Below are 72,089 nucleotides of genomic sequence, written 5' to 3'. Positions count from 1 at the left end.
TGCGTCGCTATGAGATACCATGGGTTCTATGACAACTCCTTCTAAGTCGAGTAACGTTTCTATGGAAACGACAGGATTTTCTTTGGGATACGAGTATCTAGTTTCCCTATGCACTATTCCCTCTTTACTGCATCCCTGTCTCCCTCACATTGACGAATTAACACAGAAATTGCGTCGCTATGGAATACTAACGGTCTATGACTTCTCCTTCTAAATCGAGTAACGTTTCTATGGAAACGATAGGATTTTCTTTTGGGATACGAGTATCTACTTTACGATGCACTATTCCTTCTTTACTGCATCCCTCGCTCCCTCACATTGACGAATTAAGACAGATTATGGGTCGCTATGAAATTCTATGGGTTCTATGACTTCTCCTTCTAAATCGAGTAACGTTTCTATGGAAACGTCAGGATTTCCTTTTTGGATACGAGGATCCCCTTTCCGATGCACTATTCCTTCTTTACTGCATACCTGGCTCCATCACATTGACGAATTAACACAGAAATTGGGTCGCTATGGAATACTACGGGTTCAATGGCTTCACTTTTTAATCGAGTAACGTTTCTATGGAAACGACAGGATTCTATTTTGGGATACGAGTATCTCCTTTCCGATGCACTATTCTTTCTTTACTGCATTCCTCGCTCCCTCACATTGACGTATGAAGACAGATTTTTCGTTGCTATGAAATTCTATGGGTTCAATGACTATTCCTTCTAAAGCGAGTAACGTTTCTATGAAAACGACAGAATTTTCTTTTTGGATACGAGTATCTCCTTTCCGATGCACTATTCCTTCTTTACTGCATCCCTCGCACCCTCACATTGACGAATTAAGACAGATTTTGCGTCGCTATGAAATTCTATGGGTTCTATGACTTCTCCTTCTAAATCGAGTAATGTTTCAATTGAAACGACAGGATTTTCTTTTGGATACGACTATCTCCTTTCCGATGCGCTATTCCTCCTTTACTGCTTCTCTGGCTCCCTCACATTGCCTAATTAACACATATATTGCGTCGCTATGGAATACTATTTGTCCTATGACTTCTCCTTCTAAATCGGGTAACGTTTCTATGGAAACGACAGGATTTTCCTTTTGGTTACGAGTATCTCCTTTTCGATGCACTATTCCTTCTTTACTGCATCCCTCGCTCCCTCACATTGACGAATTACCACAGAATTAGTGTCGCCATGAAATACTATGTGTTCTATGACATCTCCTTCTAAATCGAGTAATGTTTCAATTGAAACGACAGGATTTTCTTTTGGATACGACTATCTCCTTTCCGATGCGCTATTCCTCCTTTACTGCGTATCTGGCTCCCTCACATTGCCAAATTAACACATATATTGCGTCGCTATGGAATACTATTTGTCCTATGACTTCTCCTAAATCGAGTTACGTTACTATGGAAACGACAGGACTCTCTTTTGGGATACGAGTATCAACTTTCCGATGCACTATTCCTTCTTTACTGCATCCCTCGCTCCCTCACATTGACGAATTAAGACAGATTTTGCGTCGCTATGAAATACTATGTGTTCTATGACATCTCCTTCCAACTCGAGTAAAGTTTCTATGGGGACGACAGAATTTTCTTTTGGGATCCGACTATCCCCTTTCCGATGCACTATTCCTTCTTTACTGCATATCTGGCTCCCTCACATTGAGGAATTAACACAGAAATTGCGTCGCTATGGAATACTACGGGTTCTATGGTTTCAACTTCTAAATCCTGTAACGTTTCTATGGAAACGACATAATTCTCTTTTAAGATACGAGTATGTCCTTTCCGATGCACTATTCCTTCTTTACTGCATCCCTCGCATCCTCACATTGACGAATTAACACAGAAATGGCGTCGCTATGATATACTATGTGTTCTATGACTTCTCCTTCTAAATCGAGTAACGTTTCTATGGAAGCGACAGGATTTTCTTTTATGATACATCTCCTTCCGATGCACTATTCCTTGTTTGTTCAAACCTCGCCCCCTCACATTGACGAATTAACACAGAAGTGGCGTCGCTATGAATTACTATGGGTTCTATGACTTCTCCTTCTCAATCGAGTAACGTTTCTATGGTAGCGACAGGATTTTCTTTTGGGATACGAACATCTCCATTAAGATGCCCTCTACCTTCTTTACTGCATCCCTCGCTCACTCACATTGACGAATTAACACAGCAATTGCGTCGCTATGAAATGCTATGGGTTCTATGTCTTGACCTTCTAAATCGAGTAACGTTTCTATAGATACGACAGGATTTTCTTTTGGGATACGAGTATCTCATTTCCGATGCACTACACCTTCTTTACTGCCTCCCTTGCTCCCTCACATTGACGAATTAACACAGAAATTACGTCGCTATGAATTACTATGTGTATTATGACCGGTCCTTCTAAATCGATTAACGTTTCTATGGAAACGACAGGATTTTATTTTGGGACATAAGTATCTCCTTTCCAATGCACTATTCCTTCTTTACTGCACCCCTCGCTCCCTCACATTGACGAATTAACACAGAAGTTGCGTCGCTATGAAATACTATGGGTTCTATGACTTCTCCTTCTCAATCGAGTTACGTTTCTATGGTAACGTCAAGATTTTCTTTTGGGATACGACCATCTCCATTCCGATGCACTTTTCCTTCTTTACTGCATCCCTCGCTCCCTCACATTAACGATTGAACACAGAAATTGCGTCGCTATGAAATACTATGGGTTCTATGACAACTCCTAAATCGAGTAACGTTTCTATGGAAACGACAGAATTTTCTTTGGGATACGAGTATCTAGTTTCCCTATGCACTATTCCCTCTTTACTGCATCCCTGGCTCCCTCACATTGACGAATTAACACAGAAATTGCGTCGCTATGGAATACTATGGGTCTATGACTTCTCCTTCTAAATCGAGTAACGTTTCTATGGAAACGATAGGATTTTCTTTTGGGATACGAGTATCTACTTTCCGATGCACTACTCCTTCTTTACTGCATCCCTCGCTCCCTCACATTGACGAATTAAGACAGATTTTGCGTCGCTATGAAATTCTATCGGTTCTATGACTTCTCCTTCTAAATCGAGTAATGTTTCAATTGAAACGACAGGATTATCTTTTGGATACGAGGATCCCCTTTCCGATGCACTATTCCTTCTTTACTGCATCTCTGGCTCCCTCACATTGCCAAATTAACACATATATTGCGTCGCTATGGAATACTATTTGTCCTATGACTTCTCCTTCTAAATCGAGTAACGTTTCTATGGAAACGACAGGATTTTCCTTTTGGTTACGAGTTTCTCCTTTTCGATGCACTATTCCTTCTTTACTGCATCCCTCGCTCCCTCACATTGACGAATTAAGTCAGATTTACCGTCGCTATAAAATACTATGGGTTCTATGACTTCTCCTTCTAAATCGAGAAACGTTTCTATGGAAACGACTGGATTTTCTTTTGGGATACGAGTATCTCCTTTCCGAAGCACTATTCCTACTTTACTGCATCCCTCGCTCCTTCACATTGACGAATTAAGACAGATTTTGCGTCGCTATGAAATACTATGTGTTCTATGACATTTCCTTCCAACTCGAGTAACGTTTCTATGGAGACGACAGAATTTTCTTTTGGGATACGAGTATCTCCTTTCCCATGCACTATACCTTCTTTACTGCATCACTCGCTTCCTCACAGTGACGAATTAACACAGAAAGTACGTCGCTATGAAGTAATATGTGTTTTATGACCTATCCTCCTAAATCGAGTAACGTTTCTATGGAAACATCAGGATTTTCTTTTGGGATATGAGTATCTCCTTTCCAATGCACTATTCCTTCTTTACTGCACCCCTCGCTCCCTCACATTGACGAATTAACACAGAAGTTGCGTCGCTATGAAATACTATGGGTTCTATGACTTCTCCTTCTCAATCGAGTTACGTTTCTATGGTAACGTCAAGATTTTCTTTTGGGATACGACCATCTCCATTCCGATGCACTATTCCTTCTTTACTGCATCCCTCGCTCCCTCACATTAACGATTGAACACAGAAATTGCGTCGCTATGAAATACTATGGGTTCTATGACAACTCCTTCTAAATCGGGTAACGTTTCTATGGAAACGACAGAATTTTCTTTGGGATACGAGTATCTAGTTTCCCTATGCACTATTCCCTCTTTACTGCATCCCTGGCTCCCTCACATTGACGAATTAACACAGAAATTGCGTCGCTATGGAATACTATGGGTCTATGACTTCTCCTTCTAAATCGAGAAACGTTTCTATGGAAACGACAAGATTTTCTTTTGGGATATGAGTATCTCCTTTCCAATGCACTATTCCTTCTTTGCTGCACCCCTCGCTCCCTCACATTGACGAATTAACACAGAAGTTGCGCGCCATGAAATACTATGTGTTCTATGACTTCTCCTTCTCAATCGAGATACGTTTCTATGGTAACGACAAGAATTTCTTTTGGGATACAACCATTTCCATTCAATGCACTATTCCTTCTGTACTGCATCCCTCGCTCCCCCACATTGACGAAGTAACTCACAAATTGCTTCGCTATGAGATACTATGGGTTCTATGACTTCTCCTTCTAAATCGAGTAACGTTTCTATGGAAACGACAGAATTTTCTTTTGGGATACGAGTATCTCCTTTCCCATGCACTATACCTTCTTTACTGCATGCCTCGCTTCCTCACAGTGACGAATTAACACAGAAATTGCGTCGCTATGAAAAACTATGGGTTGTATGTCTTCTCATTCTAAATCGAGTAACGTTTCTATGGAAACGACAGGATTTTATTTTGGGATACGAGTATCTCCTTTCCGATGCATTATTCCTTCTTTACTGCATCCCTCGCTCCCTCACATAGACGAATGAACACAGAAATTGCGTCGCTGTAAAATACCTTGGGTTCTATGACAACTCTTTCTAAATCGAGTAACGTTTCTATTGAAACGACGGGATTTTCTTTGGGATACGAGTATCTACTTTCCCTATGCACTATTCCCTCTTTACTGCATCCCTGGCTCCCTCACATTGACGAATTAACACAGTAATTGTGTCGCTATGGAATACTATGGGTCGATGACTTCTCCTTCTATATCGAGTAACGTTTCTATGGAAACGATAGGATTTTCTTTTGGGATACGAGTATCTACTTTACGATGCACTATTCCTTCTTTACTGCATCCCTCGCTCCCTCACATTGACGAATTAGCACAGAAATTGCGTCGCTATGAAATTCTATGTGTTCTATGGCTTCTCCTTCTAAATCGAGTAATGTTTCTATGGAAACGACAGGATTTTCTTTTTATATACGAGTATCCCCTTTCCGATGAACTATTCCTTCTTTACTGCATACCTGGCTCCATCACATTGACGAATTAACACAGAAAGTGCGTCGCTATGGAATACTATGGGTTCAATGGCTTCACCTTCTAAATCGTGTAACGTTTCTATGGAAACGACAGGATTCTCTTTTGGGATACGAGTATCTCCGTTCCGATGCACTATTCCATCTTTACTGCATCCCTCGCTCCCTCACATTGACGAATTGACACCGAAATTGCGTCGCTATGATATTCTATATGTTCTATGACTTCTCCTTCTAAATCGAGTAACGTTTCTTTGGAAATGACAGGATTTTCTTTTGGGATACGAGTATCTTCTTTCCCATGCACTATACCTTCTTTACTGCATCCCTCGCTTCCTCACAGTGACGAATTACCACAGAAATTGCGTCGCTATGAAATACTATGGGTTCTATGACTTCTCCTTCTAAATCGAGTAACGTTTCTATGGAAACGACAGGATTCTCTTTTGGGATACGAGTATCTACTTTCCGATGCACTATTCCTTCTCTACTGCATCCCTCGCTCCCTCACATTAACGAATGAAGACAGATTTTGCGTCGCTATGAAATTCTATGGGTTCTTTGACTTCTCCTTCTAAATCGAATAACGTTTCTAAGGAAAAGACAGGATTTTCTTTTTGGATACGAGTATGTCCTTCCCGATGCACTATTCCTTCTTTACTGCATCCCTCGCTCCCTGACATTGACGAATTAACACAGAAATTACGTCGCAATGAATTATCATGTGTTTTATGACCGGTCCTTCTAAATCGAGTTACGTTTCTTTGGAAACGACAGAATTTTCTTTTGGGATATAAGTATCTCCTTTCCAATGCACTATTCCTTCTTTACTGCACCCCTCGCTCCCTCACATTGACGAATTAACACAGACGTTGGGTCGCTATGAAATACTATGGTTTCTATGACTTCTCCTTATCAATCGAGTTACGTTTCTATGGTAACGTCAAGATTTTCTTTTGGGATACGACCATCTCCATTGCGATGCACTATTTCTTCTGTACTGCATCCCTCGCTCCCTCACATTGACGAAATAACTCACAAATTGCTTCGCTATGAGATACTATGGGTTCTATGACTTCTCCTTCTAAATCGCGTAACGTTTCTATGGAAACGACAGAATTTTCTTTTGGGATACGAGTATCTCCTTTCCCATGCACTATACCTTCTTTACTGCATGCCTCGCTTCCTCACAGTGACGAATTAACACAGAAGTTGCGTCGCTATGAAATACTATGGGTTCTATGTCTTCTCATTGTAAATCGAGTAACGTTTCTATGGAAACGACAGGATTTTATTTTTGGATACGAGTATTTCCTTTCCGATGCATTATTCTTTCTCTACTGCATCCCTCGCTCCCTCACATTAACTATTGCACACAGAAATTGCGTTGCTATGAACTACTATGGGTTCTATGACAACTCCTTTTAAATCGAGTAACGTTTCTAAGGAAACGACAGGATTTTCTTTGGGATACGAGTATCTACTTCCCCTATGCACTATTCCCTCTTTACTGCATCCCTGGCTGCCTCACATTGACGAATTAACACAGAAATTGCGTCGCTATGGAATACTATGTGTCTATGACTTCTCCTTCTAATTCGAGTAACGTTTCTATGGAACGATGGGATTTTATTTGGGATACGAGTATCTACTTTCCGATGCACTATTCCTTCTTTACAGCATCCCTCGCTCCCTCACATTGACGAATTAACACCGAAATTGCGTCGCTATGATATACTGTATGTTCTATGACTACTCCTTCTAAATCGAGTAACGTTTCTATGGATATGACAGGATTTTCTTTTGGGATACAAGTATCTCCTTTCCCATGCACTATACCTTCTTTACTGCATCCCTCGCTTCCTCACAGTGACGAATTAACACATAAATTGCGTCGCTATGAAATACGATGCGTTCTATGTCTTCTCATTCTAAATCGAGTAACGTTACTATGGAAACGACAGGATTTTATTTTGGGATGCGAGTATCTCCTTTCCGATGCATTATTCCTTCTTTACTGCATCCCTCGCTCCCTCACATTGACGAATGAACACAGAAATTGCGTCGCTATGAAATACTATTTGTTCTCTGACTTTCCCTTCTAAATCGAGTAACGTTTCTATGGAAATGACAGAATTTTCTTCTGGGATACGAGTATCTACTTTCCGATGCAATATTCCTTCTTAACTGCATCCCTCGCTCCCTCACATTGACGAATTACCACAGAAATTGCGTCGCCATGGAATACTATGGGTTCAATGACTTCTCCTAAATCGAGTTACGTTACTATGGAAACGACAGGATTTTCTTTTTGGATACGAGTATCTCCTTTCCGATGCACTATTCCTTCGTTACTGCATCCCTCGCCCCCTCACATTGACGAATTAAGACTGATTCTCCGTCGCTATAAAGTACTATGGGTTCTATGACTTCTCCTTCTAAATCGTGTAACGTTTCTATGGAAACGACAGGATTTTCTTTTGGGATACGAGTATCTCCTTTCCGAAGCACTATTCCTTCTTTACTGCATCCCTCGCTCCTTCACATTGACGAATTAAGACTGATTTTGCGTCGCCAGAAATACTATGTGTTCTATGACATTTCCTTACAACTCGAGTAACGTTTCTGTGGAGACGAAAGAATTTTCTTTTGGGATCCGACTATCCCCTTTCCGATGCACTATTCCTTCTTTACTGCATACCTGGTTCCCTCACAATGAGGAATTAACACAGAAATTGCGTCGCTACGGAATACTACGGGATCTATGGCTTCACCTTCTAAATCGTGTAACGTTTCTATGGAAACGACAGGATTCTCTTTTAAGATACGAGTATGTCCTCTCCGATGCACTATTCCTTCTTTACTGCATCCCTCGCTTCCTCACATTGACGAATTAACACAGAAATTGCGTCGCTATGATATACTATGGGTTCTATGACTTCTCCTTCTAAATCGAGTAACGTTTCTATGGAAACGACAGGATTTTCTTTTGGGATACGAGTATCTCCTCTCCCATGCACTATACCTTCTTTACTGCATCCCTCGCTTCCTCACAGTGACGAATTAACACAGAAAGTACGTCGCTATGAAGTGATATGTGTTTTATGACCTATCCTTCTAAATCGAGTAGCGTTTCTATGGAAACGTCAGGATTTTCTTTTGGGATATGAGTATCTCCTTTGCAATGCGCTATTCCTTCTTTACTGCACCCCTTGCTCCCTCACATTGACGAATTAACACAGAAATTGCGTCGCTATGAAATACAATTTGTTCTCTGACTTCCCCTTCTAAATCGAGTAACGTTTCTATAGAAACGACACAATTTTCTTCTGGGATACGAGTATCTACTTTCCGATGCACTATTCCTTCTTAACTGCATCCCTCGTTCCCTCACATTGACGAATTAACACAGAAATTGCGTCGCTATGGAATACTACGGGTTCTATGACTTCTCCTTCTCAATCGAGTAACGTTTCTATGGTAACGACAGGATTTTCTTTTGGGATACGAGTATCTCCTTTCCGATGCACTACACCTTCTTTTCTGCCTCCCTTGCTCCCTCACATTGACGAATTAACACAGAAATTACGTCGCAATGAATAACTATGTGTTTTATGACTTCTCCTTCTAAATCGAGTAACGTTTGTATGGAAACGACAGGATTTTCTTTGGGATACGAGTATCTACTTTCGCTATGCACTATTCCCTCTTTACTGCATCCCTGGCTCCCTCACATCGACGTATTAATACAGAAATTGTGTCGCTATGGAATACTATGGGTCTATGACTTCTCCTTCTAAATCTAGTAACGTTTCTATGGAAACGATAGGATTTTCTTTTGGGATACGAGTATCTACTTTCCGATGCACTATTCCTTCTTTACTGCATCCCTCGCTCCCTCACATTGACGAATTAAAACAGATTTTGCGTCGCTATGAAATTCTATGAGTTCTATGACTTCTCCTTCCAAATCGAGTAACGTTTCTATGGAAACGACAGGATTTTATTTTGGATACGAGTATCCCCTTTCCGATGCGCTATTCATTCTTTACTGCATACCTGGCTCCATCACATTGACGAATTAACACAGAAATTGCGTGGCTATGGAATACTACGGGTTCAATGGCTTCACCTTCTAAATCGTGTAACGTTTCTATGGAAACGACAGGATACTCTTTTAGGATACGAGTATCTACTTTCCGATACACTATTCCATCTTAACTGCATCCCTCGCTCCCTCACATTGACGAATTATCACAGTAATTGCGTCGCTATGGAATACTATGGGTTCAATGACTTCTCCTAAAACGAGTTACGTTACTATGGAAACGACAGGATTTTCTTTTGGGATACGAGTATCTACTTTCCGATGCATTATTCCATCTTTACTGCATCCCTCGCTCCCTCACATTAACGAATTAAGACAGATTTTGCGTCGCTATGAAATACAATGTTTCTATGACATCTCCTTCCAACTCGTGTAACTTTTCTATGGAGACGACAGAATTTTCTTTTGGGATCCGACTATCCCCTTTCCGATGCACTATTCCTTCTTTACTGCATACCTGGCTCCCGCACTTTGACGAATTAACACAGAAATTGCGTCGCTTTGGAATACTACGGGTTCTATGGCTTCACCATCTAAATCGTGTAACGTTTCTATGGAAACGTCTGGATTCTCTTTTAAGATACGAGTATCTCCTTTCCTATGCACTATTCCTTCTTTACTGCATCCCTCGCTACCTCCCATTGACGAATTAACACAGAAATTGCGTCGCTATGATATACTATGAGTTGTATGACTTCTCCTTCTAAATCGAGTAACGTTTCTATGGAAACAACAGGATTTTATTTTGGATACGAGTATCCCCTTTCCGATGCACTATTCATTCTTTACTGCATACCTGGCTCCATCACACTGACGAATTAACACAGAAATTGCGTCGCAATGGAATACTACGGGTTCAATGGCTTCACCTTCTAAATCGTGTAACGTTTCTATGGAAACGACAGGATACTCTTTTAGGATACGAGTATCTACTTTCCGATACACTTATCCTTCTTAACTGCATCCCTCGCTCCCTCACATTGACGAATTAATACAGTAATTGCGTCGCTATGGAATACTATGGGTTCAATGACTTCTCCTAAATCGAGTTACGTTACTATGGAAACGACAGGATTTCCATTTGGGATACGAGTATCTACTTTCCGATGCATTATTCCATCTTTACTGCATCCCTCGCTCCCTCACATTAACGAATTAAGACAGATTTTGCGTCGCTATGAAATTCTATGGGTTCTATGACTTTTCCTTCTAAATCGAGTAACGTTTCTATGGAAACGACAGGACTTTCTTTTTGGATACGAGTATCTCCTTTCCGATGCACTATTCCTACTTTACTGCATCCCTCGCTCCCTCACATTGACGAATTACCACAGAGATTGCGTCGCTATGAAATACTCTGTGTTCTATGACAATTCCCTCTAAATCGAGTAAGTTTCAATTGAAACGACAGGACTTTCTTTTGGATACGAGTATCTCCTTTCCGAGGCGCTATTCCTCCTTTACTGCATCTCTGGCTCCCTCACATTGCCAAATTAACACAGATAATGCTTCGCTATGGAATACTATTTGTTCTCTGACTTCTCCTTCTAAATCGTGTAACGTTTCTATGGAAGCGACAGGATTTTCTTTTGGGATACATCTCCTTCCGATGCACTATTCCTTGTTTATTGCAAACCTCGCCCCCTCACATTGACGAATTAACACAGAAGTTGCGTCGCTCTGAAATTCTGTGGGTTCTATGACTTGTCCTTCTCAATCGAGTAACGTTTCTATGGTAACGACAGGGTTTTCTTTTGGGATACGAACATATCCATTCCCATGCACTATTCCCTCTGTACTGCATTCCTCGCTCCCTCACATTGACGAAGTAAATCACAATTTGCGTCGTATGAAATACTATTGGTTCTATGACTTCTCATTCTTAATCGAGTAACGTTTCTATGGAAACGACAGGATTTTCTTTTTGGATACGAGTATCTCCTTTCCGATGGACTATTCCTTCTTTACTGCATCCCTCGCTCCCTCGCATTGACGAATTAAGACAGATTTTGCGTCGCTATGAAATTCTATGGGTTCTATGACTTCTCCTTCTAAATCGAGTAACGTTTCTATGGAAACGAAAGGATTTTCTTTTGAGGTACGAGTATCTCCAGTACTACGCACTATTCCTTCCTTACTGCATCCCTCGCTCCCTCACTTTGAGGAATTACCACTGACATTGCGTCGCTATGAAATACTATGTGTTCTATGACATCTCCTTCTAAATCGAGTAACGCTTAAATTAAAACGACAGGATTTTCTTTTGGATACGAGTATCTCCTTTCCGATGCCCTATTCCTTCTTTACTGCATCTCTGGCTCCCTCACATTGCCAAATTAACACAGATAATGCTTCGCTATGGAATACTATTTGTTCTCTGACTTCTCCTTCTAAATCGATTAACGTTTCTATGGAAACGACAGGATTTTCTTTTGGGATACGAGTATCTCCTTTCCGATGCACTATTCCTTCTTTACTGCATCCCTCGCTCCCTCACATCGACGAATTAACACAGATATTGCGTCGCTATGATATACTATGGGTTCTATGACTTCTCCTTCAAAATCGAGTAACGTGTCTATGGAAACGACAGGATTTTCTTTTGGCATACGAGTATCTCCTTTCCCATGCACTATACCTTCTTTACTGCATCCCTCGCGTCCTCACAGTGACGAATTAACACAGAAATTGCGTCGCTATGAAAAACTATGAGTCCTATGACTTATGCATCTTAATCGAGTAAAGTTTCAATGGAAACGTAAGGATTTTCTTTTGGACACGAGTATCTCCTTTCCGATGCGCTATTCGTTCTTTACCGCATCTCTGGCTCCCTCACATTGCAAAATTAACACATATATTCCGTCGCTATGGAATACTATTTGTTCTATGACTTCTCCTTCAAAATCGAGTAACGTTTCTATGGAAACGGCAGGATTATCTTTTTGGATACGATTACCTCTTTTCCGATGCACTATTCCTTCTTTACTGCATCCCTCGCTTCCCTCACATTGACGAATTAAGACAGATTTTCCGTCGCTATGAAATACTATGGATTCTATATCATCTCCTTCCAACTCGAGTAACGATTCTATGGAGACGACAGAATTTTCTTTTGGGAACTGACTAAACCCCTTTCCGATGCACTATTCCTTCTTTACTGCATACCTGCCTCCCTGACTTTGACGAATTAACACAGAAATTGCGTCGCTATGGAATACTACGGGTTCTATGGCTTCACCTTCTAAATCGTGTTACGTTTCTATGGAAACGACAGGATTCTCTTTTAAGATACGAGTATCTCCTTTCCGATGCACTATTCCTCCTTTACTGCATCCCTCGCTTCCTCACATTGACGAATTAACACAGAAATTGCGTCGCTATGATATACTATGTGTTCTATGACTTCTCCTTCTAAATCGAGTAACGTTTCTATGGAAACGACAGGATTTTCTTTTGGGATACGAGTATCTCGTTTCCCATGCACTATACCTTCTTTACTGCATCCCTCGCCTCCTCACAGTGACGAATTAACACAGAAAGTACGTCGCTATGAAGTACTATGTGTTTTATGACCTATCCTTCTAAATCGAGTAACGTTTCTATGGAAACGACAGGATTTTCGTTTGGGATATGAGTGTCTCCTTTCCAATGCACTATTCCTTCTTTACTGCACCCCTCGCTCCCTCACATTGACGAATTAACACAGAAATTGCGTCGCTATGAAATACTATGGGTTCTATCACTTCTCCTTCTAAATCGAGTGACGTTTCTATGGAAACGAAAGGATTTTCTTTTGGGATACGGCTATCTCCTTTCCGATGCACTATTCCTCCTTTACTGCATCCCTTGCTCAATTACATTTACGAATTAACGCAGAAATTGCGTCGCTATGAAATACTATTGGTTCTATGTCTTCTCATTCTAAATCGAGTAACGTTTCAATAGAAACGACAGGATTTTCTTCTGAGATTCGAGTATCTCCTTTCCGACGCTCTTTTTCTCCTTTACTGCTACCCCGGCTCCCCCACATTGACGAATCAGCACAGAAATTGCGTCGCTATGATATTCTATGTGTTCTATGACTTCTCCTTCTAAATCGAGTAACGTTTCTATAGAAACGACAGGTTTTCCTTTTGGGATACGAGAATCTCCTTTCCGATGCACTATTCCTTCTTTACTGCTTCCGTCGCCCCCTCACATTGACGAATTAGCACAGAAATTGTGTCGCTATGAAATACTACGTGTTCTATGACATCTCCTTCTAAATCGAGTAGCGTTTCTATGGAAACAACAATATTTTCTTTTGGGATACGAGTATCTCCTCTCCGATGCACTATTCCTTCTTTACTGCATCCCTCGCTCCCTCACATAGACGAATTAACACAGAAATTGCGTCGCTATAAAATACTATGTGTTCTTTAACTTCTCCTTCTAAATCGAGTAACGTTTCAATTAGAAACGGCAGGATTTTGTTTTGGATACGAGTATCTCCTTTCAGATGCACTATACCTTCTTTACTACATACCCCGATCCCTCACATTGACGACTTAACACAGATAATGCGCCTGCTATGAAATACTATGGGTTCTATGACTTCTCCTTCTAAACCTAGTAATGCTTCTATGGAAACGACTTCATTTTCTTTTGGGATGCGACTATCTCCTTTCCGATGCACTATTCCTACTCTACTGCTTCCCTAGCTCCCTCACATTGACGAATTAACACAGAAATTGCGTCGCTATGGAATTCTACCGGTTGTATGGCTTCACCTTCTAAATCGTGTAACGTTTCTATGGAAACGACAGGATTCTCTATTAAGATACGAGTATCTCCTTTCCGATGCACTATTCCTTCTTTACTGCATCCCTCGCATCCTCACATTGACGAATTAACACAGAAATTGCGTCGCTATGATATACTATGGGTTCTATGACTTCTCCTTCTAAATCGAGTAACGTTTCTATGGAGAAGACAGGATTTTCTTTTGGGATACGAGTATCTCCTATCTCATGCACTATACCATCTATACTGCATCCCACGCTTCCTCACAGTGACGAATTAACACAGAAAGTACGTCGCTATGAAGTACTATGTGTTTTATGACCTATCCTTCTAAATCGAGTAACGTTTCTATGGAAACGACAGGATATTCTTTTGGGATATGAGTGTCTCCTTTCCAATGCACTATTCCTTCTTTACTGCACCCCTCGCTCCGTCACATTGACGAATTAACACAGAAATTGCGTCGCTATGAAATACTATGGGTTCTATCACTTTTCCTTCTAAATCGAGTAACTTTTCTATGGAAACGAAAGGATTTTCTTTTGCGATACGGCTACCTCCTTTCCGATGCACTATTCCTCCTTTACTGCATCCCTTGCTCCATCATATTGACGAATTAACGCAGAAATTGCGTCGCTATGAAATACTATGGGTTCTATGTCTTCTCATTCTAAATCGAGTAACGTTTCAATAGAAACGACAGGATTTTCTTTTGGGATACGAGTATCTCCTTTCCGACGCACTTTTCCTTCTTTACTGCTTCCCTGGCTCCCCCACATTGACGAATCAGCACAGAAATTGCGTCGCAATGAAATACTATGGGTTCTATGACTTCTCCTTCTAAATCGAGTAACGTTTCTATAGAAACGACAGGTTTTCCTTTTGGGATCCGAGAATCTCCTTTCCGATGCACTATTCCTTCTTTACTGCTACCCTCGCTCCCTCACATTGACGAATTAGCACAGAAATTGCGTCGCTATGAAATACTACGTGTTCTATGACATCTCCTTCTAAATCGAGTAGCGTTTCTATGGAAGCAACAGGATTTTCTTTTGGGATACGAGTATCTCCTTTTCACTGCACTATTCCTTCTTTACTGCACACCTCGCTTCTTCACATTAACGAATTAAGATAGATTTCACGTCGGTATGAAATTCTATGGGTTCTATGGCTTCTCCTTCTTAATCGAGTAACGTTTCTATGGAAACGAGAGGACTATCTTTTGGGATACGAGTATCTTCTCTCCGATGCACTATTCCTTCCTTACTGCATCCCTCGCTCCCACACATAGACGAATTAACACAGAAATTGCGTCGCTATGAAATACTATGTGTTCTTTGACTTCTCCTTCTAAATCGAGAAACGTTTCAATTGAAACGACAGGATTTTGTTTTGGATACGAGTATCTCCTTTCAGATGCACTATACCTTCTTTACTACATCCCCCGATCCCTCACATTGACGAATTAACACAGAAAATGCGTCTGATATGAAATACTATGGGTTCTATGACTTCTCCTTCTAAACCAAGTAATGCTTCTATGGAAACGACTTGATTTTCTTTTGGGATGCGACTATCTCCTTTCCGATGCACTGTTCCTTCCCTACTGCTTCCCTAGCTCCCTCACATTGAGGAAGTAACTCACAAATTGCGTCGCTATGAAATACTACTGGTTCTATGACTTCTTCTTCTAAATCGAGTAACGTTTCTATGGTTCCGACTGGATTTTCTTTTGGGCTACGAGTATCTCCTTTCCGATGCACTATTCCTTCTTTACTACATCCCTCGCTCCCTCACATTGACGAATGAACACAGAAATTGCGTCGCTATCTAATACTATGGGTTCTATGACTTCTGCTTCTAAATCGAGTAACGTTTCTATGGAAACGACAGGATTTTTTTTTGGGATATCAGTATCTCTTTGCCGATGCACTATTCCTTCTTTACTGCATCTCTTGCTCCCTCACATTGACGAATTAAGACAGATTTTACGTCGGTATGAAATATTATGTGTTCTATGGCTGCTCCTTCTGAATCGAGTAACGTTTCTATGGAAACGACGGGATTTTCTTTTGGGATACGAGTATCTCCTTACCGAAGCACTATTCCTTCTTTACTGCACCCCTCGCTCCCTCACATTGACAAATTAACACAGAAATTGCGTCGCTATGACCTACCATGGTTTCTGTGACTTCTCCTTCTAAATCGAGTAACGTTGCTATGGAAGCGACGGGATTTTATTTTGGGATACATCTCCTTCCGATGCACTATTCCTTGTTTATTGCAAACCTCGCCCCCTCACATTGACGAATTAAGACAGAAGTTGCGTCCTCTGAAATACTATGGGTTCTATGACTTCTTCTTCTCAAGCGAGTAACGTTTCTATGGTAACGACAGGATTTTCTTTTGGGATACGAACATCTCCATTCCGATGCACTATTCCTTCTTTATTGCATCCTTTGCTCCCTCACATTGACGAATTAACAGAGACATTGCGTCGCTATGAGATAATATGGGTTCTAGGACTTCTCCTCCTAAATCGAGTAACGTTTCTATAGAAACGACAGGTTTTCCTTTTGTGATACGAGTATCTCCTTTCCGATGCACTATTCCTTCTTTACTGCTTCCCTCGCCCCCTCACATTGACGAATAAGCACAGAAATTGCGTCGCTATGAAATACTACGTGTTCTAAGACATCTCATTCTAAATCGAGTAACGTTTCTATGGAAACAACAGGATTTTCTTTTGGGAAACGAGTATCTCCTTTCCACTGGACTATTCCTTCTTTACTGCACACCTCGCTCCTTCACATTGACGAATTAAGACAGATATCGCGTCGGTATGAAATTCTATGGGTTCTATAGCTTCTCCTTCTTAATTGAGTAACGTTTCTATGGAAACGACAGGATTTTGTTTTGGGATACGAGTATCTCGTCTCCGATGCACTATTCCTTCCTTACTGCATCCCTCGCACTCTCACATAGACGAATTAACACAGAAATTGCGTCGCTATGAAATACTATGTGTTCTTTCACTTCTCCTTCTAAATCGAGTAACGTCTCAAGTGAAACGACAGGATTTTGTTTTGGATACGAGTATCTCCATTCCGATGCACTATACGTGTTTTACTACATCCCCCGATCCCTCACATTGACGAATTAACACAGAAAATGCGTCGCTATGAAATACTATGGGTTCTATGACTTATCCTTCTTAATCGAGTAACGTTTCTATGGAAACGACAGGATTTTTTTATGGGATACGACTATCTCCTTTCCGATGCACTATTACTTCTCTACTGCATCAATCGCTCCTTCACATTGACGAATGAACACAGAAATTGCGTCGCTATGGAATACTATGGGTTCTATGACTTCTGCTTCTAAATCGAGTAACGTTTCTATGGAAACGACAGGATTTTTTTTTTGGGATACGAGTATCTCTTTTCCGATGCACTATTCCTTCTTTACTGCATCCCTCGCTCCCTTACATTGACGAATTAAGACAGATTTTACGTCGGTATGAAATACTATGGGTTCTATGGCTTCTCCTTCTTATTCGAGTAACGTCTCTATGGAAACGACAGAATTTTCTTTTGGGATACGAGTATCTCATTTCCGATGCACTATTCCTTCCTTACTGCTCACCTCGCTCCCTCACATTGACGAATTAACACAGAGAATGCGTCGCTATGAAATACTATGGGTTCTATGACTTCTCCTTCTAAATCGAGTAACGTTTCTAAGGAATCGACGGGATTTTCTTCTGGGATGCGACTATCTCCTTTCCGATGCACTATTCCTTCTCTACTGCATCCCTCGCTCCCTCACATTGACGAATTAACACAGAAATTGCGTCGCTATGGAATGCCATGTGTTCTATGACTTCTCCTACTAAATCACGTAACGTATCTATGGAAATGATAGGATTTTCTTTTGGGATACGAGTATCTCCTTTCCGATGCACTATTCCTTCTTTGCTGCATCCCTCGCTACCTCACACTGACGAATTAACACAGAGATTTCGTCGCTATGAAATGCTATGGGTTCTATGACTTCTCCTTCTAAATCGAGTAACGTGTCTATGGAGACGACAGGATTTTCTTTTGGGATACGAGTATCTCCTTTCCAATGCACTATTCCTTCTTTACTGCACCCCTCGCCCCCTCACATTGACGAATTAAGACAGAAATTTGCGTCGCTATGAAATACTATGGTTTCTGTGACTTCTCCTTCTAAATCGAGTGACGTTTCTATGGAAACGACAGGATTTTCTTTTGGAATACATCTTCTTCCGATGCACTATTCCTTGTTTACTGCATCCCTCGCCCACTCACATTGACGAATTAACACAGAAATTGCGTCGCTATAAAATACTATGGGTTCTATGACTTCTCGTTCTCAATCGATTAACGTTTCTATGGTATCGACAGGATTTTCTTTTGGGATACGACCATCTAATTTCCGATGCACTATTCCTTCTGTACTGCATCCCTCGCTCCCTCACATTCAGGAAGTAACTTACAAATTGCGTCGCTATGAAATACTTCGGGTTCTATGACTTCTTCTTCTAAATCGAGTAACGTTTCTATGGTTCCGACAGGATTTTCTTTTGGGATACGAGTATCTCCTTTCCGATGGACTATTCCTTCTTTACTACATCCCTCTCTCCCTCACATTGACGAATAAGCACAGAAATTGCGTCGCTATGTAATACTATGGGTTCTATGACTTCTCCTTCTAAACTGAGTAACGTTTCTATGGAAACAACAGTATTTTCTTTTTGGATACGAGTATCTCCTTTCCGATGCACTATTCCTTCTTTGTTGCATCCCTTGCTCCCTCACATTGACGAATTAACACAGACATTGCGTCGCTATGAGATAATATGGGTTCTAGGACTTCTCCTTCTAAATCGAGTAAAGTATCTATGGAAACGACAGGATTTTCTCTGGGCATACGTGTATCTCCTTTCTGATGCACTATTCCTTGTTTACTGCACCCCTCGCTCCCTCACATAGTCAAATTAACACAGAAATTGCGTCGCTACGAAATACTATGGTTTCTGTGACTTCTCTTTCTAAATCGAGTAACGTTTCTAAGGAAACGACAGTATTTTCTTTAGGGATACATCTCCTTTCCGATGCACTATTCCTTGTTTACTGCATCCCTCGCCCCCTCACTTTGACGAATTAACACAGAAATTGCGTCGCTATGAGATGCTATGGGTTCTCTGAATTCTCCTTCTGATTCGAGTAACGGTTCTATGGTAACGACAGGATTTTCCATTGGAATACGACCATCTCCTTTCCGATGCACTATTCCTTCTGTACTGCATCCTTCGCTCCCTCACATTGACGAAGTAACTCACAAATTGCGTCGCTATGATATACTATGGGTTCAATGACTTCTCCTTCTAAATCGAGTAATGTTTCTATGGAAACGACGGGATTTTCTTTTGCAATGCGACTATCTCCTCTCCGATGCACTATCCCTTCTCTACTGCATACCTCCCTCCCTCACATTGTCAAATTAACACAGAAATTGCGTCGCTATGGAATGCTATGGGTTCTATGACTTTATAACACACCTCGTCTGCTAACTACTGTACCATAACCTCAATGCCAGAAGCAGGTTGTAACATAAAACAATTTTCTAAAAGTAACTATGGCACAAAGCAACAGAGCAGTGTTACCCTCTGAGAGGAATTTTGTTAAGTTGACCGTATTGTTCCTAATGGAGGTGGCTTATCGGAAATGAAAGTCTGAATTACGTTAATATTGGAATAGTGACAAACAAAATTTTGCCTAGCTATACTGTTTATAGAATAAGGGAAACGGTCGCCAGCCTAATTAGGCAAGAGAAAGATTAACATTCTCGTTTATGAAAGTAGGTATAAGTAACTATAATGGACAACACAACAGACACAACCTAGACTTAGCAACACGCGAGTGCAATGAACTCTAACACACATATGTTTTAAGATTGAAGCTAACAGTTAGAGCAGCAGGAACTATTTTCAAAATTATAACAGGTACAGAAAAACACTATCACTTTCAGGGTTTACACAAACTGAGTGGTCTTTATACTGTTAATATGCACACAAGAGAGACAAACACTTGGCATACATGAGAATGTAACATTTCACAACTGCAATTTCCTCACTTTTACTACAACGAAACACAATGTTGACATAATTGCAAGGAACTGACTCTCCTTTTTAGAATTTACTACAGACAACAACGTGATCATTTACTTTATAAGACTCAGCCTAAAGTTTGAAGTTGGTAACAGCACTTTAAATAACAGTTTCAATAGGAAAATTATTATTGGACAAATAACATTTGCTTTAACTCACTCTGTTACCACATTAGCTTTAACTATCTTTCTAATAAGTTCAAGAGGCAGTATTTAACAAAGCTCTAGGCTTCAACGTACTTTCAGTAAGGACACTCGGTAATCACTTTACTTCAAACGGAGAGGACCCTGAGAGGTGTTATGATGAGTAAAATCAAGGTAGGTAAATAAATTCCGATATGAATTACCTTATATTTCAGCACACTAACACATCCATTAGGCTGATCCTTCACTGTACATCAATATAGTATTACGTTACAGTGATTGCGCAATGTGGTGGCAACTGCCTGTTGGTAGGTGGAATTACAGGTAGAATTGCCGGACTTTATCGTATCTTCATGGCGATGATTCATACAAATTCCAGAATAGATCCAGCTATTTATCCACCCATCCGAGGCATTGGAAAGAAGCAGGAAAAGCCTCTCTCTGAATCAGCACGATATGCACCTTTACAATGACAGTGCACAGACTCATAGCTCCTTTCCGACTGGTGGCTCGTCTCCGACTGACTATCAGTTCCACCTTTTCCACCTATGCCAACCACAATTTGTGCGTGCTACGCATTTCCGTTCCAGAGGGGAACCACTACACCATTTACATACAAACTAACTAAGAACCCTAAGTGAGGATCAGCAATTTACATAACAGCAAACAAATACATTAAATAAAACAGAACATTTTCACATATTGACACTTCTACAAAAAATTATTCACACAAAATTACAATTACATACAATAACTTCTGTTCCCTCCAAATGGGACAAAGAATACAAATTGCAGATACACTACTTTGCATAGAATCAAATCACGACATCAAAGGTTTGACAAAGAAAAGAATACACAATTTTATGCTATCGATTTGAACACATTCACAGGCGATCAACAATGTAACATTAAATAAAGCAAAATGAATACTTACAGCATAAGAGCTGTGGTGTTACACATGCCCCATGTTTCGTTGAAGTTTCCCATCAGGGATACTTCAAGGAAACATCCATAACACCTAAGTGGTGCTGGCTGCAAAAAATAATTTATTGCATCCAACTTCAGTTGGGAGAAAAAAAAACACACACACACATTACAAATATACAGTATATACACTAAGAAATTGCATGTATTTCTTCCAAAATATTTTCAAAGTAAAATATCTAAAGCAATTTTCTATTTCACACTGGTTTAAGGAAACTAATTTTGCTCCATTACACAAGATATCTTTAAGCATGTTCTTTTCATACACACACAGTTCAATTAATAGGCAATCAGTACACAAACTCATCTACATATAAGCAGAATAGGAAAAGCCTTTAAATAATATGAAGAAAAATTTAAACACATATACAATAACACAGGACATTCTAAGTTGGCAAAACAGAATTTTGTCTCTCAATAATTATAGAGGAATGTAAAATTTCACAGACACACAAGCATATTAATGATCACAGTATATTTTACAAGGTTCAGCAATTAATGAAATATTGAAAATTTCAGTTTGCATCCGGATATGCACAATTATTTATACAAACAACTATGAGAAACCTTTTCCAACTGACTCCTTAAATACCAAAGTAACTTTGCAAGGTTGTTTCAAAATAATTAACTTTAAAGCTGCTCTTCATTAATAGCAGTCCAAAATATTTGTTACACATAAACACACTAACATATTCAGAGCCTATCTTTAATCATCACTGCTGTGTTTCAAAACAAGGCAGTCCAAAACTTTACGTTATTTCAAAAAACCTAGTATCAAAAACATCTACATGCATTTAAATAAGATTCCTTATACATTTTATAATAACTTTTCACTGACTTCAATAAGAATAGTCAGTTTATAACATATTGCTCAATAAAACCTAACTTAATTCACTGCTTGCCTCAGCACTAGCAGTCCATGTTACACATTCTACCCATTATTGGTTTAGCAGTCTTTTTACATACACATTTAGACACAAAAACACAATTTAGATTAAGAATACACAAAAAACACATTTTTAAATTGACACACTGCCCCATCCTCTAGGTTTGGCAGTTCATGACCACTTATCAGCTCCTTGCCCCACAATGGCAAGTCCTTTGGTTACTGCTCACATCGTATATTTTGTAGTCCTTAGCATCAGGACCACAGCATTTTTATTATTTTGTCTTGTTTTACTGCCCATCAACATATTTTTGAGCAGTTTATTGTCATCATTTCCAGGTTTTTTATCATTCTGACACACTTTTGGTAAAATTTGCATTAGTGGTATAAAACATGAAACCTGTAACTTTGAAACAGCAATTAGACACTGGTAACAAAACCATTTCTTTTCAAATGACACAATCAGGTAACATATACATTAATCGAGAAAGAATTAAATGTCATATTCAGGATCAAGTTAGGATAAAGTATTTCTTACTACTCCTTTATCATTGCTTTTCCACACACAGTTAGGTCATTACATACATCAAGATCAGGACAATAATTTCATATCCTATTGCAAGTGATTTCTGCCAACTCTTTTGCTGGCACTAGACACATACCTCACATCTACTTTACACATACCTTAGCCAGGTTCATCTCCTCAGTTTTAAACACATATACAGTTTTTCAACACCATATTTGCCCCTTTCTTTTTCAAAAACATTTACATTTAATTATATTATGGCATTCATTTACCTTTTCTTTTCAATATTCTTACCTTTTCTCATCCATTATTCTCCTTCCAATTACTTTTTAATTTCATTTTTCCTTTACAGTACCCACTATATTTTCATTATTCTTTGCCATTTTCTAGTGTACCCATATTATTTTTCCATTTACTTGTCCACAAACAATACTCAATATCTTACATCATTGCCACACTATTCAATACACTCTGATAGAGAAGAAAGAAAGAAGATAGGAAAAGTTCTGAATGATGAAGAGGAAGGTTGGCAGCACGAAAAGAAATGGAAGTAGTGCTAGCAACGACTCGGGTCCCTGGTGCTCGTCAGGCACCTGACAATGCAAAGAGTGCATTGCCCCCTGAGGGTTAATAACCCTCTTCTGAGGACATGTATCTTTAAGTAAACCACATACTGCAGACATAAGCCCTTTCTGATCTTTAAGTATATTAGGAATAAATTATTATCTTATGGAGTTCCTTGCACTCTCATTAAGTTACCATAAGCATATTTATTCATAAAGTTTTCATGTTTCTCACACTACATGACCCTCTCATCATAATTAGACTGGCAACAGTAAGTGTTCAATTGAAAATAAACATTTCCTAAGCAAAGTTAAACAGTACACTATAATAAATAAGCAACAACCTCCAACAGGCCTCAAGATCAACAAAACAACAATCCACTTTCAGGTAACACTCAGATATAATAATAATAATAATAAAGTCATGCATTATATTAACAACATATATACAAATACAGCACCCTGCCTCCAGTCTCTTTATTAACAAGGCAGTCTTTTATGGTTCATAAAACAGTTACTAAGTCTGGTGGCTTTTTAGGCCTCCTACTTTCTACATCTTTCACTAACCTATTCAGATCTTGCCAACGTTTTGTTTCATCAGGTGGCTTTTTAGGTTTTGGAATTTCAAAGTCTTTAGCAAGGTACAACATCTCCTGCTCTGCTATTATTTTATCAGGTGGTTCTTTTTGTTCCTGTGCCTCACACTTACTCAAAACATTAGTTAAAGCTTGCCCCAACGTAGTGTTATCATGAGGTTCTTTCAAATTATGCCCCTGTGTTACATTACTAAATAATTCATTCGGTTTTGGCCCAGTTCTACTTCCTGTATCTTGCTTTGGAAAAATGTCACTAATTTTCTCATACCCTCTTTCAGTAAAAGTATATTCACTTTCATTTACACCTGAGAATTCATCTTCACTGGAGTCATCACTACTCTTTTCCTCACCATCAGAATTACTTAAGTACTCGACTTTTGAACAATAGGGAAAGTTGGTATATTCATTCTTATCTGTATTCATATACCCTTCATTATCTGAACTATCACTGATTTCATTTTCGTCATCAGATTCCAGGAGGAAAGCAACTTTTAGACAGTGAGGCAGATTATCACTAGATGTTTCAGTCACTTCGTTTTCCGGCTCATTTTCTACACAATGCACATCGGTTGGACAGTCAGGCACTTCTGTTATATCACTTTGAACGATTTCAGCCTGAACTACATACTTAGTATAATCGTCACATACTTCGATAACTTTCATTTCATTTTCCCCTTTGTTGTCATTCTCAGGTAATCGTGCGAAATTCCTACTAGACTCTTCTGCATTATAATCACAGAACACCTTTCCATTAACAACAATTTCGTCTGCACTGCTTATAATGTCATGATTACTAACGTCCTCCTCTACCTCTTTTTTACCTATTATTAATTGTGCACGCGTCTTTTGCGTGGCATATTCTACCTCCCTTTCCTCTTTATTCATCACAATCTCCCCCACATTTACGTCTTTTACTTCATACACATCATTAACAGTACAGATGTTCTCCTTTCCACTCGCCTTTTCTGGCTCCCTTTCATTCTTTAAAAAAGTCTTTTCACACGATTCCGATACCGAGTTATCATTATCATATGACATATTAACTTTATTTTCATCTCTACATTCATCTACTACTGAAACCGGCCATCGGAAGTGTCCGATCCCGCCTCTTCTGTCTCTCTCTACGGCAGCCATCTTGTTCCGACGTCTGCCATTTGTGTCTGCTGCCAAGTGCAATGTACGCTGCTTCGGCAACGGCTGGCCCGAGCACGAACGGTCACGTGACTTCGCACTGGGAACGCCACTATGTATCATTCCGCGCCCGTCTGCTATAGGCGCGCCCTTAACCTTCCTGCCCCGTAGTTCACGTCTTTCCTTCTCGAATCTAATATTTGGCATCTTTTCTTTGGGCCCAAAATCGGTTTCCGCGTGAATCCGGCCCGTAACACACGCGGTCTTTAGTTTTCCATTTCGTCTCTAGTTTGGGAATTTCGTGCTATGTATCCTCTGCCGCGCGTCGTATAATTTCCTCTACCTCTCGCACGACCTCTTTGAATCGCGTTTACACGATATCTTTCGTTTTCAGGTTGTTCATTTTGGTCATTACTTTCTCGCAAATAATTATTGTTATTATGGGGACGGTACTCGCGATTTCTTCGCCAGTGATCTTCATCTTCTACCCTTTCCAAGAACGCAGAAAAACTACTGTGTGTACTCCCAACACATCGTTTCGAATCCTCAGGCAGTTTCTGCCAAAGAACCCAAACGATCTCAGCTTCAGTTCTTCTAGCCTTCAAATGTATCAGTTTTCTGTACCATGAGTCGCAGAATTCTTTCATGGTTTGCCTACCTCTGATGTCATACAACCTGGCCATTAGAAATTCACGCCACAACTGGTCTTGTTTTTGTTCTGACCAGTATTCGTCAATAAATTTTTGTTTAAACGTTTCAAAATACATCTGGTTAGTATCCAGATTCAACCCCTATCTTTTTGCTTCTCTCGTTAGTGCACTAATTACAACATTAATTTTTTCCTGATCAGACAAATATTCAGGAAAACTTCTTTCGCAATTCTTTACAAAGTCTAGGGGGTGCCAGCCGTTATGTCTCTTCGCTGGGTCGAATTTTTCCTCGCCCTCTAATATTTTACTGAGAGGCATTCTTCCAGTAATATGTGTAGGTCAGGTTTGTATTTTTCTTTCCAAGTCATACATTTTGCCTTGGATTTGTGAAGTGTTATGTTCACACTTCTTTTCGCAAGTAAGAATCTGTTTGGTTAGAGCCTTGCTTGTTTCTGTTACAGACTGTTTGATCTGTGCAAATTCCGCGTTACACTCTGTTTGTATTTCGGATTTAATACCGAATACCTTTTCGTCCACTTTAGTACAGACTAAGGGTTCTATTTGATCTTGAATTTTAATTACTTCCGTGTCAAATCTTTCGTTAATGTCATCAACTTGTCCCTGTATGTTGGCAATATTGCCATTGATGACAGTAATTTCGCTTTTAAGGTTTTTAATTTCATTACTCACAATGTCTACTTTTACATCAACTTTCTCAATCTGTTTACTAATATCGCTACCCTGTGTGGTAATTAACTGCCCCTGTGCTGCAATTAGCTGTCTTTGTTCTACATTTTGTTGCCCCAGTGCTGCAATTTGTGCAGACAACATTTTTAACAAATCAGTCACATCTGGTGTCTTTTCACTTTTGGTTTCAACTGCATTTCCGTGTTCAGATTCTACACCCCTCTCAGTTTCTGGTGATTCGAACATATCCCGCGATTCATTGACATAACCACTGTCTTCGACAACATCGCCCATATTGTCTTGCTTAGTACGCGCGACAAACATAGCTTCAATTTGTTTATTGACGTCTGCGTGATAACGTACGTAATTTAACTCGCACGTCATGCCATCTGTTGGTGTGCTGCTTGAACAGCTCTCGGTTGCATTCTGCTCTCGCGTGTCTAGATTTATTTCTAGTTTCCGGTCCATTTTAGCTATTATTAAGTACTGATACCTTTTATTTTTAATTTAAACTAAACTTTCACTACTAGTTCTGTCAAGTAATGTACAGGTTCGTGCCGCTGGACGTTTTATGTTCACTCAATGTTTGTAAAATGCTAACTACTTATAATTTTTTCCGTCTGTAGGTGCAAACTGAACAACGTCCTGTCACGGTCGCCACGTATAACACTCCCCGTCTGCTAACTACTGTACCATAACCTCAATGCCAGAAGCAGGTTGTAACATAAAACAATTTTGTAAAAGTAAGTATGGCACAAAGCAACAGAGCAGTGTTACCCTCTGAGAGGAATTTTGTTAAGTTGACCGTATTGTTCCTAATGGAGGTGGCTTATCGGAAATGAAAGTCAGAATTACGTTAATATTGGAATAGTGACAAACAAAATTTTGCCTAGCTATACTGTTTATAGAATAAGGGAAACGGTCGCCAGCATAATTAGGCAAGAGAAAGATTAACATTCTCGTTTATGAAAGTAGGTATAAGTAACTATAATGGACAACACAACAGACACAACCTAGACTTAGCAACACGCGAGTGCAATGAACTCTAACACACATATGTTTTAAGATTGAAGCTAACAGTTAGAGCAGCAGGAACTATTTTCACAATTATAACAGGTACAGAAAAACACTATCACTTTCAGGGTTTACACAAACTGAGTGGTCTTTATACTGTTAATATGCACACAAGAGAGACAAACACTTGGCATACATGAGAATGTAACATTTCACAACTGCATCTTTCTCACTTTTACTACAACGAAACACAATGTTGACAAAATTGCAAGGAACTGACTCTCCTTTTTAGAATTTACTACAGACAACAACGTGATCATTTACTTTATAAGACTCAGCCTAAAGTTTGAAGTTGGTAACAGCACTTTAAATAACAGTTTCAATAGGAAAATTATTATTGGACAAATAACATTTGCTTTAACTCACTCTGTTACCACATTAGCTTTAACTATCTTTCTAATAAGTTCAAGAGGCAGTATTTAACAAAGCTCTAGGCTTCAACGTACTTTCAGTAAGGACACTCGGTAATCACTTTACTTCAAACGGAGAGGACCCTGAGAGGTGTTATGATGAGTAAAATCAAGGTAGGTAAATAAATTCCGATATGAATTACCTTATATTTCAGCACACTAACACATCCATTAGGCTGATCCTTCACTGTACATCAATATAGTATTACGTTACAGTGATTGCGCAATGTGGTGGCAACTGCCTGTTGGTAGGTGGAATTACAGGTAGAATTGCCGGACTTTATCGTATCTTCATGGCGATGATTCATACAAATTCCAAAATAGATCCAGCTATTTATCCACCCATCCGAGGCATTGGAAAGAAGCAGGAAAAGCCTCTCTCTGAATCAGCACGATATGCACCTTTACAATGACAGTGCACAGACTCATAGCTCCTTTCCGACTGGTGGCTCGTCTCCGACTGACTATCAGTTCCACCTTTTCCACCTATGCCAACCACAATTTGCGCGTGCTACGCATTTCCGTTCCAGAGGGAACCACTACACCATTTACATACAAACTAACTAAGAACCCTAAGTGAGGATCAGCAATTTACATAACAGCAAACAAATACATTAAATAAAACAGAACATTTTCACATATTGACACTTCTACAAAAAATTATTCACACAAAATTACAATTACATACAATAACTTCTGTTCCCTCCAAATGGGACAAAGAATACAAATTGCAGATACACTACTTTGCATAGAATCAAATCACGACATCAAAGGTTTGACAAAGAAAAGAATACACAATTTTATGCTATCGATTTGAACACATTCACAGGCGATCAACAATGTAACATTAAATAAAGCAAAATGAATACATACAGCATAAGAGCTGTGGTGTTACAACTTCTCCTACTAAATCACGTAACGTATCTATGTAAATGATAGGATTTTCTTTTGGGATACGAGTATCACCTTTCCGATGCACTATTCCTTCTTTGCTGCATCCCTCGCTCCCTCACACTGACGAATTAATACAGAAATTGCGTCGCTATGAAATGCTATGGGTTCTATGACTTCTCCTTCAAAATCGAGTAACGTTTCTATGGAAACGAAAGGATTTTCTTTTGGGATACGAGTATCACCTTTCCGACGCACTATTCCTCCTTTACGGCATCCCTCGCTCCCTCATATTGACGAATTAACGCAGAAATTGCGTCGCTATGAAATACTATGGGTTCTATGTCTTCTCATTCTAAATCGAGTAACGTTTCTATGGTAACGACAGGATTTTATTTTCGGAAACGAGTATCTCTTTTCTGATGCACTGTTCCATCTTTACTGCATCCCTCGCTCTCTCACATTGACGAATGAACACAGAAATTGCGTCGCTAAGAAATACTATGGGTTCAATGACTTCTCCTTCTACATCTAGTAACGTTTCAATAGAAACGGCACGATTTTCTTTTGGGATACGAGTATCTATTTTCCGACGCACTTTTCCTTCTTTACTGCATCCCTGGATCCCTCACATTGACGAATTAGCACCGAAATTACGACGCTATGGAATACTATGGGTTCTATGACTTCTCCTTCTAAATCGAGTAAAATTCCTATGGAAACGACAGGATTTTCTTTTGGGATACGACTATCTCCATTCCGATGCACTATACCTTCTTTACTGCATCCCTCGCTCAATCATATTAACGAATTAACACAGAAATTACGTCGCTATGAAACACTATGGGTTCTATTACTCCTCCATCTAAATCGAGTAACGTTTCTATGGAAACGACAGGATTTTCTTTTGGGATACGGCTATCTAATTTCCGATGTTCTATTCCTTCTTTACTGCATCCCTGTCTCCATCACATTTACGAATTAACACAGAAATTGCGTCGCTATGGAATACTATGGGCTCTATGACTTCTGCTTCAAAATCGAGTAACGTTTCTATGGAAACGACAGGTTTTTCTTTTGCGATTCGAGTATATCCTTTCCCATGCACTATACCTTCTTTACTGCATCCCTCGCTTCCTCACAGTGACGAATGAACACAGAAATTGCGTCGCTATGAAATTCTATGGGTTCTATGACTTATCCTTCGTAATCGAGTATCGTCTGCATGGAAACGACAGGTTTTTCTTTTGGGATACGAGTATCTCCTTTCCGATGCACTATTCCTTCATTACTACATCCCTCGCTGCCTCACATTGACGAATAAGCACAGAAATTGCGTCGCTATGTAATACTATGGGTTCTATGACTTCTCCTTCTAAATCGAGTAACGTTTCTATGGAAACAACAGGATTTTCTTTTTGGATACGAGTATCTGCTTTCCGATGCACTATTCCTTCTTTATTGCATACTTTGCTCCCTCACATTGACGAATTAACACAGACATTGCGGCGCTATGAGATACTATGGGTTCTAGGACTTCTCCTTCTTAATCGAGTAAAGTATCTATGGAAACGACAGGATTTTCTTTTGGCATACGAGTATCTCCTTTCTGATGCACTATTCCTTGTTTACTGCACCCCTCGCTCCCTCACATAGTCGAATTAACACAGAAATTGCTTCGCTACGAAATACTATGGTTTCTGTGACTTCGCTTTCTAAATCGAGTAACGTTTCTAAGGAAACGACAGTATTTTCTTTAAGGTACATCTCCTTTCCGATGCACTATTCCTTGTTTACTGCATCTCTCACCCCCTCACATTGACGAATTAACACAGAAATTGCGTCGCTATGAGATACTATGGGTTCTCTGAATTCTCCTTCTGAATGAGTAACGTTTCTATGGTAACGACAGGATTTTCCATTGGAATACGACCATCTCCTTTCCGATGCACTATTCCTTCTGTACTGCATCCCTCGCTCCCTCACATTGACGAAGTAACTCACAAATTGCGTCGCAATGATATACTATGGGTTCAATGACTTCTCCTTCTAAATCGAGTAATGTTTCTATGGAAACGACGGGATTTTCTTTTGCAATGCGACTATCTCCTCTCCGATGCACTATCCCTTCTCTACTGCATCCCTCGCTCCCTCACATTGTCGAATTAACACAGAAATTGCGTCGCTATGGAATGCTATGAGTTCTATGACTTCTCCTACTAAATCACGTAACGTATATATGTAAATGATAGGATTTTCTTTTGGGATACGAGTATCTCCTTTCCGATGCACTATTCCTTCTTTGCTGCATCCCTCGCTCCCTCACACTGACGAATTAATACAGAAATTGCGTCGCTATGAAATGCTATGGGTTCTATAACTTCTCCTTCTAAATCGAGTAACGTTTCTATGGCAACGAAAGGATTTTCTTTTGGGATACGAGTATCTCGTCTCCGATGCACTATTCCTTCCTTACTGCATCCCTCGCATTCTCACATAGACGAATTAACACAGAAATTGGGTCGCTATGAAATACTATGTGTTCTTTGACTTCTCCTTCTAAATCGAGTAACGTCTCAATTGAAACGACAGGATTTTGTTTTGGATACGAGTATCTCCTTTCCGATGCACTATACGTGCTTTACTACATCCCCCGATCCCTCACATTGACGAATTAACACAGAAAATGCGTCGCTATGAGATACTATGGGTTCTATGACTTATCCTTCTTAATCGAGTAACGTTTCTATGGAAACGACAGGATTTTCTTTTGGGATACGACTATCTCCTTTCCGATGCACTATTACTTCTCTACTGCATCCCTCGCTCCTTCACATTGACGAATCAACACAGAAATTGCGTCGCTATGGAATACTATGGGTTCTATAACTTCTGCTTCTAAATCGAGTAACGTTTCTATGGAAACGACAGGATTTTTTTTTGGGATACGAGTATCTCTTTTCCGATGTACTATTTCTTTTTTACTGCATCCCTCGCTCCCTCACATTGAGGAATTAAGACAGATTTTACGTCGGTATGAAATACTATGGGTTCTATGGCTTCTCCTTCTTATTCGAGTAACGTTTCTATGGAAACGACAGGATTTTCTTTTGGGATACGAGTATCTCATTTCCGATGCACTATTCCTTCCTTACTGCTTCCCTCGCTCCCTCACATTGACGAATTAACACAGAAATTGCGTCGCTATGGAATACTATGGGTTCTATGACTTCTGCTTCTAAATCGAGTAACGTTTCCATGGAAACGACAGGATTTTTTTTTGGGATACGAGTATCTCTTTTCCGATGCACTATTCCTTCTTTACTGCATCCCTCGCTCCCTCACATTGACGAATTAACACAGAAATTGCGTCGCTATGGAATGCTATGTGTTCTATGACTTCTCCTACTAAATCACGTAACGTATCTATGGAAATGATAGGATTTTCTTTTGGGATACGAGTATCTCTTTTCCGATGCACTATTCCTTCTTTGCTGCATCCCTCGCTACCTCACACTGAGGAATTAACACAGAAATTTCGTCCCTATGAAATGCTATGGGTTCTATGACTTCTCCTTCTAAATCGAGTAACGTTTCTATGGAGACGACAGGATTTTCTTTTGGGATACATCTTCTTCCGATGCACTATTCCTTGTTTACTGCATCCCTCGCCCACTCACATTGACGAATTAACACAGAAATTGCGTCGCTATAAAATACTATGGGTTCTATGACTTCTCGTTCTCAATCGAGTAACGTTTCTATGGTAACGACAGGATTTTCTTTTGGGATACGACCATCTAATTTCCGATGCACTATTCCTGCTGTACTGCATCCCTCGCTCCCTCACATTCAGGAAGTAACTTACAAATTGCGTCGCTATGAAATACTACGGGTTCTATGACTTCTTCTTCTAAATCGAGTAACGTTTCTATGGCTCCGACAGGATTTTCTTTTGGGATACGAGTATCTCCTTTCCGATTCACTATTCCTTCTTTACTACATCCCTCGTTCCCTCACATTGACGAATAAGCACAGAAATTTCGTCGCTATGTAATACTATGGGTTCTATGACTTCTCCTTCTAAATCGAGTAACGTTTCTATGGAAACGACTGTATTTTCTTTAGGGATACATCTCCTTTCCGATGCACTATTCCTTGTTTACTGCATCCCTCGCCCCCTCACATTGACGAATTAACACAGAAATTGCGTCGCTATGAGATACTATGGGTTCTCTGAATTCTCCTTCTGAATCGAGTAACGTTTCTATGGTTACGACAGGATTTTCCATTGGAATACGACCATCTCCTTTCCGATGCACTATTCCTTCTGTACTGCATCCCTCGCTCCCTCACATTGACGAACTAACTCACAAATTGCGTTGCTATGATATACTATGGGTTCAATGACTTCTCCTTCTAAATTGAGTAATGTTTCTATGGAAACGACGGGATTTTCTTTTGCAATGCGACTATCTCCTCTCCGATGCACTATCCCTTCTCTACTGCATCCCTCACTCCCTCACATTGTCGAATTAACACAGAAATTGGGTCGCTATGGAATGCTATGGGTTCTATGACTTTATAACACTCCCCGTCTGCTAACTACTGTACCATAACCTCAATGCCAGAAGCAGGTTGTGACATAAAACAATTTTGTAAAAGTAACTATGGCACAAAGCAACAGAGCAGTGTTACCCTCTGAGAGGAATTTTGTTAAGTTGACCGTATTGTTCCTAATGGAAGTGGCTTATCGGAAATGAAAGTCAGAATTACGTTAATATTGGAATAGTGACAAACAAAATTTTGCCTAGCTATACTGTTTATAGAATAAGGGAAACGGTCGCCAGCCTAATTAGGCAAGAGAAAGATTAACATTCTCGTTTATGAAAGTAGGTATAAGTAACTATAATGGACAACACAACAGGCACAACCTAGACTTAGCAACATGCGAGTGCAATGAACTCTAACACACATATGTTTTAAGATTGAAGCTAACAGTTAGAGCAGCAGGAACTATTTTCACAATTATAACAGGTACAGAAAAACACTATCACTTTCAGGGTTTACACAAACTGAGTGGTCTTTATACTGTTAATATGCACACAAGAGAGACAAACACTTGGCATACATGAGAATGTAACATTTCACAACTGCATCTTTCTCACTTTTACTACAACGAAACACAATGCTGACAAAATTGCAAGGAACTGACTCTCCTTTTTAGAATTTACTACAGACAACAACGTGATCATTTACTTTATAAGACTCAGCCTAAAGTTTGAAGTTGGTAACAGCACTTTAAATAACAGTTTCAATAGGAAAATTATTATTGGACAAATAACATTTGCTTTAACTCACTCTGTTACCACATTAGCTTTAACTATCTTTGTAATAAGTTCAAGAGGCAGTATTTAACAAAGCTCTAGGCTTCAACGTACTTTCAGTAAGGACACTCGGTAATCACTTTACTTCAAACGGAGAGGACCCTGAGAGGTGTTATGATGAGTAAAATCAAGGTAGGTAAATAAATTCCGATATGAATTACCTTATATTTCAGCACACTAACACATCCATTAGGCTGATCCTTCACTGTACATCAATATAGTATTACGTTACAGTGATTGCGCAATGTGGTGGCAACTGCCTGTTGGTAGGTGGAATTACAGGTAGAATTGCCGGACTTTATCGTATCTTCATGGCGATGATTCATACAAATTCCAGAATAGATCCAGCTATTTATCCACCCATCCGAGGCATTGGAAAGAAGCAGGAAAAGCCTCTCTCTGAATCAGCACGATATGCACCTTTACAATGACAGTGCACAGACTCATAGCTCCTTTCCGACTGGTGGCTCGTCTCCGACTGACTATCAGTTCCACCTTTTCCACCTATGCCAACCACAATTTGTGCGTGCTACGCATTTCCGTTCCAGAGGGGAACCACTACACCATTTACATACAAACTAACTAAGAACCCTAAGTGAGGATCAGCAATTTACATAACAGCAAACAAATACATTAAATAAAACAGAACATTTTCACATATTGACACTTCTACAAAAAATTATTCATACAAAATTACAATTACATACAATAACTTCTGTTCCCTCCAAATGGGACAAAGAATACAAATTGCAGATACACTACTTTGCATAGAATCAAATCACGACATCAAAGGTTTGAAAAAGAAAAGAATACACAATTTTATGCTATCGATTTGAACACAATCACAGGCGATCAACAATGTAACATTAAATAAAGCAAAATGAATACATACAGCATAAGAGCTGTGGTGTTACAACTTCTCCTACTAAATCACGTAACGTATCTATGTAAATGATAGGATTTTCTTTTGGGATACGAGTATCACCTTTCCGATGCACTATTCCTTCTTTGCTGCATCCCTCGCTCCCTCACACTGACGAATTAATACAGAAATTGCGACGCTATGAAATGCTATGGGTTCTATGACTTCTCCTTCAAAATCGAGTAACGTTTCTATGGAAACGAAAGGATTTTCTTTTGGGATACGAGTATCACCTTTCCGACGCACTATTCCTCCTTTACGGCATCCCTCGCTCCCTCATATTGACGAATTAACGCAGAAATTGCGTCGCTATGAAATACTATGGGTTCTATGACTTCTCCTTCTAAATCGAGTAAAGTTCCTTTGGAAACGACAGGATTTTCTTTTGGGATACGGCTATCTAATTTCCGATGCTCTATTCCTTCTTTACTGCATCCCTGTCTCCCTCACATTTACGAATTAACACAGAAATTGCGTCGCTATGGAATACTATGGGCTCTATGACATCTGCTTCAAAATCGAGTAACGTTTCTATGGAAACGACAGGTTTTTCTTTTGCGATTCGAGTATCTCCTTTCCCATGCACTATACCTTCTTTACTGCATCGCTCGCTTCCTCAAAGTGACGAATTAATACAGAAATTGCGTCGCTATGAAATGCTATGGGTTCTATGGCTTCTCCTTCTTATTCGAGTAACATTTCTATGGAAACGACAGGATTTTCTTTTGGGATACGACTATCTCCTTTCCGATGCACTATTACTTCTCTACTGCATCCCTCGCGGCGTCACATTGACGAATGAACACAGTAATTGCGTAGCTGTGGATTACTTTGGGTTCTATGACTTCTGCATCTAAATCGAGTAACGCTTCTATGGAAACGGCAGGACATTTTTTTTTGGGATACGAGTATCTCTTTTCCGATGCACTATTCCTTCTTTACTGCATCCCTCGCTCCCTCACATTGACGAATTAAGACAGATTTGGCGTCGGTATGAAATACTATGGGTTCTATAGCTTCTCCTTCTTATTCGAGTAACGTTTCTTTGGAAACGACAGGATTTTCTTTTGGGATACGAGTATCTCCTTTCCGATGCACTATTCCTTCCTTACTGCTTCCCTCGCTCCCTCACATTGACGAATTAACACAGAAATTGCGTCGCTATCAAATACTATGGGTTCTTTGACTTCGCTTTCTAAATCGAGTAACGTTTCAATTGAGACGGCAGGTTTTTCTTTTGGATACGAGTATCTCCTTTCCGACCCACTATTCCTTCTTTACTGCATCTCTGGCTCTCTCACATTGAAGAATCAACACCGAAATTACGTCTCTATGGAATACTATGGGTTCTATGACTTCTCCTTCTAAATCGAGTAACGTTTCTAAGGAAACGACAGGATTTTCTTTTGGGATACGAGTATCTCCTTTCCGATGCACTTTTACTTCTTAACTGCATCCCTCGCTCCCTCACATTGACGAATTAAGACAGAATTTGCGTCGCTATAAAATACTATGGGTTCTATGACATCTCCTTCTAAATCGAGTAACGTTTCGATGGAGACGACAGGATTTTCTTTTGGGATACGAGTATCTTATTTCCGATGCACTATTCCTTCTCTCATGCATCCTTCGCTCCCTCACATTGACGAATTAACACAGAAATTGCGTCGCTATGGAATGCTATGGGTTCTATTACTTCTCCTACTAAATCACGTAACGTATCAATGGAAATGATAGGATTTTCTTTTGGGATACGAGTATCTGCTTTCCGATGCACTATTCCTTCTTTGCTGCATCCCTCGCTCCCTCACACTGACGAATTAACACAGAAATTGCGTCGCAATGAAATGCTATGGGTTCTATGACCTCTCCTTCAAAATCAAGAAAGGTTTCTATGGAGACGACAGGATTTCCTTTTGGGATACGAGTATCTCCTTTCCAATGCACTATTCCTTCTTTACTGCATCCCTCGCTCCCTCACATTGACGAATTAAGACAGATTTTGCGTCGGTATGAAATACATTGCGTTCTATGGGTTCTCCTTCCTAATCGAGTAACGAAGCTGTGGAAACGACAGGATTTTCTTTTGGGATACGAGTATCTCCTTTCTGATGCACTATTCCTACTTTACTGCATACCTCGCTCCATCACATTGACGAATTAACACAGAAATTGCGTCGCTATGAAATACTATTGGTTCTATGACTTCTCCTCTTATATCGAGTAACGTTTCTATGGGAACGACAGGATTTTCTTTTGGGATACGAGTTCCTCCTTTCCAATGCACAAGTCCTTCTTTACTGCACCACTCGCACCCTCACATTGACGAATTAACACAGAATTTGCGTAGCTACGAAATACTATGGATTCTGTGACTTCACCTTCTAAATCGAGTAACGTTTCTAAGGAAACGACTGTTTTTTCTTTAGGCATACATCTCCCTTCCGATGCACTATTCCTTGTTTACTGCATCCCTCGCCCCCTCAAATTGACGAATTCACTCAGAAAATGAGTCGCTATGGGATACTATGGGTTCTATGACTTCTCCTTCTCAATCGAGTAACTTTTCTATGGTAACGACAGGATTTTTCATTGGGATACGACCATCTCCTTTCCGATGAACTATTCCTTCTGTACTGCATCCCTCGCACCCTCACATTGACGAAGTAACTCACGAAATGCGTCGCTATGAAATACTATTGGTTCAATGACTTCTCCTTCTAAATCGAGTAACGTTTCTATTGAAATAACAGGATTTTCCATTGGGTTAAGAGTATGTCCTTTCCGATGCACTATTCCGTCTTTACTGCATCCTTGGCTCCCTCACATTGACGAATTAACACAGAAATTGGGTCTCTATGAAATACTACGGGTTCTATGACTTCTCCTTCTAAATCGAGTAACGTTTCTATGGAAACAACAGGATTTTCTTTTGGGATACGAGTATCTCCTTTCCGATGCCCTATACCTTCTTTACTACATTCCTCTCTCCCTCACATTGACGAATTAAGACAGAAAATGCGTCGGTATGATATACTATGGGTTCTATGACTTCTCCTTCTAAATCGAGTAACGTTTCTAAGCACACGACAGGATTTCGTTTGGATCCGAGTATCTCCTTTCGGATGCACTATTCCTTCATTACTTTATCCCTCGCTCCCTCACATTGACGAATTAACACAGAAATTGCGTCGCTATGAAACACTATGTGTTCCTTGACATCTCCTTCTAAATCGAGTAACGTTTCAATTGGAACGACAGGATTATCTTTTGGATACGAGTATCTCCTTTCCGATGCACTATTCCTTTATAACTGCATCTCTGGCTCCCTCACATTGAAGATTCAACACCGAAATTACGTCGCTATGGAATACTATGGGTTCTATGTCTTCTCGTACTTAATAGCGTAACGTTTCTATAGAAGTGATCGGTTTTTCTTTTGGGATACGGGTATCTCCTTTCCGATGCACTATTCCGTCTTTACTGCATCCTTGGCTCCCTCACATTGACGAATTAACACAGAAATTGGGTCTCTATGAAATACTACGGGTTCTATGACTTCTCCTTCTAAATCGAGTAACGTTTCTATTGAAATAACAGGATTTTCCATTGGGTTAAGAGTATGTCCTTTCCGATGCACTATTCCGTCTTTACTGCATCCTTGGCTCCCTCACATTGACGAATTAACACAGAAATTGGGTCTCTATGAAATACTACGGGTTCTATGACTTCTCCTTCTAAATCGAGTAACGCTTCTATGGAAGCGACAGCATTTTCTTTTGGGATACGACTATCTCCTTTCCAATGCACTATTCCTTCTTTACTGCATCCCTGGCTCCCTCACATTGACGAATTATCACAGAAATTGCGTCGCTATGGAATACTATGCGTTCTATGACTTCTCCTTGAAAATCGAGAAACGTTTCTATGGAAACGACAGGATTATCTTTTCGGATGCGAGTATCTCCTTTCCGATGCACTATTCCTTCTTTACTGCATCCGTCGCTCCCTCACATTGACGAATTAACACAGAAATTGCGTCGCTAAGAGATACTATGTGTTCTATGACTTCTCCTTCTAAATCGAGTAACGTTTCTATGGAAACGACTGGATTTTCGTTTGGGATACGGCTATCTCCTTTCCGATGCATTATTCCTCCTTTACTGCATACGTCGCTCCCTCACATAGACGAATTAACACAGAAATTGCGTCGCGATGAAATACTATAGGTTCTATGACTTCTCCTTCTATGTCGAGTAACGTTTCTATGGAAATGATAGGATTTTCTTTTGAGATACGAGTATCTCCTTTCCGATGCACTATTCCTTTTTTGCTGCATCCCTCGCTCCCTCACATTGACGAATTAACACAGACGTGTCTTCGCTATGAAATACTATGGGGCCTATGACGTCTCCTTCTAAATCGAGTAACGTTTCTATGGGAACGGCAAGATTTTCCTTTGGGAGGTGAGTATCTCCTTTCCGATACACTATTCATTCTTTACTGCATCCCTCGCACACTCACATTGACGAATGAACACAGAAATTGCGTCGCTATGAAATACTATGGGTTACATGCCTTCTCCTTCTAAATAGAGTAACGTTTCAATGGAAACGACAGTATTTTCTTTTGGGGATACGCGAATCTCCTTTCCGTTGCACTATTCCTTCTTTACTGCATTCCTTGCTAACTCACGTTGAAGAGTTAACACAGACATTGGGTCGTCATGAAATACTATGGGTTCTATGACATCTCCTTTTAAATCGAGTAACGTTTCTATGGAAACGAGAGGATTTTCGTTTGGGATACGAGTATCTCCTTTCCGGTGCCCCATTCCTTCTTTCCTGCATCACTCGCTCCCTCACATTGACGAATTATCACAGAAATTGCGACGATATGGAATACTATGTGTTCTATGTCTTCTCCTTCTAAATCGAATAACGTTTCTATGGAAACGACAGGATTTTCTTTCAGAGGCGAGTATATCCTTTCCGATGCCCTTATTCCTTCTTTACTGCATGGCTCGCTCCGTCACATTGACGAATTAACACACAAATTGCGTCGCTATGAAATACTAAGGGTTCTATGTCTTCTCCTTCTAAATCGAGTAACGTTTCTATGGAAACGACGGGATTTTCTTTTGGGATACGAGTATCTCCTTTCCGATGCACTATTCCTTCTTTACTGCATCCCTTGCAACTTCACAATGACGGATTAACACAGAAATTGGGTCGTCATGAAATACTATGGGTTCTGTGACGTCTCCTTCTAAATCGAGTAACGTTTCTATGGAAACGACAGGAGTTTCTTTTGAGAGGCGACAGTCTCCTTTCCGGTGCACTATTCCTTCTTTTCCGCATCCCTCGCTCCCGCACATTGACGAATTAACACTGAAATTGACTCGCTATGAAATTCTATGGTTTCTATGACTTCTCCTTCTAAATCGAGTAACGTTTCAATGGAAACGACAGGATTTCTTTTGTGATGCGAGTATCTCCTTTCCGATGCACTATTCCTTCTTTACTGCATCCCTGGCTCCGTCACATTGACGAATTAACACAGAAATTGCGTCGCAATGAAATACTATGGGTTCTACGACTTCTCCTACTAAATCGCGTAACGTTTCTATGGAAATGATAGGATTTTCCTTTGGGATACGAGTATCTCCTTTCCGATGCACTATTCCTTCTTTGCTGCATCCCTCGCTCCCTCACATTGTCGAATTAACACAGAAATTGCGTCGCTATGAAATGCAAAGGGGTCTATGACTTCTGCTTCTAAATCGAGTAACGTTTCTATGGAAACGACAGTATTTTCTTTTGGGATACGAGAATATCCTTTCCGATGCACTATACCTTCTTTACTGCAAATCTCGCTCCTTCACATTGACGAATTAACACAGAAATTACGTCGCTATGAAATACTATGGGTTCTATGACTACTCCTTCTAAATCGAGTAACGTTTCTATGGAAACGGCAGGATTTTTATTTGGGATACGACTAACTCCTTTCCGATGCACTATTCCTTCTTTACTGCATCGCTGGCTTCCTAACATTGACGAATTAATACAGAAATTGCGTTGCTATGAAATACTATGTGTTCTATGACTTCTCCTTCTAAATCCAGTAACGTATCTATGGAAACGACAGCATTTTCTTTTGAGAGGCGAGTATCTCCTTTCCTATGCACTATTCCTTCTTCACATCATCCATCGCTCCCTCACATTGACGAATTAATACAGAAATTGCGTCGCTATGAAATACTATGGGTTACATGCCTTCTCCTTCTAAATCGAGTAACCTTTCTATGGAAACGACAGGATTTTCTTTTCGGGTACGCGAATCTCCTTTCCGTTGCACTATTCCTTCTTTACTGCATTCCTTGCTAACTCACGTTGAAGAGTTAACACAGAAATTGGGTCCTCATGAAATACAGCTTTACTGTATGCAGCTTTACTGTATGATTACATGATGATGGTGTCCTCTTGGGTAAAATATTCCGGAGGTTAAATAGTCCCCCATTCGGACCTCCGGGCGGGGACTACTCAAGAGGATGTCGTTATCAGGAGAAAGAAAACTGGCGTTCTACGGATCGGAGGGTGGAATGTCAGATCCCTTAATCGGGCAGGTAGGTTAGAAAATTTAAAAAGGGAAATGGATAGGTTGAAGTTAGATATAGTGGGAATTAGTGAAGTTCGGTGGCAGGAGGAACAAGACTTCTGGTCAGATGACTACAGGGTTATAAACACAAAATCAAATAGGGGTAATGCAGGAGTAGGTTTAATAATGAATAGGAAAATAGGAATGCGGGTAAGCTACTACAAACAGCATAGTGAACGCATTATTGTGGCCAAGATAGATACGAAGCCCACACCTACTACTGTAGTACAAGTTTATATGCCAACTAGATCTGCAGATGACGAAGAAATTGAAGAAATGTATGATGAAATAAAAGAAATTATTCAGATTGTGAAGGGAGACGAAAATTTAATCGTCATGGGTGACTGGAATTCGAGTGTAGGAAAAGGGAGAGAAGGAAACATAGTAGGTGAATATGGATTGGCGGACAGAAATGAAAGAGGAAGCCGCCTGGTAGAATTTTGCACAGAGCACAACATAATCATAACTAACACTTGGTTTAAGAATCATGAAAGAAGGCTGTATACATGGAAGAACCCTGGAGATACTAAAAGGTATCAGATAGATTATATAATGGTAAGACAGAGATTTAGGAACCAGGTTTTAAATTGTAAGACATTTCCAGGTGCAGATGTGGACTCTGACCACAATCTATTGGTTATGACCTGTAGATTAAAACTGAAGAAACTGCAAAAACGTGGGAATTTAAGGAGATGGGACCTGGATAAACTAAAAGAACCAGAGGTTGTACAGAGATTCAGGGAGAGTATAAGGGAGCAATTGACAGGAATGGGGGAAATAAATACAGTAGAAGAAGAATGGGTAGCTTTGAGGGATGAAGTAGTGAAGGCAGGAGTGGATCCAGTAGGTAAAAAGACGAGGGCTAGTAGAAATCCTTGGGTTACAGAAGAAATATTGAATTTAATTGATGAAAGGAGAAAATATAAAAATGCAGTAAGTGAAACAGGCAAAAAGGAATACAAACGTCTCAAAAATGAGATCGACAGGAAGTGCAAAATGGCTAAGCAGGGATGGCTAGAGGACAAATGTAAGGATGTGGAGGCCTATCTCACTAGGGGTAAGATAGATACCGCCTACAGGAAAATTAAAGAGACCTTTGGAGATAAGAGAACGACTTGTATGAATATCAAGAGCTCAGATGGAAATCCAGTTCTAAGCAAAGAAGGGAAAGCAGAAAGGTGGAAGGAGTATATAGAGGGTTTATACAAGGGCGATGTACTTGAGGACAATATTATGGAAATGGAAGAGGATGTAGATGAAGATGAAATGGGAGATATGATACTGCGTGAAGAGTTTGACAGAGCACTGAAAGACCTGAGTCGAAACAAGGCCCCCGGAGTAGACAATATTCCATTGGAACTACTGACGGCCGTGGGAGAGCCAGTCCTGACAAAATTCTACCATCTGGTGAGCAAGATGTATGAAACAGGCGAAATACCCTCAGACTTCAAGAAGAATATAATAATTCCAATCCCAAAGAAAGCAGGTGTTGACAGATGTGAAAATTACCGAACTATCAGCTTAATAAGTCACAGCTGCAAAATACTAACACGAATTCTTTACAGACGAATGGAAAAACTAGTAGAAGCCAACCTCGGGGAAGATCAGTTTGGATTCCGTAGAAAAACTGGAACACGTGAGGCAATGCTGACCTTACGACTTATCTTAGAAGAAAGATTAAGGAAAGGCAAACCTACGTTTCTAGCATTTGTAGACTTAGAGAAAGCTTTTGACAATGTTGACTGGAATACTCTCTTTCAAATTCTAAAGGTGGCAGGGGTAAAATACAGGGAGCGAAAGGCTATTTACAATTTGTACAGAAACCAGATGGCAGTTATAAGAGTCGAGGGACATGAAAGGTAAGCAGTGGTTGGGAAGGGAGTAAGACAGGGTTGTAGCCTCTCCCCGATGTTGTTCAATCTGTATATTGAGCAAGCAGTAAAGGAAACAAAAGAAAAATTTGGAGTGGGTATTAAAATTCATGGAGTAGAAATAAAAACTTTGAGGTTCGCCGATGACATTGTAATTCTGTCAGAGACAGCAAAGGACTTGGAAGAGCAGTTGAATGGAATGGACAGTGTCTTGAAAGGAGGATATAAGATGAACATGAACAAAAGCAAAACAAGGATAATGGAATGTAGTCTAATTAAGTCGGGTGATGCTGAGGGAATTAGATTAGGAAATGAGGCACTTAAAGTAGTAAAGGAGTTTTGCTATTTGGGGAGCAAAATAACTGATGATGGTCGAAGTAGAGAGGATATAAAATGTAGGCTGGCAATGGCAAGGAAAGCGTTTCTGAAGAAGAGAAATTTGTTAACATCCAGTATTGATTTAAGTGTCAGGAAGTCATTTCTGAAAGTATTCGTATGGAGTGTAGCCATGTATGGAAGTGAAACATGGAAAATAAATAGTTTGGACAAGAAGAGAATAGAAGCTTTCGAATTGTGGTGCTACAGAAGAATGCTGAAGATCAGATGGGTAGATCACATAACTAATGAGGAAGTATTGAATAGGATTGGGGAGAAGAGAAGTTTGTGGCACAACTTGACCAGAAGAAGGGATCGGTTGGTAGGACATGTTCTGAGGCATCAAGGGATCACCAATTTAGTATTGGAGGGCAGCGTGGAGGGTAAAAATCGTAGAGGGAGACCAAGAGATGAATACACTAAGCAGATTCAGAAGGATGTAGGTTGCAGTAGGTACTGGGAGATGAAAAAGCTTGCACAGGATAGAGTAGCATGGAGAGCTGCATCAAACCAGTCTCAGGACTGAAGACCACAACAACAACAACATGAAATACTATGGGTTCTATGACGTCTCCTTTTAAATCGAGTAACGTGTCTATGGTAACGAGAGGATTTTCGGTTGGGATACGAGTATCTCCATTCCGGTGCACCATTCCTTCTTTACTGCATCACTCGCTCCCTCACATTGACGAATTAACACAGCAATTGCGACGATATGGAATACTATGTGTTCTACGTCTTCTCCTTCTAAATCGAGTAACGTTTCTATGGATACGACAGGATTTTCTTTCGAAGCGAGTATCTCCTTTCCGATGCGCTATTCCCTCTTTACTGCATCGCTCGCTCCGTCACATTGACGAATTAACACACAAATTGCGTCGCTATGAAATACTAAGGGTTCTATGACTTCTCCTTCTAAATCCTGTAACGTTTCTATGGAAACGACAGGATTTTCTTTTGGGAGGCGAGTATCTCCTTTCCGTTGGACTATTCCTTCTTTACTGCTTCCCTCGCTCCATCACATTGACGAATTAACACAGAAATGGCGTCGCTATGAAATAATATGTGGTCCATGACTTCTCCTTCAAAATCGAGTAACGTTTCTATGGAAACGACAGGATTTTCCTTTGGGAGGCGAGTATCTCCTTTCCGATGCACTATTCCTTCTTTACTGCATCCCTCGCTCCCTCACATTGACAAATTAACACTGAAATTGCGTCGCTATGAAATACTATGGGTTATATGACTTCTCCTTCTAAATCGAGTAACGTTTCTATCGAAACGACAGGATTTTCTTTTGAGAGGTGAGTATCTCCTTTCTGATGCACAATACCTTCTTTACTTTATCCCTCGCTCCCACACATTGACGAATTATCAGAGAATTTGCGTAGCTATGATATACTATGGTTTCTATGACTTCTCCTTCTAAATCGAGTAACGTTTCTATGGAAACGACAGGATTTTCTTTAGAGAGGCGAGAGTCTCCTTTCCGGTGCACTATTCCTTCTTCTCCGCATCCCTCGCTCCCTCACATTGACGAATTAACACTGAAATTGACTCGCGATGGAATTCTACGGTTTCTATGACTTCTCCTTCTAAATCGAGTAACGTTTCTATGGAGACGACACGATTTTATTTTGGGATACGAGTATCTCCTTTCCGATGCACTATTCCTTCTTTGCTGCATCCCTCGCTCCCTCACATTGGCGAATTAACACAGAAATTGCGTCGCTGTGAAATGCTATGGGGTCTATGACTTCTGCTTCTAAATCGAGTAACGTTTCTATGGAAACGACAGTATTTTCTATTGGGATACGAGAATCTCTTTTCCGATACACTATACCTTCTTTACTGCAAATCTCGCTCCCTCACATTGACGAATTAACACAGAAATTACGTCGCTATGAAATACTATGGGTTCTATGACTACTCCTTCTAAATCGAGTAACGTTTCTATGGAAACGACAGGATTTTTATTTGGGATACGACTAACTCCTTTCCGATGCACTATTCCTTCTTTACTGCGTCGCTGGCTTCCTCACATTGACGAATTAATACAGAAATTGCGTTGCTATGAAATACTATGTGTTCTACGGCTTCTCCTTCTAAATCGAGTAACGTATCTGTGGAAACGACAGCATTTTCTTTTGAGAGGCGAGTATCTCCTTTCCTATGCACTATTCGATCTTTACATCATCCATCGCTCCCTCACATTGTCGAATAAACACTGAAATTGCGTCGCTCTAAAATACCATGTGTTCTATGACTTCTCCTTCTAAATCGAGTAACGTTTCTATGAAAACGACCGATTTTCTTTTGGGAGGTGAGTATCTCCTTTCCAATGCACTGTTCCTTCTTCACTGCATCCCTCGCTCCCTCACATTGACGAATTAACATAGAAATTGCGTCGCTCTAAAATACCAAGTGTTCTATGACCTCTCCTTCTAAATCGAGTACGTTTCAATGGAAACGACAGGATTTTCTTTTGGGAGGCGAGTATCTCCTTTCCGATGCACTATTCCTTCTTTACTGCCTCCCTCGCTCCCTCACATTGACGAATTAACACAGAAATTGCGTCACTATTAAATACTGTGAGTTACACGACTTCTCCTTCTAAATCGAGTAACGTTTCTATGGAAACGACAGTATTTTCTTTTGGGAGGCGAGTATCTCCTTTCCGATGCACCATTCCTTCTTTTCTGCATCCCTCGCAACTTCACATTGAAGAATTAACACAGAAATTGCGTCGCTATGAAATACTACGGGTTCTATGATTTCACCTTCTAAATCGAGTAACATTTCTATGGAAACGATAGGATTTTACCTTGGGAGGCGAGTATCTCCTTTCCGATGCACTATTCTATCATTATTGTATCCCTCGCTCCCTCACATTGACGAATTAGCACAGAAATTGCGTCGTTAGGAAATATTATGGGTTCTATGACTTCTCCTTCTAAATCGAGTAACGTTTCTATGGAAACGACTGGATTTTCTTTTGAGAGGCAAGTATCTCCTTTCTGATGCACTATTCCTTCTTTACTGCATCGCTCGCTTCGTCACATTGACGAATTAACACAAATATTTCGTCGCTACGAAATACTAAGTGTTCTATGACTTCTCCTTCTAAATCGAGTAATGTTTCTTTAAAAACGACAGGATTTTGCTTTGGGAGCCGAGTATCTCCTTTCTGATGCACTATTCCTTCTTTACTTCATCCCTCGCTCCCTCACATTGACGACTTATCACAAAAATTGCGTCGCTATGAAATACTATGTGTTCTATGACTTCTCCTTCTACATTGAGTAACGTTTCTATGGAGACGACACGATTTTATTTTGGGATACGAGTATCTCCTTTCCGATGCACTATTCCGCTTACACTGCATCCCTGCTCCCTCGCATTGACGAATTAACACAGATATTGCGTCGCTCTAAATTACTATGTGTTCTATGACTTCTCCTTCTAAATCCTGTAACGTTTCAATGGAAACGACAGGATTTTCTTTTGGGAGGCGAGTATCTCCTTTCCGTTGGACTATTCCTTCTTTACTGCTTCCCTCGCTCCCTCACATTGACGAATTAACACAGAAATGGCGTCGCTATGAAATAATATGTGGTCTGATGACTTCTCCTTCTAGATCGAGTAACGTTTCTATGGAAACGACAGGATTTTCCTTTGGGAGGCGAGTATCTCCTTTCCGATGCACTATTCCATCTTTACTGCATCCCTCGTTTCCTCACATTGACGAATTATCACTGAAATTGCGTCGCTATGAAATACTATGGGTTATATGACTTCTCCTTCTAAATCGAGTAACTTTTCTATGGAAACGACAGGATTTTCGTTTGGGATGCGAGTATCTCCTTTCCGATGCCATACTCCTTCTGTACTGCATCCCTCGCTTCCTCACATTGACGAATTAGCACAGATATTGCGTCGCTATTAAATACTGTGAGTTACACGACTTCTCCTTCTAAATCGAGTAACGTTTCTATGGAAACGACAGTATTTTCTTTTGGGAGGCGAGTATCTCCTTTCCGATGCACCATTCCTTCTTTTCTGCATCCCTCGCAACTTCACATTGAAGAATTAACACAGAAATTGCGTCGCAATGAAATACTATGGGTTCTACGACTTCTCCTACTAAATCGCGTAACGTTTCTATGGAAATGAGAGGATTTTCCTTTGGGATACGAGTATCTCCTTTCCGATGCACTATTCCTTCTTTGCTGCATCCCTCGCTCCCTCACATTGTCGAATTAACACAGAAATTGCGTCGCTATGAAATGCAAAGGGGTCTATGACTTCTGCTTCTAAATCGAGTAACGTTTCTATGGAAACGACAGTATTTTCTTTTGGGATACGAGAATATCCTTTCCGATGCACTATACCTTCTTTACTGCAAATCTCGCTCCTTCACATTGACGAATTAACACAGAAATTACGTCGCTATGAAATACTATGGGTTCTATGACTACTCCTTCTAAATCGAGTAACGTTTCTATGGAAACGGCAGGATTTTTATTTGGGATACGACTAACTCCTTTCCGATGCACTATTCCTTCTTTACTGCATCGCTGGCTTCCTAACATTGACGAATTAATACAGAAATTGCGTTGCTATGAAATACTATGTGTTCTATGACTTCTCCTTCTAAATCCAGTAACGTATCTATGGAAACGACAGCATTTTCTTTTGAGAGGCGAGTATCTCCTTTCCTATGCACTATTCCTTCTTCACATCATCCATCGCTCCCTCACATTGACGAATTAATACAGAAATTGCGTCGCTATGAAATACTATGGGTTACATGCCTTCTCCTTCTAAATCGAGTAACCTTTCTATGGAAACGACAGGATTTTCTTTTCGGGTACGCGAATCTCCTTTCCGTTGCACTATTCCTTCTTTACTGCATTCCTTGCTAACTCACGTTGAAGAGTTAACACAGAAATTGGGTCCTCATGAAATACAGCTTTACTGTATGCAGCTTTACTGTATGATTACATGATGATGGTGTCCTCTTGGGTAAAATATTCCGGAGGTTAAATAGTCCCCCATTCGGACCTCCGGGCGGGGACTACTCAAGAGGATGTCGTTATCAAGAGAAAGAAAACTGGCGTTCTACGGATCGGAGGGTGGAATGTCAGATCCCTTAATCGGGCAGGTAGGTTAGAAAATTTAAAAAGGGAAATGGATAGGTTGAAGTTAGATATAGTGGGAATTAGTGAAGTTCGGTGGCAGGAGGAACAAGACTTCTGGTCAGATGACTACAGGGTTATAAACACAAAATCAAATAGGGGTAATGCAGGAGTAGGTTTAATAATGAATAGGAAAATAGGAATGCGGGTAAGCTACTACAAACAGCATAGTGAACGCATTATTGTGGCCAAGATAGATACGAAGCCCACACCTACTACTGTAGTACAAGTTTATATGCCAACTAGATCTGCAGATGACGAAGAAATTGAAGAAATGTATGATGAAATAAAAGAAATTATTCAGATTGTGAAGGGAGACGAAAATTTAATCGTCATGGGTGACTGGAATTCGAGTGTAGGAAAAGGGAGAGAAGGAAACATAGTAGGTGAATATGGATTGGCGGACAGAAATGAAAGAGGAAGCCGCCTGGTAGAATTTTGCACAGAGCACAACATAATCATAACTAACACTTGGTTTAAGAATCATGAAAGAAGGCTGTATACATGGAAGAACCCTGGAGATACTAAAAGGTATCAGATAGATTATATAATGGTAAGACAGAGATTTAGGGACCAGGTTTTAAATTGTAAGACATTTCCAGGTGCAGATGTGGACTCTGACCACAATCTATTGGTTATGACCTGTAGATTAAAACTGAAGAAACTGCAAAAACGTGGGAATTTAAGGAGATGGGACCTGGATAAACTAAAAGAACCAGAGGTTGTACAGAGATTCAGGGAGAGTATAAGGGAGCAATTGACAGGAATGGGGGAAATAAATACAGTAGAAGAAGAATGGGTAGCTTTGAGGGATGAAGTAGTGAAGGCAGGAGTGGATCCAGTAGGTAAAAAGACGAGGGCTAGTAGAAATCCTTGGGTTACAGAAGAAATATTGAATTTAATTGATGAAAGGAGAAAATATAAAAATGCAGTAAGTGAAACAGGCAAAAAGGAATACAAACGTCTCAAAAATGAGATCGACAGGAAGTGCAAAATGGCTAAGCAGGGATGGCTAGAGGACAAATGTAAGGATGTGGAGGCCTATCTCACTAGGGGTAAGATAGATACCGCCTACAGGAAAATTAAAGAGACCTTTGGAGATAAGAGAACGACTTGTATGAATATCAAGAGCTCAGATGGAAATCCAGTTCTAAGCAAAGAAGGGAAAGCAGAAAGGTGGAAGGAGTATATAGAGGGTTTATACAAGGGCGATGTACTTGAGGACAATATTATGGAAATGGAAGAGGATGTAGATGAAGATGAAATGGGAGATATGATACTGCGTGAAGAGTTTGACAGAGCACTGAAAGACCTGAGTCGAAACAAGGCCCCCGGAGTAGACAATATTCCATTGGAACTACTGACGGCCGTGGGAGAGCCAGTCCTGACAAAATTCTACCATCTGGTGAGCAAGATGTATGAAACAGGCGAAATACCCTCAGACTTCAAGAAGAATATAATAATTCCAATCCCAAAGAAAGCAGGTGTTGACAGATGTGAAAATTACCGAACTATCAGCTTAATAAGTCACAGCTGCAAAATACTAACACGAATTCTTTACAGACGAATGGAAAAACTAGTAGAAGCCAACCTCGGGGAAGATCAGTTTGGATTCCGTAGAAAAACTGGAACACGTGAGGCAATGCTGACCTTACGACTTATCTTAGAAGAAAGATTAAGGAAAGGCAAACCTACGTTTCTAGCATTTGTAGACTTAGAGAAAGCTTTTGACAATGTTGACTGGAATACTCTCTTTCAAATTCTAAAGGTGGCAGGGGTAAAATACAGGGAGCGAAAGGCTATTTACAATTTGTACAGAAACCAGATGGCAGTTATAAGAGTCGAGGGACATGAAAGGTAAGCAGTGGTTGGGAAGGGAGTAAGACAGGGTTGTAGCCTCTCCCCGATGTTGTTCAATCTGTATATTGAGCAAGCAGTAAAGGAAACAAAAGAAAAATTCGGAGTAGGTATTAAAATTCATGGAGTAGAAATAAAAACTTTGAGGTTCGCCGATGACATTGTAATTCTGTCAGAGACAGCAAAGGACTTGGAAGAGCAGTTGAATGGAATGGACAGTGTCTTGAAAGGAGGATATAAGATGAACATGAACAAAAGCAAAACAAGGATAATGGAATGTAGTCTAATTAAGTCGGGTGATGCTGAGGGAATTAGATTAGGAAATGAGGCACTTAAAGTAGTAAAGGTGTTTTGCTATTTGGGGAGCAAAATAACTGATGATGGTCGAAGTAGAGAGGATATAAAATGTAGGCTGGCAATGGCAAGGAAAGCGTTTCTGAAGAAGAGAAATTTGTTAACATCCAGTATTGATTTAAGTGTCAGGAAGTCATTTCTGAAAGTATTCGTATGGAGTGTAGCCATGTATGGAAGTGAAACATGGAAAATAAATAGTTTGGACAAGAAGGGAATAGAAGCTTTCGAATTGTGGTGCTACAGAAGAATGCTGAAGATCAGATGGGTAGATCACTTAACTAATGAGGAAGTATTGAATAGGATTGGGGAGAAGAGAAGTTTGTGGCACAACTTGACCAGAAGAAGGGATCGGTTGGTAGGACATGTTCTGAGGCATCAAGGGATCACCAATTTAGTATTGGAGGGCAGCGTGGAGGGTAAAAATCGTAGAGGGAGACCAAGAGATGAATACACTAAGCAGATTCAGAAGGATGTAGGTTGCAGTAGGTACTGGGAGATGAAAAAGCTTGCACAGGATAGAGTAGCATGGAGAGCTGCATCAAACCAGTCTCAGGACTGAAGACCACAACAACAACAACATGAAATACTATGGGTTCTATGACGTCTCCTTTTAAATCGAGTAACGTATCTATGGTAACGAGAGGATTTTCGTTTGGGATACGAGTATCTCCATTCCGGTGCACCATCCCTCTTTACTGCATCACTCGCTCCCTCACATTGACGAATTAACACAGCAATTGCGACGATATGGAATACTATGTGTTCTATGTCTTCTCCTTCTAAATCGAGTAACGTTTCTATGGATACGACAGGATTTTCTTTCGAAGCGAGTATCTCCTTTCCGATGCGCTATTCCCTCTTTACTGCATCGCTCGCTCCGTCACATTGACGAATTAACACACAAATTGCGTCGCTATGAAATACTAAGGGTTCTATGACTTCTCCTTCTAAATCGAGTAACGTTTCTATGGAAACGACGGGATTTTCTTTTGGGATACGAGTATCTCCTTTCCGATGCACTATTCCTTCTTTATTGCATCCCTTGCAACTTCACATTGACGGATTTACACAGATATTTGGTCGTCAATAAATAGTATGGGTTCTGTGACGTCTCCTTTTAAATCGAGTAACGTTTCTATGGAAACGAGAGGATTTTCTTTTCTGAGGCGAGTATCTCCTTTCCGATGCACTATTCCTTCTTCACTGCACCCCTCGCTCCCTCGCATTGACGAATTAACACAGAAATTGCGTCGCTCTAAATTACTATGTGTTCTATGACTTCTCCTTCTAAATCCTGTAACGTTTCTATGGAAACGACAGGATTTTCTTTTGGGAGGCGAGTATCTCCTTTCCGTTGGACTATTCCTTCTTTACTGCTTCCCTCGCTCCATCACATTGACGAATTAACACAGAAATGGCGTCGCTATGAAATAATATGTGGTCCATGACTTCTCCTTCTAAATCGAGTAACGTTTCTATGGAAACGACAGGATTTTCCTTTGGGAGGCGAGTATCTCCTTTCCGATGCACTATTCCTTCTTTACTGCATCCCTCGCTCCCTCACATTGACAAATTAACACTGAAATTGCGTCGCTATGAAATCCTATGGGTTATATGACTTCTCCTTCTAAATCGAGTAACGTTTCTATCGAAACGACAGGATTTTCTTTTGAGAGGTGAGTATCTCCTTTCTGATGCACAATACCTTCTTTACTTTATCCCTCGCTCCCACACATTGACGAATTATCAGAGAATTTGCGTAGCTATGATATACTATGGTTTCTATGACTTCTCCTTCTAAATCGAGTAACGTTTCTATGGAAACGACAGGATTTTCTTTAGAGAGGCGAGAGTCTCCTTTCCGGTGCACTATTCCTTCTTCTCCGCATCCCTCGCTCCCTCACATTGACGAATTAACACTGAAATTGACTCGCGATGGAATTCTACGGTTTCTATGACTTCTCCTTCTAAATCGAGTAACGTTTCTATGGAGACGACACGATTTTATTTTGGGATACGAGTATCTCCTTTCCGATGCACTATTCCTTCTTTGCTGCATCCCTCGCTCCCTCACATTGGCGAATTAACACAGAAATTGCGTCGCTGTGAAATGCTATGGGGTCTATGACTTCTGCTTCTAAATCGGGTAACGTTTCTATGGAAACGACAGTATTTTCTATTGGGATACGAGAATCTCTTTTCCGATGCACTATACCTTGTTTACTGCAAATCTCGCTCCCTCACATTGACGAATTAACACAGAAATTACGTCGCTATGAAATACTATGGGTTCTATGACTACTCCTTCTAAATCGAGTAACGTTTCTATGGAAACGACAGGATTTTTATTTGGGATACGACTAACTCCTTTCCGATGCACTATTCCTTCTTTACTGCGTCGCTGGCTTCCTCACATTGACGAATTAATACAGAAATTGCGTTGCTATGAAATACTATGTGTTCTACGGCTTCTCCTTCTAAATCGAGTAACGTATCTGTGGAAACGACAGCATTTTCTTTTGAGAGGCGAGTATCTCCTTTCCTATGCACTATTCGATCTTTACATCATCCATCGCTCCTCACATTGTCGAATAAACACTGAAATTGCGTCGCTCTAAAATACCATGTGTTCTATGACTTCTCCTTCTAAATCGAGTAACGTTTCTATGAAAACGACCGATTTTCTTTTGGGAGGTGAGTATCTCCTTTCCAATGCACTGTTCCTTCTTCACTGCATCCCTCGCTCCCCACATTGACGAATTAACATAGAAATTGCGTCGCTCTAAAATACCAAGTGTTCTATGACCTCTCCTTCTAAATCGAGTACGTTTCAATGGAAACGACAGGATTTTCTTTTGGGAGGCGAGTATCTCCTTTCCGATGCACTATTCCTTCTTTACTGCCTCCCTCGCTCCCTCACATTGACGAATTAACACAGAAATTGCGTCACTATTAAATACTGTGAGTTACACGACTTCTCCTTCTAAATCGAGTAACGTTTCTATGGAAACGACAGTATTTTCTTTTGGGAGGCGAGTATCTCCTTTCCGATGCACCATTCCTTCTTTTCTGCATCCCTCGCAACTTCACATTGAAGAATTAACACAGAAATTGCGTCGCTATGAAATACTACGGGTTCTATGATTTCACCTTCTAAATCGAGTAACATTTCTATGGAAACGATAGGATTTTACCTTGGGAGGCGAGTATCTCCTTTCCGATGCACTATTCTATCATTATTGTATCCCTCGCTCCCTCACATTGACGAATTAGCACAGAAATTGCGTCGTTAGGAAATATTATGGGTTCTATGACTTCTCCTTCTAAATCGAGTAACGTTTCTATGGAAACGACTGGATTTTCTTTTGAGAGGCAAGTATCTCCTTTCTGATGCACTATTCCTTCTTTACTGCATCGCTCGCTTCGTCACATTGACGAATTAACACAAATATTTCGTCGCTACGAAATACTAAGTGTTCTATGACTTCTCCTTCTAAATCGAGTAATGTTTCTTTGAAAACGACAGGATTTTGCTTTGGGAGGCGAGTATCTCCTTTCTGATGCACTATTCCTTCTTTACTTCATCCCTCGCTCCCTCACATTGACGACTTATCACAAAAATTGCGTCGCTATGAAATACTATGTGTTCTATGACTTCTCCTTCTACATTGAGTAACGTTTCTATGGAGACGACACGATTTTATTTTGGGATACGAGTATCTCCTTTCCGATGCACTATTCCGCTTACACTGCATCCCTGCTCCCTCGCATTGACGAATTAACACAGATATTGCGTCGCTCTGAATTACTATGTGTTCTATGACTTCTCCTTCTAAATCCTGTAACGTTTCAATGGAAACGACAGGATTTTCTTTTGGGAGGCGAGTATCTCCTTTCCGTTGGACTATTCCTTCTTCACTGCTTCCCTCGCTCCCTCACATTGACGAATTAACACAGAAATGGGGTCGCTATGAAATAATATGTGGTCTGATGACTTCTCCTTCTAGATCGAGTAACGTTTCTATGGACACGACAGGATTTTCCTTTGGGAGGCGAGTATCTCCTTTCCGATGCGCTATTCCTTCTTTACTGCATCCCTCGTTTCCTCACATTGACGAATTATCACTGAAATTGCGTCGCTATGAAATACTATGGGTTATATGACTTCTCCTTCTAAATCGAGTAACTTTTCTATGGAAACGACAGGATTTTCGTTTGGGATGCGAGTATCTCCTTTCCAATGCCATACTCCTTCTGTACTGCATCCCTCGCTTCCTCACATTGACGAATTAGCACAGATATTGCGTCGCTATGAAGTATCATGGGTTGTATGACTTCTCCTTCTAAATCGAGTAGCGTTTCTATGTAAGCGATTGGATTTTCTTTTGGGAGGCGAGTATCTCGTTTCCAGTGCACTTTTCCTTCTTTACTGCATCCGTCGCTCCCTCACTTTGACGAAATAACACAGAAATTGCGTCGCTATGGAAAACTATTGGTTCTATGGCGTCTCCTTCTAAATCGAGTAACGTTTCAATGGAAACGACAGGATATTCTTTTGAGAGGTGAGTATCTCCTTTCTGATGCACTATACCTTCTTTACTTTTTCCCTCGCTCCCACACATTGACGAATTAACGAAGAAATTGCGGCGCTATGAAATACTATAGGTTCTATGGCTTCTCCTTCTAATTCGAGGAACGTTTCTATGGAAACGACAGGATTTTCTTTTGAGAGGCGAGAGTCTCCTTTCCGGTGCACTATTCCTTCCTTTCTGCATCCCTCGCTCCCTCACATTGACGAATTAACACACGAATTGCATCGCTATGAAATACTATGTGTTCTATGATTTCACCTTCTTAATCGAGTACTGTTTCAATGGAATCGACTGGATTTTCTTTTAAGAGGCGAATATCTCCTTTCCGATTCACTATTCCTTCTTTATTGCATCACTCGCTCCCTCACATTGACGAATTAACACACGAATTGCGTCGCTATGAAATAGTATGTGTTCTATGACTATGCACTATTTCTTCTTTAATGTATCCCTCGCTCTCTCACATTGACGAATTAACACGGAAATTGCGTCGCTATGAAATACTATTGGTTCTATGACTTCTCCTTCTAAATCGAGTAACGTTTCTATCGAACCGACTGGATTTTCTTTTGGGAGGCGAGTATCTCCTTTCTGGTGCACCATTCCTCCTTTACTGCATCCCTCGCTCCCTCACATTGACGAATTAATACAGAAATTTCGACGATATGGAATATTATGGGTTCTATGACATCTCTTTCTAATCGAGTAACGTATCTATGGAAACGATAGCATTTTTTTTTTGAGAGGCGAGTATCTCCTTTCCTATGTACAATTCCTTCTTTACATCATCCATCGCTCCCTCACATTGACGAATTAACACAGAAATTGCGTTGCTATGAAATACTATGTGTTCTATGACTTCTCCTTCTAAATCGAGTAACGTTTCTATGGAAACGACAGGATTTTCTTTTGAGAGGCGAGTATCTCGTTTCCTATGCACTATTCATTCTTTACTTCATCCCTCGCTCCCTCACATTGACTAATTAACACAGAAATTGCGTTGCTATGAAATACTATGTCTTCTATGACTTCTCCTTCTAAATCGAGTAACTTTTCAATGGAAACGACAGGATTTTCTTTTGGGATACGAGTTTCTCCTTTCCGATGCACTATTCCTTATTTACTGCATCGCTCGCTTACTCAGTTTGACGAATTAACACATAAATTGCGTCGCTATAAATTACTATGGGTTCCACGCATTGTCCTTCCCAGTCGAGTAACGATTCTATGAAAATGAAAGGACTTCATTTTGGGAGTCGAGTTTATCTTTTGCGATGCACTATTCCTTCTTTTACTGGCTCCTCCACTCCCTCACTATGACGAAATAACACTGAAATTGCGTCGCTCTAAAATACCATGTGTTCTATGACTTCTCCTTCTAAATCGAGTAACGTTTCTATGAAAACGACCGGTTTTCTTTTGGGAGGAGAGTATCTCCTTTCCGATGCACTATACCTTCTTTACTGCTACCCTCGCTTCCTCACATTGACGATTTAACACAGAAATGTCGTCGCTATGAAATACTATGGGGCCTATGACGTCTCCTTCTAAATCGAGTAACGTTTCTATGGGAACGACAGGATTTTCCTTTGGGAGGTGAGTATCTCCTTTCCGATTCACTATTCATTCTTTACTGCATCCCTCGCTCACTCACATTGACGAATTAACACAGAAATTGCGTCGCTATGAAATACTATGGGTTACATGCCTTCTCCTTCTAAATCGAATAACGTTTCTATGGAAACGACAGGATTTTCTTTTGGGATACGAGTATCTCCTTTCCGATGCTCTATTACTTCTTTACTGCATCACTCGCTAACTCAAATTGACGAATTAACACAGAAATTGCGTCGCTATGGAATACTATTGGTTCTATGACTTCTCCTTCTAAATCGCGTAACGTTTCTATGGAAACGACAGGATTTTCTTTTGAGAGCTGATTATCTCCTTTCCGATGCACTATAATTTCTTTACTTCATCCCTCGCTCCCTCACATTGACGAATTAACAAAGAATTTGCGTCGCTATGAAATACTATGGGTTCTATGACTTCTCCTTCTAAATCGAGTAACGTTTCTATGGAACCGAGTGGATTTTCTTTTGGGAGGCGAGTATCTCCTTTCCGGTGCACTATTCCTTATTCACTGCATCCCTCGACCTCTCACTTTGACGAATTAACACAGAAATTGCGACGCTGTGGAATACTATGGGTTCTATGACTTCTCCTTCTAAATCGAGTAACGTTTCAATGGAAACGACAGGATTTTCTTTTGGGATACGAGTATCTCCTTTCCGATGCACTATTCCTTCTTTACTGGATCCCCCGCCCACTCTCATTGACGAATTAACACTGATATTGAGTCGCTATGATATACTATGGGTTCTATGACTTCTAATTCTAAATCGAGATACGTTTCCTTGGAACCGACCGGTTTTCTTTTGGGAGGCGAGTATCTCCTTTCCAATGCACTATTCTACCTCCACTGCATCCCTCGCTCTAAATTACTATGTGTTGTATGACTTGTCCTTCTAAATCCTGTAACGTTACTATGGAAACGACAGGCTTTTCTTTTGGGAGGCGAGTATCTCCTTCCCGTTGGACTATTCCTTCTTTACTGCTTCCCTCGCTCCCTCACATTGACGGATCAACACAGAAATGGCGTCGCTATGAAATACTATGGGGTCCATGACTTCTCCTTTTAAATCGAGTAACGTTTCTAAGGAAACGACAGGATTTTCCTTTGGGAGGCGAGTATCTCCTTTCCGATGCACTATTCCTTATTTACTGTATCCCTCGCTCCCTCACATTGACGAATTAACACTGAAATTTCGTCGCTATGAAATACTATTGGTTATATGACTTCTCCTTCTAAATCGAGTAACGTTTCTATGGAAACGACAGGATATTCGTTTGGGATGCGAGTATCTCCTTTCCGATGACATACTCCTTCTTTACTGCATCCCTCGCTTTCTCACATTGACGAATTAGCACAGAAATTGCGTCGCTATGAAATATCATGGGTTCTATGTCTTCTCCTTCTAAATCGAGTAACGTTTCTATGTAAGCGACTGGATTCTCTTTTGGGAGGCGAGTATCTCGTTTCCGGTGCGTTTTTCCTTCTTCACTGCATCCCTGGCTCCGTCACATTGACGAATTAACACAGAAATTGCGTCGCAATGAAATACTATGGGTTCTACGACTTCTCCTTCTAAATCGAGTAACGTTTCAATGAAAACGACAGGATTTTCTTTTGGAATACGATTACCTTCTTCCCGATGCACTATTCCTTCTTTACTGCATCCCTCGCTTACTCAGTTTGACGAATTAACACAGAAATTGCGTCGCTATGAGATACTATGTGTTCCACGCATTATCCTTCCCCGTCGAGTAACGTTCCTATGAAAATGAAAGGATTACCTTTTGGGAGTCGAGTATATCTTTCCCTATGCACTATTAGTTGTGTACTGGAGCCCCTGCTCCCAAAATTTGACGAATTAACACTCAAATTATATCGCTATGATATACTATGGGTTCTATGACGCCTAATTCTAAATCGAGTTACGTTTCCACGGAAACGACCGGATGTTGTTTTGGGAGGCGAGTATCTCCTCTCCGATGCACTATTCCATCTTTACTGCATCCCTCGCTCCCTCTCATTGACGAATTAACACAGAAATTGCGTCGCTCTAAAATAGTATGTGTTCTATGACTTCTCCTTCTAAATCGAGTAACGTTTCTCTGGAAACGACGGGATTTTCTTTTGGGAGGCGAGTATCTCCACCCAGGTGCACTATTCCTTCTTCACTCCATGCCTCGCTCCCTCACATTGACGAATTAACACTGAAATTGCGTCGCTATGAAATACCATTTGTTCAATGACTTCCTCTACTAAATCGAGTAACGTTTCTATGGAATCGAAAGGATTTTCCCTTAGGAGGCGAGTATCTCCTATCCGATGCACTATTCCTTCATTATTGTATCCCTCGCTCCCTCACTTTGACGAATTAACACAGAGATTGCGTGGTTACGAAATACTATGGGTTCTACGACTTCTCATTCTAAATCGAGTAACGATTCTATGGAACCGACCGGATTTTCTTTTATGAGTGGAGTATGTCCATTCCGACGCACTATTCCTTCTTTTCTGCATCCCTCGATCCCTCACACTGACGAATTAACACAGAATTTGTGTCGCTATGAATTAGTATGAGCTCTATGACTTCTCCTTCTAAATCGAGTATCGTTTCAATGGAATCGACAGGATTTTCTTTTGAGCGGCGAGTATCTCCTTTCCGGTGCACTAATCCTTATTTACTGCATCCCTCGCTCCCTCACATTGTCGAATTAACACAGAAATTGCGTCGCTAAGGTGTACCATGGGATCATTGACTTCTCCTTCCAAATCGAGTAACATTTCTATGGAAACGACAGGATTATCTTTTGAGAGGCGAGTATCTCCTTTCGGATGCACTATTCCTTCTTTTCTGCATCCCTCGCTCCCTGACATTGTCGAATTAAAACTGAAATTGAGTCGCTATGAAATACCATGTGTTGTATGACTTCTCCCTATAAATCGAGTAACGTTTCTATGGAAACGACAGGGATTTCTTTCGGGAGGAGAGTTTCTTTCTTCCGATGCACTATTCCTTCTTCTTTGCATCCCTCTCTCCCTCACATTGACGAATTAACACAGAAATTGCGTCGCTATGAAATACTAAGGGTTCTACGACTTCTCCTTCTAAATCGAGTAAAGGTTCAATGGAGACGACAGGTTTTCCTTTTGGGAGGTGGGTATCTCCTTTGCGATGCACTATTCCTTCTATACTGCATCCCTCACTCCCTCACTTTGTCGAATTAAAACTGAAATTGCGTCTCTGTGAAATACTATGGGTTATATACATTCTCCTTCTAAATCGAGTAACGTTTCTATGGAAACGACAGGTTTATCTTTTGGGAGGCGAGTATCTCCTTTCCGATGCACTATTCCTTCTTTATAGCATCCCTCGCTCACTCACTTTGACGAATTAATACAGAAAATGCGTCGCTATGAAATACTATGTGTCCTATGACTTCTCCTTCTAAATCGAGTATCGTTTCTATGGAAAAGACAGGATTATCTTTTGAGCGGCATGTATCTCCTTTCCGGTGCACTATTCCTTCTTTAATGCATACCTCGCTCCCTCACATGGACGACTTAACACGGAAATTGCGTCGCTAATGAATACTATGGGATCTATGGCTTCTCCTTCTAAATCGAGTGACGTTTCTATGGAAACGACAGGATTTTCTTGTGAGATTTGAGTATCTCTTTTCCGATGCACTATTCCCTCTTTTCTGCATCCCTCGCTCCCTCACATTGACGAATTAACACTGAAATTGAGTCGCTACGAAATACTATGGGTTCTATGACTTCTCCTTCTAAATCGAGTAACGTTTCAATGGAACCGACAGGATTTTCTTTTGGGAGACGAGTATCTCCTTTGCGATGCACTATTTCGTCTTTACTGCATCCCTCACTCCCTCACTTTGTCGAATTGAAACTGAAATTGCATCGCTGTGAAATACTATGGGTTCTATGACTCCTCCTTCTAAATCGAGTAACGTTTCTATGGAAACGACAGGATTCTCTTTTGGGAGGAGAGTATCTTCTTTGTGAAGCACTATTCCTTCTTTACTGCATCCTTCGCTCCCTCACTTTGTCAAATTAAAACTGAAATTGCGTCGCTATGAAATTCTATGGGTAATATGACTTCTCCTTCTACATCGAGCAACGTTTCTATGGAAACGACAGGATTTTCATTTGGGAGGCGAGCATCTCCCTTCCGAAGCACTATTCCTTCTTCACTGCATCCCTCGCTGTCTCACATTGACGAATTAAGACAGAAATTGCGTCTCTATGAAATACTATGGGCTCTATGATTTCTCCTACTTCATCGAGCAACGTTTCTTTGGAAACGACAGGATTTTATTTTAGGACGTGAGTATCTCCTTTCCGATGCACTATTCCTTCTTTACTGCATCTCTCGCTCCCTCGTATTGACGAGTTAACACAGAAATTGCGTCGCTATGAAATACTTTGGGTTCTATGACTTCTCCTTCTAAATCGAGTAACGTTTCTATGGAAACGACAGGATTTTCTTTAGGAGGAGAGTGTCTCTTATGCGATGCACTATTCCTCATTTACTGCATCCCTCGCTCCCTCACTTTGTCGAATTAAAACTGAAATTGCGTCGCTATGAAATACTATGAGTTCTATGACATCTCCTTCTAAATCGAGTAACGTTTCTATGGAACCGAATGGATTTTCTTTTGGGAGGCGTGTATCTCCATTCCGGTGCACCCTCCCTTCTTTACTGCATCCCTCGCTCCCTCACATTGACGAATTAACTCAGAAATTGCGGCGCTAAGAAATACTATGGGTTCTATGACTTCTCCTTCTAAATTGAAAAACGTTTCTATGGAAACGACAGGATTTCGATTTGGGAGGCGAGTATGTCCTATGCGATGCACGATTCCTTCTATACTGCATCCCTCACTCCCTCACTTTGTCGAATTAAAACTGAAATTGCGTCGCTGTGAAATACTATGGGTTATATACCTTCTCCTTTTAAATCCAATAACGTTTCTATGGAAACGACAGGATTTTCTATTGGGAGGCGAGTATTTCCTTTCCGTTGCACTATTCCTTCTTTACCTAATCCCTCCCTCCCTCACATTGTCGAATTAACACAGAAATTGCGTCGCTATGAAATACTATGGGTTCTATGCCTTCTCCTACTATATCGAGTAACGTTTCTATGGAAACGACAGGATTTTCTTTTGGGAGGTGAGTATCTTCTTTGCGATGCACTATTCCATCTTTACTGCATCCCTCGTTTAACATTACGAGTCAAGACAGCTGTAAGGGAACTTGAATAGCGTAAAGTTATCGTTAATAACGCACGCCGCGTGATTTGTTACGATTTGGTCGGTCATAATAGTAGTAACATGCTTTTGAATACAATTAAAATATAACGGCGATACCTGTTTAGCGTTATTGGAAATAATATGTAATAAATTAATGATTAAGGTAGCCGATCCTATATGAAGAGGTAAAATTGGGAATATTAAGGTGTTTTGCTTTATATCGACCAAGCCGATGATACGGCGTCTTTTTTTCCGTTTACTCTTAGAAAAAAAAAGAAAACCAGTAACGAAGTGCTAATTGTGCGTTGTGAAAAATATAGGGGCGAATTTTAAATAGCTACAGTGTATAATCTGACTAACAAATGGACATTCAGTTACGCGAAATAGCGGACAGTGAAGTGTGGTCATTAAATTGAGTACACCTACAGGGCGGTCAATTCCAGGATAAGTCTATTCGCGTCTCACGAGGCACGCGGTATTGAGACCGGTTTTTTTTATTATATCACGGAGAGCGGGCTTCAATTTATAAAAAGGAGAAAAGCTATATCATTATCATTGACTGTTGGTGTTAAGTAACCAAAACTGTTCATCAAAGGGTTTCGGTGAATGAGTGGTGAATGCGAAATGAAACTGTGAACGAAGTTATGTTAAATAAAGCAGAAGAGACAAGACCTTTTGGTCGTATCTGTTATTATTCCATAAACCGTAACATTTATTCCCGTTGTACGAAGCCTTTATAGACGATCGTTACGACAATTTGCTTTGAAGGGATCTCGTTACGAGTTAAGTTTTGGGGACCTGGTCAACAGGGGATAGTTCGTAGATCTTAACTACTGCAGCTATTCTGGAATCAGGTGCTTCCGTGACGGTTGTGTGTTGTCAATGGCTTAAGGTCATCATATCTCATGCTCTAAGATCGACGCGCCTTTCCTCTTGGTATAACGGTGTCTCACGGTAACAACGACAACGCCGACGGCGAAGGAAGATGCGGTAGAAGTGGCCCCACAACGTGCGGCTCGATCGAGGATGATTGCTGCATCGAGTCGAGTGTCATCCGGATTCACGAACCCTAGAGTTGGAAAATATTGTAGCAGCCAGTGAGTCTGTCCAATGAAAGAGGTATTCTTCAATAATCGCTAAAAGTGAGCGATACTACCAGGTATGATTAAAATAACTGTATAATTATAAAAAAAAGGGAAGTTGAGACTTGTGATTTCGGTAGATAAATATATATAAATACATAGTGAAAATAAGTGTATGTCTTGGTAGTAAATAATCATGTCAAAACGAACGAAAAGAATACATGATAATGTGCAGTTGAGTAGAGTAATGAGTAGAGAGAGAGAGGAAAGTGAAGAGGAAGGGGATGATGTATCCCATGATCTCAATGTGGGACAGGAGACATGTACAGATAATAATACAGTTATTGATTTAGAGCCGTTAGGAGATTCAAATACAATAAGTAAGGTAAGCAGCGTGGGAGAACATAAAGATCTTGAGGTTTCGGAAGTAGATCAGCAAGTTGATCCTCAAAATGGAAATATTAATCAAAAAATGTTTGATCTGCTGGTATCAATAAATACTCAAATGGGTGTAATGAATGGAAGACTTGGTTCACTAGAAAAAGATAATAAGTAATTAAAAGAGGACAATCAAAAGTTAAATGAAAAATTTGAGGCCGTATTTGGTTCATTAGAAGTTAAAATGGATTCTTTGGAAAGCAAACTGAACACCTTTGATTATAAACTGGAAAATACTAAGAAAGAATTAAAGGCGGACTGGGAGACTCAATTAAATGCGAAATTTGGAGAACTAGATGTAGAGTTTTCTAACACCTTAGAAAGGCAATATAATATTTTAATGGGAAAACTTCATGAAGTAGAAAAGAAATATGAGGTAGTTTCGAAGAGTTATGATGGCCTGTCCAATAGGATGGTTAAGTGTGAAAGCAGCTGTTTCAATGCTAGCGCACAGATAGAAGAGCTTTCGAAACAAATAGTCGAGTTTGAGTCTGATGCTCGTAAGGGGATTGACAAGTATTTAGTAGATCAAACTAAAAGACTTGACGAAGATCTATCTGAATGGATAGAAATAAAAGGAAATGAAATTGTAGACAAGGTTAAGACTACTATTGGATCCCAGCCAAATGAAAATATCAATGAGCACCTAAGTAGAAATGATGAATTAATTAAGCTCTTCACTAGCGAATTTCAGAAAATAAAAGACAAAATAGTTGATGAGTTACCTAAATGGCAAAAGGAAACCAATCATAAATTGGCGGAGTTAGAACGAAAGTCATCACAAAATTTGTTGACAGAGGACGAACGTTCGGAGAATAGGTCGAAAAACAACCGATCATGTGATAATACGAAGTACAATTGTGGTGAAAATTTGCATTGGGAAGTTGATGATTCGGTTGGTAAAGATGATGATTCTTTTGGTCAGCGAGGATATTTGTCTTCTTTAAAGGTGGAGAACAGCATTTTTAAAAGTAGACAATTCCCAACATTCTCCACTGAAAAGAACAACCTGCATCCGAAAATCTTTATCAATAATTTCAAAAGAATATTTCCGCGTAGCTGGTCAGAACACGACCGACTTCAATTTATAGTATCCAAAATTACCGGAGAAGCCGCATTATGGGCCGCCGAAGTAAGTGAAAGTTGCCATACTTGCGCTGAGTTTGAACAACTTTTTTTGGCTAAATACTGGTCGTCGAGTAAACAAGAGAAATTAAGAAAAGAGGTTTACCAACCTGAGTATTTTAACAGTAAAAGGAGTACTTTAAGGCAATATTTTGAAAAGTACATAAATAAGACACGTTATTGGAGTGATCCAATTTCTCACAAGGAAGTGATCAGAATTTTGAAGGGAAGGTTGCCCATAAATATACGTGAAAAGTTAATAAATGTTCCTGACCACGACGTAGAGCAATTCTTGTCGGTGATTGACTCTATAGATATGATTATGGAAGACGCAAGACAAATGAGTAGTAATCAAATGTCGACTCACACTCATAGTAATACGAATAATTATAATAATAATTTAACGTATGATAATAATAATACCGAAAACCAGGTCAAACCCGCATCACAGGAGCGTGGACAATCTTCATCCTATGGTTGCAATAAAAACAATGATTATAATAAATATAGAAGAGATACTTACTGTACTAGAGGTAAACCTCGATGTGGTGACGCGAATGTGCATAGTAGTGATATTAATAAGAGTAACAGGTATCCGAGTGATGAACCCAATTGCATTCGACCTTGGGAAGATAATTTGAAGCATAATGTTCATCGGCAGGATGAAACAAATGCCTCGAGTCCTCATCCAGCACAAGGAGTTATACCAATGGGCGAAGGAGCCTCCAATGTGCGACGGGGTGAATCCAATGTGCGACGGGGTGAATACCACAACTCGGATCATACTGTACGGATTGTGGAAGCTCATGAACCCCCACCGATGACTCAACGAGATAGATTAAACTAATACCAGTCACCAAATGCCTTCCTAGGATGACTGGAAAGGAGAAGGAAGGCAGGCATCAATTTGAACTGAGAGTATTAAGGTACAATAATGATCAGGATATAAGGAATGAATTAATTGAAGAAAAACCTGAAGTTTCTAATAAATGCGGACAAATTTTACAGGCAATAATTCCAACAAGTATAAATAATGTTGATGTTGAAATATTAATTGATACTGGAGCAACTATTAGTGTCAAGACGCTGGACTGTTTAAAACAGATAAGCCGAGGGGTAAAAATACCCACTTTTCCTATCACAGGATGTACCGTGTCTGGCGCGTTCAGCGCAAAAATGCAAAAAGTTGTGAAACAGGTACGTGTCGACGTTACAATACGGGGGGCTCAAATAGAAAGTACATTCCTGGTTCTTCCTAAAATGACAGTACCATGTGCCTGGGGTTTGGATTTTTTATGTGAGACCGGTGCAATCATTAATTTAGAGAAAGGTGAATGTATATTTAATTCCAATGGTAATGTTTTGACAGCCACCATGAGAAAGGGCCGAGTAATTCCAAATCAGTTGTGTATGAATCTAATGGTAAAATATGTCAGTATTGATGATGAAAATGTGTATGATATATGCCTTATTGAATGTTCTGAAGAAATGATGGATAAAATGTCATTGCAGGAAAAGGTGTTAGAATCAGAATATTTATCTGTTATCCAAAGGGATGAACTGTACTACTTGTTGGAAGCATATCAGTCAATTTTTAGTAAACGTCCGGGTATAATAAAAGACTTTGAATACCATATAAAGACGTATGCACATAAACCCTTTTGTCGTACTTCCTATTCTATCCCATGGACAAAGAAAGAAGTAGTCAGAAAGGAAATCAATAAAATGTTAGAATGGGGTATTATTGAGCCCTCAGATTCTGAATATTGTAACCCTCTTGTGGCGGTAATTAAACCCAATGGTGACATCAGATTGGTGTTGGATGCCAGAGGGATCAACAAGATCATTATACCTGTACAAACGCAACCGGAGAACCTAGAAGAGTTAGTACAAAAGTTTTATGGTGCCCGCTTCTTAACTTCTTTGGATATGCGTAGTTCATATTGGCAAACTAGAATATTGAAAGAATCTAGAAAATATACTGCATTCGTTTTTCTGGGCCGAAGTTACCAGTTTACTGTCATGCCATTTGGGTTGAAAATAAGCGGTGGTGTTTTTATATCGGCATTAGATACCGTACTGGGCAGAGACCTTTTGAATGAAGTTACTTTATATGTGGATGATTTGCTAATTGCTTCTGAAACTTGGGAGGAACATTTGGACTTATTAAGAAGAGTTTTTGCGAAAATTTTGGAATATGGAGTTACTGTAAATTTGAGAAAATCCAAGTTTGCTCATAACCAATTGAAATTTCTTATACATATAATCACTCCTGAAGGGATAAAACCAAATCCTAAAAAGATGGATGCGATTAACAGATGTGCTTATCCAAAGTATAGAACGGAATTAAAGTCATTTATCGGCTTAGTTTCATTTTTTCGACGATTTTTACCCAATCAGTTAGGAAGCCAAGACTGTTTGTTACGGCTGTTAAGAAAAAATGTCATGTGGGAGTGGAATTCCGAATGCACGCAAGCTTTTGATAACATCCGCAATGCTTTGACTAATGCTCCACTGTTACATCATCAAAGACTTGATCAAGATTTTTATATTGCTGCGGATGCTTCTGAAACAGGATTGGGTGCCACTCTTTTCCAGATGGACAATCCAGAAGATATCAGTACCATCAAGATAATTGGGTTTGCCAGCAGAACACTCTCTAGCTGTGAACGTGCATATTGTACTACTGAATTGGAAGTACTGGCCGTGGTCTGGTCCCTTAGAAAGTTTCGCTGTTTTGTATATGGAAAGAAGATCATTGTATTCTGCGACCACAAAGCTTTATCTTTTATTTTAACAGGAAGGATGTTCCATTCACGTTTAACCCGGTGGGCCTTGCTACTGCAAGGATATGATATTATGCTCAAATACATCAGAGGGAAAGACAGCATCATAGCCGATGCTCTTTCAAGATTACCGAAAACAAAGAATGCTGACGAGTGTGAAGAACGGACTATTGACTTTAAAGTCATGAATATATCAAGGCAATATTGTGAGAGGCAGATTTCACAGCTATATCGAAGTCTTCCACAACTGCAAGAAGATGATAAGTTGTGGAAAGCCATTAGGCATGCTGTTGAAAGCAAAACGCTAAGTCACTCTCAAGAACAGTATCAATTAAAATCCGGAATATTGTATCGGAGGAAGGATGAAGAAGATGTTTGGAAAGTTTGTGTTCCAAATAAATATTTACAATCACTAGTATGGTACACTCACTTGAATTGGGGTCATTTTGGTTCCGCTAAATGTACAGCCAAAATAGCACAATACTGCTATCATCCAAATTTGGGACGTATAGCTACAAATATTATTAAGAAGTGCAAAATATGTCAGAAGGCGAAACCCATAAACTATTGTTGGAAGATAGAATTACATCCTATCATCCCACAACAACCTTTAATGTTGGTGTCATGTGACGTCTGTGGGCCATGTCCCATGACACGTGGACGGTTCAAATATGTATTGGCTTTCTATGATCTCTTTTCAAAATATGTGAAATTATATCCTTTGAAAAATCTCCACGTTCGACCCATGTTACGCAAATTTATGAACAACTATATAACTGAGCTTGGCAAACCTATAATGATCTTGACAGACAACGCTGCTTATTATACAAGCAAAGTATGGAGAGACACTATGAAAGAACAAGGAATCCAGCACATTTACATCTCAAGATTTTACCCTTGTGGAAATCCGGTTGAAGAATCTTCCGAGAGTTGAACCGATTTTTACGGACGTACATACCCAAACAACATTATAAATGGATCGATTAGATTTATGAATTTGAGAAAGTGTATAATGACTTACCACACTTATCGACAGGTTAGTCACCTAACCAAATAGTATTTGGTGAAAGTATTGTGCCAGAATGGATGAAGAAATTACCTGCAATAGAACAAAAGATTACCAAGAAAGAAGATATGGTGAAGAAGGTCTACGAAAACCTGAAGCATCAAGCACAATTGAGAAAAACCCGTTTTGATAAAAATGTGAAGAAAGTAGTCACATATGATACAAATTTTATTGAGGAATCACCCAAAAGCATCAACCAGGAAAAGACTGAATAAGAAATGGCAATATTTATATACCGGTCCATATAAAATAATGAAAATACCTCATGAAGGGAGCTACTTCCTGGCAGATTGTGATACTGATGTAATTAAAGGTTTGTTCCCTCACATAGACCTGAAGAAGTATTATCAATAATGAGCAAAATATAGATTCAAGAAACACTGAATGATACCAAGACTACACTCAGTGGACTAAATAAAAGCACCAATGGATAAATACGTACTTATACTAACTTACAAAGAAAATTAAAGAATGTACCGACGATTTCCATGAGATACCTTCTTGGTATCAGCAACAATGACGACGCTGAAATACGATTTATCCTCTCACCGAACAGCGAGGATGGATGATTTAAAAGTGGAATTAACAGGAAAAGAAAAGGACCAAATCCTCTCTGGTTAAACAAGTGGCCTGATAAGGGTTTTGGCCTAGGATGCCAATCTTCGAACCCGGCTGTGATCCCTGCCTTGCACACTCGGTTGAAGAACTGAGGGCTTCATCCAAGAAAAAAATATGTGGTGTGAATATGAAGTGATTAGTGCGAAGTGCTTCTAAGACAACCTATAAACAAATGTGGAATTTAGTTAAGGGCATTTTGTCTAGGCCCATTAACTCAACTTAAATATTGTAGAATGTATGTACTGACTTGTTGAGTGAATCTGAGAGTGAGTGTATTCGCCGAAACAAATACCCTCTCCTGTCACAGTACACACACACAAAAAAAAAGCCTGTTCTGTCTGGAACCCTCTTCAAGACATCACAGTCTGGGGGGCCGTGTAACATTACGAGTCAAGACAGCTGTAACGGAACTTGAATAGCGTAAAGTTATCGTTAAAAACGCACGCCGCGCGATTTGTTACGATTTGGTCGGTCATAATAGTAGTAACATGCTTTTGAATACAATTAAAATATAACGGCGATACCTGTTTAGCGTTATTGGAAATAATATGTAATAAATTAATGATTAAGGTAGCCGATCCTATAAGAAGAGGTAAAATTGGGCATATTAAGGTGTTTTGCTTTATATCGACTAAGCCGATGATACGGCGTATTTTTTTTTTCGTTTACTCTTAGAAAAAAAAGAAAACCAGTAACGAAGTGCTAATTGTGCGTTGTGAAAAATATAGGGGCGAATTTTAAATAGCTACAGTGTATAATCAGACTAACAAATGGACATTCAGTTACGCGAAATAGCGGACAGTGAAGTGTGGTCATTAAATTGAGTACACCTACAGGGCGGTCAATTCTAGGATAAGTCTATTCGCGTCTCACGAGGCACGCGGTATTGAGACCGGTTTTTTTATTATATCACGGAGAGCGGGCTTCAATTTATAAAAAGGACAAAAGCTGTATCATTATCATTGACTGTTGGTGTTAAGCAAATAAAACTGTTCATCAAAGGGTTTCGGTGAATGAGTGGTGAATGCGAAATGAAACTGTGAACGAAGTTATGTTAAATAAAGCAGAAGAGACAAGACAGTTTGGTCGTATCTGTTATTATTCCATAAACCGTAACATTTATTCCCGTTGTACGAAGCCTTTATAGACGATCGTTACGAGAATTTGCTTTGAAGGGATCTCGTTACGAGTTAAGTTTTGGGGACCTGGTCAACAGGGGATAGTTCGTAGATCTTAACTATTGCAGCTATTCTGGAATCAGGTGCTACCGTGACCGTTGTGTGTTGTCAATGGCTTAAGGTCATCATATCTCATGCTCTAAGATCGACGCGCCTTTCCTCTTGGTATAACGGTGTCTCACGGTAACAACGATAACGCCGACGGCGAAGGAAGATACGGTAAACTCGTTCCCTCACTTTGTCGAATTAAAACTGAAATTGCGTCGCTATGAAATACTATGGGTTTAAGACTTCTCCTTCTAAATCGAGTAACGTTTCTGTGGAAACGACAGGATTTTCTTTTATGCGGCAAGTATCTCCTTTCCCATGCACTATTCCTTCTTTACTGCATCCCTCGCACCCTCAAATTGAGTAATTAACACAGAAATTGTGTCGCTATGAAATACTGTGGTTTCTATGACTTCTCCTTCTAAATGGAGGAACGTATCTATGGCAACGACAGGATTTTCTTTTGGGAGGCGAGTACCCTTAATGCGATGCTGTTTTCCTCATTTACTGCATCCTTCGCTCCCTCACTTTGTCGACTTGAAACTGTAATTGAGTCGTATGAAATACTATCGGTTCTATGACTCCCCCTTCTATATCGAGT

The sequence above is a fragment of the Schistocerca serialis genome, unplaced genomic scaffold (assembly GCF_023864345.2).
Source record: "Schistocerca serialis cubense isolate TAMUIC-IGC-003099 unplaced genomic scaffold, iqSchSeri2.2 HiC_scaffold_849, whole genome shotgun sequence".
Lineage (NCBI taxonomy): Eukaryota > Metazoa > Arthropoda > Insecta > Orthoptera > Acrididae > Schistocerca > Schistocerca serialis.
This window is presented reverse-complemented; position numbering follows the sequence as displayed.